The sequence below is a fragment of the Schistocerca piceifrons genome, chromosome 2, assembly GCF_021461385.2.
Source record: "Schistocerca piceifrons isolate TAMUIC-IGC-003096 chromosome 2, iqSchPice1.1, whole genome shotgun sequence".
NCBI classification, from domain to species: Eukaryota; Metazoa; Arthropoda; class Insecta; order Orthoptera; family Acrididae; genus Schistocerca; species Schistocerca piceifrons.
The window spans coordinates 198,980,890-199,052,383 of record NC_060139.1 but is presented as its reverse complement, the minus strand read 5'-3'; the positions used below and the strand labels follow the sequence as shown (position 1 = coordinate 199,052,383).

The 71,494-nt window shown below is 48.5% G+C and overlaps 1 protein-coding gene and 12 non-coding genes across 13 annotated transcripts; 12 read left to right on the top strand and 1 right to left on the bottom strand.

Annotated features, from left to right (window-relative positions):
* Window positions 1–2,857: 2,857 nt before the first annotated feature.
* On the top strand, window positions 2,858–2,929 carry Trnae-uuc. Its single transcript has one exon. It is a non-coding gene; the product is annotated as a tRNA-Glu (tRNA).
* A 6,305-nt stretch (window positions 2,930–9,234) lies between these two features.
* Window positions 9,235–9,307, top strand: Trnam-cau. The gene has a single exon. It is a non-coding gene; the product is annotated as a tRNA-Met (tRNA).
* A 583-nt stretch (window positions 9,308–9,890) lies between these two features.
* Window positions 9,891–9,965, top strand: Trnai-aau. The gene has a single exon. It is a non-coding gene; the product is annotated as a tRNA-Ile (tRNA).
* Window positions 9,966–16,541: 6,576 nt separating this feature from the next.
* On the top strand, window positions 16,542–16,614 carry Trnam-cau. The gene has a single exon. It is a non-coding gene; the product is annotated as a tRNA-Met (tRNA).
* A 5,891-nt stretch (window positions 16,615–22,505) lies between these two features.
* On the top strand, window positions 22,506–22,579 carry Trnai-aau. The gene has a single exon. It is a non-coding gene; the product is annotated as a tRNA-Ile (tRNA).
* A 6,240-nt stretch (window positions 22,580–28,819) lies between these two features.
* Trnam-cau lies at window positions 28,820–28,892 on the top strand. Its single transcript has one exon. It is a non-coding gene; the product is annotated as a tRNA-Met (tRNA).
* Window positions 28,893–29,195: 303 nt separating this feature from the next.
* Trnae-uuc lies at window positions 29,196–29,269 on the top strand. Its single transcript has one exon. It is a non-coding gene; the product is annotated as a tRNA-Glu (tRNA).
* Window positions 29,270–29,466: 197 nt separating this feature from the next.
* Trnai-aau lies at window positions 29,467–29,540 on the top strand. The gene has a single exon. It is a non-coding gene; the product is annotated as a tRNA-Ile (tRNA).
* A 12,494-nt stretch (window positions 29,541–42,034) lies between these two features.
* Window positions 42,035–42,105, top strand: Trnar-ucg. The gene has a single exon. It is a non-coding gene; the product is annotated as a tRNA-Arg (tRNA).
* A 457-nt stretch (window positions 42,106–42,562) lies between these two features.
* Window positions 42,563–42,634, top strand: Trnae-uuc. Its single transcript has one exon. It is a non-coding gene; the product is annotated as a tRNA-Glu (tRNA).
* A 256-nt stretch (window positions 42,635–42,890) lies between these two features.
* Trnai-aau lies at window positions 42,891–42,965 on the top strand. The gene has a single exon. It is a non-coding gene; the product is annotated as a tRNA-Ile (tRNA).
* Window positions 42,966–44,813: 1,848 nt separating this feature from the next.
* On the top strand, window positions 44,814–59,561 carry LOC124775251 (nucleolar protein 58-like; the record flags this gene model as incomplete). The annotated part of the gene is made up of 3 exons (XM_047250088.1): window positions 44,814–45,623; window positions 50,231–50,377; window positions 59,232–59,561. Coding segments are annotated over exons 1-3 (1,287 nt in total), but the record flags the coding sequence as incomplete, so codon positions are not given.
* A 4,698-nt stretch (window positions 59,562–64,259) lies between these two features.
* Trnag-ucc lies at window positions 64,260–64,331 on the bottom strand. The gene has a single exon. It is a non-coding gene; the product is annotated as a tRNA-Gly (tRNA).
* Window positions 64,332–71,494: the final 7,163 nt, after the last annotated feature.

Sequence of the window (71,494 nt, the reverse complement as noted above, 5' to 3'; positions counted from 1 at the left end):
AAAATGGGATTCGTCCACAAAACTGTTAATGTTTTAAAAAAACATTGCTACTGGTCTGCACGCTAAATTAGCCGTCAACTGTCAGCTGTCGCGGCAAATTCCAATAAACCGCGGCATTCCACAGGGAAGTCCCTTATCTATGTTTTTGTTTGTTGTGTCGTTAGAGCCCTTTTTACGAAGTGTTCATGAAAGGTTAAAGGGCATAACTATAACTGGTAGGAAAACTGTAGTGCGAGCCTATGCTGACGATGTTGGTGTCGTCATAAGAGGGCAAGATGATGTAATTCGACTAGGGGCCATTCTTCAAAACTACTGCCGCGCATCGGGTGCGACAAAGAACGAAAATAAAAGTACAATCTTGGGAATGCGGGGTCTTGACCGGATACACATCGATTGGGCGAAGTCAGTTACCACCCACAAAACCCTGGGGACAATCCTGACGGCATGTCCCATGAGGATGACAGCCCTCAACTGGAAAGAGGTTTCCACAAAGATTCAAGGCGGCGTCATTGAGAACACACAACGACTTATGAACCAGGTTCAGAGGGTTAAGTTCATTAACTTATGCATTCTCTCAAAGGCATTCTATATGGCACAAGTTTTTCCCTTGCCGAAGTTGATAGCTCAGAAAATAATGTCGAGAGTGGCAAATTTCTTATGGAAGGGGGAAATCTACAGGGTTAACCTCAAAACTGCGACCTTACATCCTAGAAATGGAGGCCTCAGACTGGAGGACATACGTAATAAAGCTTCTGCGATTTTCATAAAACGGTCTTTAAGCATATTTCACGCCAACCCAGGCAGTATTACTACACAATTGTTTCAATGTGTCCAACCAGAAAGCCTTCAGCCACCGGCAGACGTACAAAAGATTCATCCCCGACTGCGATACGTTAGGATCTTGTACACAGAATTGAGCTATGTTAACGAGAAACTCAGAACTTCACTGCACATTACAGCCCGAGATATCATGAGAGAAAGACAACAATACGAAGGCAAAAATAAAATTGCCACGAAATATATGAATTACGACTGGGATGCAATTTGGGAGAATATTAGTTTTAACGGGCTCAATTCACACGTGGTAACGGCATGGTACAAAGCCGTCAATGATATTGTCAGCACCAACGAACGGCTTTATAAAATTGGGAAAGCTGAAACCCCCTTATGTCGGACATGTAAACTGGTTGACACCGTGATTCATAGATTCACGTGTGGTGGAAATTTCAACAACTGGATTTGGCTCAGGAAAAGTCTTGCACTACTGCAACGAACGTCACCCAATTCTATTACTCCTATGATGCTTCTCAGACCTGAAATTAAGTATTACCCCAAAACCAAAAATAATGCAATACACTGGTGAATGGGACAGTTTGTCCATTACATTATCAATAAAATAGGTGGTGACGATGAAACGGAATTCAAGCTTTTTATGAAAATGGAGTACAGTAAAGTTAAGCACTATGCAGACCACAGGAAAATGTATGGAAACATGTTGATCATTTTATTCGAAAGAATAGGTGTTGGTTAAAAAGCACAGTCTAACAATAAAGTTACTATTTTAGGGGTACTGAAGGAATGAAGTATGAGATCTACGTCCAAGATGAAGGAAATGCCTCTTCTTTTATCCATTTCTGTTATGTCGGTCCCCCCAATATGTGTCTCATAAATGCTGGAGGTATATTGAGGTAAAATAGCATGTTTCCTACTCGAATGACTGTTGAATGATCACTCGAATGACAGCCTTCCAATGAGATCTCCACCCAGACGTCGTACAAACAGTGCTCCGCACCATAATAAACAGAGCAGGCAAAGACCACACACGACTACAACCGCTTTTCTATAACATGTAAAATGTACTGAAGGAGCCATTCGGTGGGAGTAATGGCGGGGGCATCGTGGCCAGGCCTCGAGTTCTTTGACCCCTGCCCTCTTTGTCCCCGTCTTGCGCCTACTGATGGCTTCCAAAAAGACACAAAAACAAAACAAGCGGTCTCTGGCAAAAAACGGGATAAAAAAGAAGAAAAAAAAGAAAAAAAAATGGATAAGGCGTCGGACTTCGGATCCGAAGATTGCAGGTTCGAATCCTGTCACGGTCGAGTTTTTCCAGTTCTGCAAAAGATGCATGCTGCTTTACTGTGTTGTTTGAGTACTGAAAAACTAGATGAAAGTTGCTGCTGTCCGCTTCCTGGCTGCAAACGGGCGTCTACCTGAAGCACAAGCCAGACAAGGGTGATCTGTAGCGAAATTTTCGGCACAGTGCCGATCAGGAGAGTTTTTGTTGGAACTACTGCGTCTGATTCAGAACCCAAGAGCTACGCCACAGGCGTCTGCACACAGTCGAGCATGTGTGTTGAATAATGGTGCTGATAGCCACGTATCATTTCAAGTAGATTTGATGCTTTTCGGAGACAATTTTTCAATGAATAGGATTGTAGCTCATTTGTGGCAGCAGGAAATAAGCTAAAAAAAAAAAAAAAAAAAAGGTAGCGCAGTAGGCAGCGCGTAATCTCATAATCTTAAGGTCGTGAGTTCGATCCTCACCCGGGGCATTTAATTTTCTGTGACTGGTGGTGGTGCTGTTGCTAGGGCGCCAACGTATTTCTTGTTTGTTATCCACAACGTTTCAACGCTTCAGCGGGAAAATGTTTACTTCCTGTTATTGCTACTTACAGCTTCCCTTTTCCTCTTCTCCCAGCAGAGCATGAAGCCAAAAGCATTGCTCTGCGACGTTTGAGGTGCGCGCCTTGCCAGTCAGTATGTGCAAAGATGCTCGCAAAGAGAGAGGGGCGCCGACGCGGCACTCGACACGAAATGCGACAAGCGACCGTACGAACGGTCGAACGAAACGGCCGCATCCGGTGTGGTCTAGTGGCTAGGATACCTGGCTTTCACCCAGGAGGCCCGGGTTCGATTCCCGGTACCGGAACGGAATTTTTTCCACACGAATCGTGACAAGTTTGAGCTGTCCGAGCGGCCGTTTCCCGTCCTGCTCGCAATATAGCTACTGTTTCGTGACCGTCAGCAGAATATAGACTAGGGAAGCAGACACACGTGATCCGTGCACATCGCGCGGGGCAGCGGGACGGTTGCGGCTTTGTTTACGTCGCCGGGACTTTGGCGCTTCGTTCTTCGTGATTGCTGCTTTACAGATTTGTAAGTAACAAAATGTCGACATTTTCGAGAGCTAACACCGTTCAGTGTGTCTTTGATAGAAGTGCTGTCCGCCCTACCGCATTTGAAATACACGAATGGTTATTCGAAGACTTAAAGATACCGGAAGAAATCGTAGACACCTTTCAATTGGACTTTGTTCAGTATTGCTTGTTCTTGAAATTTACGTCTGGGGACTTGTGTGAAAAATTTGTTGCTAAATTTGGTGGCAGTCGCCGTTTTAAACATGCAGACGGCAGTATTAGTAATGTGCAAATTGTGGCGTCAGGGTTTGGAATTCGAACTGTCCGTGTTTTTAATGTACCACCTGAATGCCCTGATCAAGTTTTATCTCGTGCCTTGTCGCGGTTTGGTGACGTTCTGAACATTACGATGGAGAAATGGTCTAGTGCATACCGTTATAAAGTTGCTAGTGGTGTCCGTAGTGTCCGGATGGACCTGAAACAACATATTCCTTCCTACTTTGTAATCGGTGGGGTTCGTGCACAGATCTCATATATCGGGCAACCGCCGACATGTGCCGTATGTCATTCCACGGAACATTTAAGGGGTGACTGCCCTCGACGGCGGCCTGTTCAGTTACCGCGCCAAGATGTTGTGGGTGGTAGCGATAAATTTGTGCCCCTTATGAGTGAGTGAGATTGTAGCAGGAACATCCTTTACCGGTCCGACCGACCGCCAGACCGACCGAGCGACCGTCGGCCGTTGCTTCTGTCGCAGACAGGTCCGTCGCGGAAAACAATAACACGACTGTCGGGCAGGAAGAAATGGAGGTTGTCCAGGACCCGCCTGCCCCGACCGACCGGGTTGATGACGAACGGGACGTACGCCCTGTTAATACTGATCCCGTTCAATCGGAATCGGTGGAGGCAACAGACGCTTCTTTACCCCCGCCGCCCCTCCCGGTGCCAACTTCTGCCGAAACTGTAACGCCTTCAGCGGAAAGTAAAAAGCAACGCCGCCAGCGGGGCAAGGGTAAACAGGTCAGGGATCCGAACCCGGCCGCCCTCGCGAATCCGCCAGCCACGGAGAGTGGCAGTGAAAGTGAGCCAATGTCACAGGGTTCCTCCCGTAATAGCAGCCCCGCCAGGACAGAGAAGATTCGAGCACACACTGCTCACTTGAAACAATTTCTCAGTGCCGGGAAGGAACAGGACATTGCTGCTGCTAAGCGCAAATTAGAACAGGGCAGTGAACAGTTACCACAGCGCCCGCGCAAATATTCGGTGCCGTCACAGCCGGCCGTAACATCGCGCGGCGGCCAGGCGGAAGCCGCCCAGTCGTCGGGCGACGCACGACCACCCCCGCCACCTGATAGTCACAGCCCGTGGTGGCAACAGCAGGAGGACGAGGGGGGCCAGTAGAGTGTGCGAAGACCTACATCATTGTCCTGAGTCCACCTACATTGCACTTGACATGGAAACTACTGTATCTTGTACTGCGTCCAGTGTATTGTCGTGCCATGTTTTTGTAGAATTGCTACTAACCACTACAGTGTTTTAAGACCTACTGAAATTTCCATTTTTCTGCCAGCTGCTGTTCGTTTACGTGTAAGTCCGGCATTTTATCACTTCGTTGGTGTTTTTTCTCTTGCTCTGTATTGTCCATCTGCTTAAAATGTCAATGCAATCACACCCCACGGATATGTTTTCCGTTTTGACATTAAACGTTGCCGGTATCTCAGCGGCGCACAAGATAGCAGCTTTTACAGACGTTTTATTTCATGGAAATTTTAGTATTGCCCTTCTTCAAGAGGTATCTAGTGACGTTTTTAGCAATATCCCAGGTTATGATGTTGTTTACAATCTGAATAGTGATAATAATTGTGGCACTGCGATTTTATATAAGTCGTCTTTAGAGCCTACGGACATCCAACTTCTCCCAAATGGTCGTGTCTTAGCGTGTGTGATTGAGGGAGTCCAATTTGTCAACGTCTATGTGCCCTCGGGGACTGATCAAAAACGCACCCGCGCTCGTTTTTTTACCACGGACATATGCCCCTTTTTGGCTACGGCTCGCCCCATCATATTGGGTGGCGATTTTAATTGTGTTGTTGCCTCTGCTGACCAATACCCCACCCCCACAAAATGTGCTGAACTGACTACCCTTTTAAATGCAGTGGACTTGCGTGATACGTGGCGTCACTACCATCCCATTATGACGCAGTATACGCACTTTTCTACTAGGGGGGCCAGTCGAATTGACAGGATCTACGTTTCACGGGAGCTAACAGACGCTTTATGTGCGGTCGAAGTTCTGCCTGTCGCCGTGAGTGATCACTGTGGCTACGTGTGCGTTTTGCGGTTGCAGTGCTGTCGCACGAAATCTCTTCCGGCATATTGGAAATTCAATACCGGCCATCTGGGTGCCGAAGGGCTCCGTGCGGAGATACGTGTCGCATGGCAGCAGTGTTTAACAAAGTTCCATACTTACGGGTCCTGCATCGAGTGGTGGGTGGCGCATGCCAAACCAATTTTGCGGAAGGCGGCGCAATTTTATAGTCGTGAAACGAGTTACTGGCACAGGCGTACGTTAGCATTTTATCAGCAGTGCTTACAGGATGCTATCCATGCACCTGTTGGCCCGGACGCAAATATTCGACTCCGCTTGAGCAAAATTAAAACCCAGATTCTGAGGCTGCACCGGGAAAGGTCGCGGGGTTTAACGATTCGGAGCCGTCCGTTATGCCACATCGATGACGAGGAGCCATCGCTCTATCATCTTGCCCGGGAGAAGACACAGGCTCGCAAAAAGTATATTGATGCGCTAGAAACTGATGCGGGGATTGTCTTATCGCAGCGGCGCCAAATTGTACGTCATATCGCCGACTATTATACTTCGCTCTTTCACGACACTACCGTGGACGGGGAGGCCATGCGACTTTTATTACATGACGTAGTCGACTACATGTCCGAACCTGACCGTGAAGAGCTGGTTGCAGAGGTGTCTAATCAGGACGTGTTACAGATCTTGAAAGCCAGCACGACAGGCAAGTCGCCTGGACCCGACGGTCTTCCTACAGAATTTTATATTACTTTCTGGGATATTGTAGGGGACCAGTTTACGGTACTGGTGAACGAAGTGCTTCGCGGCTTCGTCATCCCGAGTCCGTTTCTCGAAGGGCACATTGTTCTTATCCCCAAAAAACGGGGTCCGTGTCGTGTCACCGATCTGCGGCCAATTACGCTGCTGAATGCTGATTACAAGTTGGCGGCCAGATGTGTTGCAGCGAAGTTAAAGGCAGTCATGGATAAAGTCATCTGCCCGTTTCAATCCTGCGGCGTTAAGAGGCGGACCATTTTCAATGCAGCGTCTACCTATCGCGACATCCTCGCTTACTCGGCCGTCCATCGGCTTTCAGCCGCTGTTCTTTCTCTGGACTTTGCCAACGCGTTTGACAGGATGAGCCACGATTATTTGATGCATGTTATGGACAGAATGGGCTTTGGCCCCCGCTTCATTTGCGTGATTCGCCATTTCCTGACAGGAGCCAGCTCGGTGGTGACAATTAATGGATGGAGAACACCACCTATAGTTCTTCGTAGGTCGGTGCGACAGGGCTGTCCCTTATCTATGTACCTTTTTGTCATTGCTTTGGACCCACTGCTGCGTGCGCTCGACCGCACGATAGGCGGCGTGGATATTCATCTTGCCACTGTGAAATGTCTCGCTTATGCTGATGACGTAGGTGTTTTTATCGGCGACGACGACGATTTTCATCACATCCGGCCCTTACTGCGGAGGTATGAACGTGCGTCGGGTGCCTTGATAAATCCAAGGAAGACCGTAATGATTCCTTTAGGAAATTGTGAAGTGGATCCCGATCAGACTTGGTTTCGCGTAGCCCGTCATCACATTATCTTGGGCCTTGACGTTACTGCTAATCCCCAACAGATGCGGGCGCGCACCTGGCGCCGGCTGCTCAATCATGTCAAAGGCCTTTGTAAGACTTACGCCAGCCGACGCCTCACCCTCCTCCAGAAGGTCGACCTAATTAACAGCGCCGTGTATTCCAAGGCCTGGTACGTGGCACAACTCCTGGACGTTCCACGACCCCTCGCCCGATCATTTTCGCAGGCCGCGTACTGGCTCCTGTGGCGCCACGAAATCTTCTAGGTTCGGGCGGCAACGTGCGTCCTCGACACCACCTTCGGGGGACTCGGCCTGGTCGATTTTTCCCGGAAGTGTTCGGCGCTGCTGGTGCACCGCATGGCCACCTTGCAAGCTAACAGCCCGGATGGAACGGCGGCGGCCATGCTCGTCGCTTCCCGGCCGCCCTCCGAGAGCGCACCGGTGTCCGTGGTAGGCATCCCGTATCAACTCGGCTACGTCAGAGCTTACTACCTGCAGCGGAGCTACGTACTGGAAACGGCGCTGGACAGGAACAGGAATGTTCGCCGACTGTATGCGGCAATGGTGGGAAGGCCACCCCCTCACAAGCTCGCTCTTCGTTTCCCCGCGACCGACTGGCGGCAAGTGTGGCTGAATATTCATCACTCCGTGTTGCCCTCCGGCGTTCGGTCCCAGTGGTATAAACTGGTTAACAATACGGTGGCCACTAACCAACGTCTCTCGGACATCCGCCTGCTGCCGTCTGCCAACTGTGGTGCTTGCGGCGTTCCAGACACACGGGAGCATCGCTTTCAATGTCGCCTTGTGTCGGCCATCTGGGAACTGTGTAGGGTCATGGTGGCTCTGATCAACAGGACGACACCCTCGCACGTGACTCTCAATGATGTTCTAGCGCCAGGGTTTAAGCCCTTCCCTCGCGCGAAGCACAATACCATGGTGTGGCTCTTGGGTCACACAGTCTTCGCCATTCTGGATTGCCAAGTCCAGGACGTATATACATATTTAGCATACTTGTGGGATGCACATTCCCATGTACAGCGGCTGAAACATTATAACGAACTTTTTGCCAATTTTCTGTGTGCGGCGTTAAAACATGGTTACGCGAAGATGTTCAATAATTGATACATTGCAAACTCCATTTAAGACTGAAGAGGCTGTCTCTTCTTTTTCTTTTTTTTCAATCACTTTTGTTTGGATTTGACCAGATGGTTTTGATGGGTCTGTGAGACAATTATGCGCTAACGAAGAAGATTATCTTTTATTTATTTTATTTGAATTTTGGCAGTGGTGCATTTCGTTTTCCACATGGAAGTGACAATATTATTTTAATTCCCCTGTACTACCTTCTTCTTATGATCTTAGGAGTGAGTTTTTAGTTTGTCTCCTCCACGCGCAACCTTTTCTCGGAGAATGGACATGGAAATTAATTGTGTGTTTTTTGTATAAGAAAGAACTCTCCTAAGACTTTTAGTTCCTCGTCGTCTGTGGCATCTTTTAGGATGGATCTTTTATTTTGCCATTTACATTGTTTGAAGAGGAACATTATCTTTTATTGTGCATTACATTGATGGATGGAAGATTAGTGTTTGTGGAAGAATTTTCATTTCTTTTTTGGTTTTCACGATATGATCCACGAGAGCAGCCGTCGGCGACGAGCGTCTACCACAACAGATATGATAGCGTTGAAGCTCGCCGATGAAGGCATATTTTGGTGAGAGCAAGGAGGGCTATAAGGGGAGATGGGAGGCCCAAAAAAAAAAAAGTGGTAGAATGCTCGCCTGCCACGCGGGCGGCCCGGGTTCGATTCCCGGGTTCGATTCCCGGCCGATGCATCGTTTTGCTTCCCTCGCGATAATGCTGCCGTGTGGCTTGCGCGCTTGACAGGCACGATCCACAAGATTGTACAGCTGGATTCCCTTGAGAAGAACCGAGAACGCAGCACTCGCGGGTCCCCACTAGGACGCTCGCATCATTTTCTACAGACTAGCGTCGGCCTGGCCTCGTAAGTTGCTGTGCCCAGGTGCCTCCGAGGCACTGAACTTTAACGACAAGGAGTGCTGCCTATCGTTGCAACAGCTGCAGCAGCACCGCAATCAACTGGGCCGGCAGTGCACGTGTAGCAACAGAACACGTTATCCAGGAAGTTGTCTCACCGTCTAACATTGGGTAAGGTGTTTACCCAGTTTCCATGACAAGCGGTTCACCCGTGCCTCGGTAGCGCAGTACGCAGCGCGTAAGTCTCATAATCTTAAGGTCGTGAGTTCGATCCTCACCCGGGGCATGTAATTTTCTGTCACTGATGGTGGTGGTGGTGGTGCTGTTGCTAGGGCACCAACGTATTTCCTGTTTGTTATCCACAATGTTTCAACGCTTCAGCGGGAAAATGTTTACTTCCTGTTATTGCTACTTACAGCTTCCCTTTTCCTCTTCTTCCTGCAGAGCATGGAGCCAAAAGCATTGCTGTGTGACGTTTGAGGTGCGCGCCTTGCCAGTCAGTATGCGCTAAGATGCTCGCAAAGAGAGCAGGGCGCCGACGCGGGACTCTTCACGAAATGCGACAAGCGACCGTCCGAACCGTCGAAGAAACGCCCACGTCCGGTGTGGTCTCGTGACTAGGATACCTGGCCTTCACCCAGGAAGCCCGGGTTCGATTCCCGGTACCGGAACGGAATTTTTTCCACACGAATCATGACAAGTTTGAGCTGTCCGAGCTGCCGTTTCCCGTACTGCTCGCAATATAGCTACTGTTTCGTGACCGTCAGCAGAATATTGACTAGGGAAGCAGACACACGACGACCACAAAAATGGTGTATGGCTTCATGCCACAAGTTTCCAGCGTAGGGCTGAGTAACTGCATCTGCCGAGGCCCGTTAGCTCAGTTGGTTAGAGCGTCGTGCTAATAACGCGAAGGTCGTGGGTTCGATCCCCCCCACGGTCCACTACTCTTTTACTACTACGGAAAAGGCAGCGTCGATTTCAGCTGGAGTGTGATGACCAAAAGATCATCACTCTGCGTCCGAACCCGACTTGTCGGGAAGCGCTACAGCATTCACTCGGCAATAGCCATAATATCTTGAATACACTGGTTCTCAACAGTAAAAGAGAAAATGAAGGAAAATGTCCGACTGCCGATGCGTAACAACTTTGGCCCTTGTCAGTACTTGGGCGGGTGAGCGCATGGGAACACAGGGTACTGTTGGCAGTTTTACTTCCAATTTTTCTTTCTCCTTTGTTTTCGGAGCTACAGCCCGATTCGGTCAGGGAGACGCCACCGTGAAATGAAGGGGCGTGCTGTGTGTCCATCATCTCGCCTCTCCTTACCTCTCTCAGTCGTTTCTCGTGCTTGTCGTTTTGATATAGGCCGATTTGTGAGCGTCAGCTGAGACAAGTCGAGACGAGTCGAGTCGTTCAACGGGGGTACCATGTCGACAATTACTATGGCAAACACTGCACAGTTTGTTGTCGATAGAAATGCTTTGCGGCCCACCGCTTTTGAAATCCACGAATTTATATTCGAAGATTTGAAAATCCCGGAAGATGTAGTAGACTCGTTTCACTTGGATTTCGTGCTATATTCGCTACTTTTGATGTTCTTTTCCAGCGACATCTGTGAAAAATTTATTGAAAAATTTGGCGGAGAGCGTAAATTTAGCCATGTCAATGGCACAGTCAGTTATGTGCAAATTGTGCCCTCAGGTTGTGGTGTTAGAACGGTTTGAGTATTTAATGTGCCTCCTGAATGTGGCAATGATTTAGTTGCACGTGCTCTAACTCAGTACGGCGTGGTCTTGTCGGTAGTTAACGAGAAGTGGTCTAGTGGGTACCGATACCAGGTTAATAGCGGCGTACGAAGTGTACGCATTGATTTAAAGAGACATATTCCATCTTACGTTATGATTGCGGGCTGTAGGGCTCGAGTGACTTATATCGGCCAGCCACCCACGTGCTCAATTTGTCATTCAACTGAGCATTTACGTGTAGACTGCACCCATAGACGACCTGTGCAGCTCCCACGTAGTGACGCTGCGCCTACTGGCGGCCACTTTGTGCCACTACTGAGTGAAATAGTAGCGGGCACTGTATCACAACCCCGCCCTGCCGACCCCATTCGTGCTGAGGACGTACAAAGTGAGGTGAATGTTACTGTCGACGCACCACAGGACCAGATGGAGGACGCTCCCATTTTGTCCTCGGCTGTGGTAGAGTCGGATTCAGTTAATAAGGAGATCCTAGAGGTTTCGGATAAAACATCCGTTGATATTTCGGAAGAAATGGACACCTCCTTACCACCGCCTCTTCCGCCTGAAGAGGTTCCCCTGGCACCGAGGAAAGGGCGTACAAAGAAAAATAAAAATAAGGGTACTAGGAGTCAGCAGTCAGATGATTTACCGTGCACCCCTGTATCAGAGAGGGGGAGTTAGGTTCAGACATCTTGCCCCCCCTCCCTCTGAAAGATCTGAGCGCCAGGCGCGTACAAGGTAACAAACAGCACATCTCAAGGTTTGCTTAAATACGGCACGTGAACCGGGTGCGCATGCTGCGAAGCGCAAAAGCGAGCAAAGTAGCGAACAGCTGCCGCAGCGTACACGCAGGCAGTCGGTGACGTCGGCCGCCGGTACAGCCACAACACAGGCGGACGAGGCCACGCCCACAGACACTGCTGGCGGTCGCGCCCAACAGACCGACAGACCAGCGCAAGACGCCCTGGTGGAAGCAGGAGGAGGAGGAGGAGGAGGAGGACGACCCTGGCTCCCATTAGCGGCTTTTTAGGCGGACCTGCTGCAATTCGTGCCCAGTTTACCTGAGACGTTATGTTACGCTGTTCCTGCACGCTGAAAGTTATTTTCTGCACATTGTTGTCCACGAGTTACGTAATGCATTGCAGCGCTTCTTGACAATTTTATTGGTGTGCTTAAGACGCAACATCTGCGGCTTCCGTTTCTAATTTTTCTTGCTAATACTTGCGTGTCTGTTTTAAATGGCCGTTGTTTGTCAACATCTAAAGATTTTCTCAGTTTTATCACTCAATGTAAATCTCATAACAGCTGCGCATAAAATAATAAGTTTTATAGACTTTTTAACTTTTGGAGGCTACGACGTTGCATTGCTCCAAGAAATCACTGTTAAGCGCTTCAATAACGTCCGTGGCTACGATGTCATCTACAACCTTAATGTTGAAGGTACTTGTGGCACCGCGATCCTTTCTGAAACTGTATTGCAACCAACTGACATTCAATTTTTACCGAATGGCCGCCTACTTGCGTGTACCTTCCAGATGTCACGTTTATTAATATTTACGCGCCGAGTGGCACCGACCACAAACGTGCTCGATCTGTCTTTTTTAATCAAGATGTGGTTCCGTTCTTTGCGTCGACCCGCTATGTAGTAGTCGGCGGTGATTTTAACTGTGTTACTGCCGCAGCCGATCCGTTTCCAACGGCTACCATGTGCCCGGAACTTTATCAACTAATTGTGTCCAATGATTTGATCGATGTTTGGCGTCATTTTCATCCTGCCACAACGCAGTACACACATTTCTATCAGAACGGTGCCAGCAGAATCGATCGAATTTATGTGTCGCGGCCACTTCAAACCTGTCTTCAGAGAGTGGCGGTACATTCCGTCGCTTTTAGTGATCTCTGCGGTGTTGTGTGTGAAGTGCAATTACTGGCCAAATGGTAGGCGCCACCTTCCCGTGCTTGGAAACTCAATACACGCCACCTCTCTGCCGCCGGTTTACGCTGCGAGATTCAGAATGTGGCAGCTTTGTTCCGAAAAACGGGGAAATTATACCTCGGTCTCACAATGGTGGGTCGACTTAGCCAAACCGCAGTTGCGTAATGTTGCGATGCGGTATGCAAGGGAGGCGTCGTTTTGGGAGAGGCGCACAATTGCCTTTTATCAGGAGTGCCTCCAAGATGCGCTTGATGCACCCGTGGCGCCGGATCAAAACTTACGCGCACATTTAAATGGACTTAAAAATAAGATACTCCAACTCCAAAAGGCGAAAGGACTTCTGATCCGGAGCCGATCGCAGTGTGAGACCATTGACGAAGTGCCAACGCTTTACCACTTGGCACGCGAGAAACGGTTGGCGCGGAGGAAAGTCATTACCGCTCTAATCACGGACACTGGTGATCGTCTCACGGCGAAGCATGAGATCGTTCCCCACGTCTCCGACCACTTTAAGAGATTGTTCGGACGGACTGCTGTCGACGATGTAGCACTTTCGTTTCTGTTACATGAATTAGATACTGTCATCTCCTACTCTGACCGACAGTCACTGGATGAGATGTTGTCACAGGACGATGTGAAAGACGTGTTGCGTTCGTGTCGTCTTGGGAAGTCTCCAGGTCCAGATGGTCTTCCCATAGAATTTTACCTGGCTTATTGGGATATTTTCGGTGAGACATTGACGATCATGATAAATGAAATTGTTCGTGGTGCTGCTGCCCCTTCGAAGTTCGTTGAAGGGCGTATTGTATTAATTCCGAAGCCACCGACAGCATGCCGTGTTGAGGCGTTACGCCCTATCACACTTTTAAATACAGATTATAAACTGGTGGCACGATGCCTCGCAACGAAACTCAATGTAGTCATGGACAAGGTCATCAGTCCCTTCCAGTCGTGTGGTGTGTAACGCCGAAGCATTTTTTACGCTGCGGCTTCATACCGAGACGTGGTCGCGTACGCAGCCATTAATGACCTGTCCGCTGGCATTCTCTCCATCGACTTTGCCAATGCATTCGACCGTATCGGGCACGATTATCTTCTGTCCGTCATGACAAAACTGGGGTTCGGCGGCCACTTTCTCGATGCTATACGGAATCTTAACGTCGGCGACGTCAGTAATTGTCATCAATGGTTGGCAGTCGCCGCCCATTCCTATTACAAGATCCGTCAGACAGGGCTGTCCTTTATCAATGCTCCTATTTGTCATTGCGCTCGACCCGTTTTTGCGCGCAGTCGGTCGAATCATTGAAGGTGTCCAGGTCTGTCACGTCTCTCTCAAATGTGCTGCCTATGCTGACGAAGTGGGACTTTTCATGGGGCGGGCACATGACTTGGACAGAGTTCGCGATGTTCTGACATTGTACGAACGTGCCTCTGGCGCCGTTCTGAATACGCGGAAAACTGTATTGGTACCACTGGGTCGTCGGGGACTGTCTGCTGAACGGGACTGGTTCCGTGTTGTGCGCACCCACAAAATTTTAGGACTCGACATTGCGGCGTGCCCACAAAAAATGCAAGTTTTAAACTGGAGGCGCATTCTTGGCACTGTGAAGGCCCTATGTCGCAGCCACTCAGGTCGCCGACTCAACTTACATCAACGTGGGGCTGTCATTAACACATTGATCTTATCGAACGCGTGGTACATCGCCCAACTGCTTAGTGTTCCGAAGCCGATCGGGAGGGCGATTTCGCAGGCAGTCTACTGGCTCCTGTGGCGGCATGAAATTTTTAAAGTCAAGGCTTCGACCTGTGTCATCGACAGGCAGCTGGGCGGCCTCGGTTTCACCGACGTTCCACGCAAATGTGGCGCCCTGCTCGTCCACCGGACAGCCACCCTGCAATCCGACAACCCGGCAGGAAGCACCGCGGCACTCCTGGAGCTCTACCGCCCACGCTCTGAAGCGGCGCCCGTCTCTCTCGCGGCCATCCCGTATAAGATGTCCTACATACGGGAGTACTTTTTAACGAGGAGCTACGCTCTGTCAACGGCTACCGACAGACACAGGACCGCCCGCGGACTCTACGTTGCCCTGACTGGACAACCTCCGCGTCAAACTGGTGTTCCGGAACCCCACGGTGGAATGGGTGAATGTGTGGGCAAACATCAACAACCCGGTGTTGCCGTCGGACATGAGTGCGCTCTGGTTTAAGATCGTCAACAACACCCTAGCGACGAACCAGCGGCTTGCCGACATTCATCTCCTTCCCTCTGCCAACTGTGGTAGATGTGGTGCTGTGGACACACGGGAACATCGTTTTGAGTGTGCATCGGTGTCGACGGTATGGCGGCTGTGTCAACGAATGGTCGCCCACATTAATAGAACGCCTCCTCACCTTGTGACTGTTCGTCGTGTGATAGTGCCTAACTTCAAAGCTTTCCCGCGGACGAAAAATAACGCCACTGTCTGGATCTTAGGGCATACGATTTATGCCCTTATCGATATGGCCGTCACTGATACTGTGATTTACCTGGATTATTTGTGGGCCCAGTATCTGACACTGAAGGATTGCGTTCAATTTCGCGAATTGTTTGCGAATTTTTTGAAGGCGGCCTTGGATTACGGCTATGAAATGGAACTGCGGCAAACACCTTGAACTGAGATTTACTGAGCTGACGCGTTCTATTTTTAATTTCTTTTTCCTTCTTTTATTTGTTTTATTTGCGTTATGGTTGGTGACTTGTGCCACACCCACACTACGGGTCGTTCTGGTTTTATCTCCAAGGGAGGAGTGTCCTTTTACTTTTGAGGAATTTTATTTTGTTCACAAGACTTCATGGGTATTTTAGAAGATACAGCCTGTTTGTGTGGAACATTCATAGTTGCAGGAGTGTTTTTTTCCAATCTCTTAAATTCTGTTCCCGGACTGTCGCGATTTCATTTTATTACTTTCCTGTGATTTCTGTTTCTTTCGTGTGATGCACACATCGACATAAACTCTCATGTTGTGCTGTTGTGCTGCGTTGACACCTGTTTTGTAACAACTCTCGGCTACATCGGAGTGCCTGACGTTAGTCAGGAGGGACAATATATTTTTCTTTTAAGCGGAATATGAGTTTAGTTGACCTACGAGCAGAAGAGTTGAACCAGCGGAGGAAAGACGACCGTCCACGAATTCCGCGATAAAATCTTTCTTAGTTCTCCATTTTTCTGTGGAAGAAGACACCACACCATCTGAGCAGAAGATGATTTTGTTTTAAGTTATACCACTGTTCCACGAAGTTCAACAGTCCAGCAAATATAGCGATGAAGCTCGCCGAAGAAGGCATATTTTGGTGAGAGTAAGGAGGGCTATAAGGGGAGTTGGAAAAAAAAATAAAAAAAATAAAAAATAAAAAATAAAAAAGTGGTAGAATGCTCGCCTGCCACGCGGGCGGCCCGGGTTCGATTCCCGGCCGATGCATCATTTTGCTTTTCCCGCTATAATGCTGCCGCGTGGCTTGCGCGCTTGAGATGCACGATCCACAAGAATGTATATCTGTATTCCCATGAGAAGAACCGAGAACGCAGCACTCGCGGGTCCCCACTAGGACGCTCGCATAATGTTCTGCTGACTAGCGTCGGCTTGGCCTCACAAGTTGCTGTGCCCAGGTGCCTCCGAGGCACTGAACTTTAACGACAAGGAGTGCTGCCTATCGTTGCAACAGCTGCAGCAACACCGCAATCAACTGGGCCGGCAGTGCACGTGTAGCAACAGAACACGTTATCCAGGAAGTACAGTGTCTCTACGTCTAATATTGGGTACGGTATTTACCCAGTTTCCAGGACCAGCGGTTCACCCGTGCCTCGGTAGCGCAGTAGGCAGCGCGTAAGTCTCATAATCTTAAGGTCGTGAGTTCGATCCTCACCTGGGGCATTTAATTTTCTGTGACTGATGGTGGTGCTGTTGCTAGGGCGCCAACGTATTTCTTGTTTGTTATCCACAACGTTTCAACGCTTCAGCGGGAAAATGTTTACTTGCTGTTATTGCTACTTACAGCTTCCCTTTTCCTCTTCTCCCAGCAGAGCATGAAGGGAAAAGCATTGCTCTGCGACGTTTGAGGTGCGCGCCTTGCCAGTCAGTATGTGCAAAGATGCTCGCAAAGAGAGAGGGGCGCCGACGCGGCACTCGACACGAAATGCGACAAGCGACCGTACGAACGGTCGAATGAAACGGCCATATCCGGTGTGGTCTAGTGGAAGTTCCGCTTTCGACGCCGTGCAGTGTGGACGTGCCTAGTCTTCCGCTCCGCCGTAGCGTTACGTATAGTGGACTATCGTTTTTGTTTACGTGTTGTGTTGCAACTTCTGTGAGTGTTTCTCCGTCGTTGTTTCGTACCTTGTGTTACTTTCTGTCCTTATTTCAGTGTTTTTTGTGTAGCGGTTTCGACCGCATATTTTGAAAATGTCGTCCCAGGTTATTCCTCGTCAGGCTACAGTTAGTTTTGCTTTTGACAAGTCAACCCGCCATGTGCAACCTAGTTCTCTTGAGATTCATGATTGGTTGGTAGATACCTTTGGTGTTCATTCGGATCAGGTGCACACTGCTTATTTTGATACCGAACTGTATGTTTTCTTTGTTAAGTTTATGGACCCACTTCAGGTTGATAAAATTCTTTCTAAATATGGTCATCAAGTTCTCTTTCGGCATCGGGATGATTCTGTAAGTACCGTGCTGCTTTCCAATGCTTCCATCACGTATACCAATGTTCGTGTTTACAACCTTCCACCGGAGGTGGATAATGTCTATTTTAAGGAGGGTCTACAGAAGTATGGTGATGTAAAGAGCATTCGCCTTGAACGCTGGTCAAGCCAACATCGCCTGCAATGTTACAGTGGTATTCGTTCAGTCGAAATGCACGTTAAGCAGAATATTCCATCTCACCTGCAGATCGGTGGATATCGTGTCCATGTAACATATAGTGGTCAGGTTGGCACCTGTTTTTTGTGCAATGAAAGTGGTCACGTGCGTACCGACTGTCCGCGGAGAGTTTTTGTTTTAAAAAATTCTCTCGAACAGCGTCGCAAGTTAACGGTCGCTGACCTCGTTGCAGGTGGTTCTGCTCTTGGTGTAGCACAGTCCAGTGGTAGTAGCGCCCCTCCACAGGTTTTGCGCACCCCTGATACAGAATTTCCTCCTTTGCGTGCTAAATCTGATGTTGTTCCGTCTGTCCCTCAGGTGGGTGTGCCACTTTTGAATAATAAGAGGCGTCGCCCACACGATGGAAATAGTACGGATGAGGATCTCCCTGAGATGCCCCAGTCCGAGCGACCGGCATCCTCCGAGCCACTGTGTACTGTAGCTGCTCCCTGCCCTCCTGAGGTAGCGGTTCCGGTGGCGGCTGCTGGCGCCCCTCCGGCCTCCGACGCAGCTTCTCTCGAGTCGGGTCGTCGGTCGGGCCTGTTGGCGCCGTCTTCCGAACCGACTTCGATGTCACAACAAGTGGAGCCGCGACAACTTCCTGCTTCGCTGCCCCATACCTCTGCCAGCGGAGCTGCTCCGCTTCCTTCCAACTCTGCGGCCTCGGACCTTCCTGCTCACGTTTCGCCTCCGTGCAGTCCATGTTTGCCGGAAGCTAGTGCAGGTGTTGACCATTCCGTTTTGTCGGATGTTTCCCCCGCGACCCCGGATCCCGCATGTGGACCGGCGCGGGTGGTGTCGGATACAGAACTTGACCCTCCTACGTCACCGGCGGCTGAAGTTTCCTTGCCCGTCAGCCGACGCAAGTTACGCGTTCAGCCGAACGTTAATGCTGTTCGTAAAAAACCGAAACGTAAGGGATCCGCGGAACGGGGTAGCAGTCCCCCTCCCTCGGATGCCTCTGTCACCCCTGCTATGGACTGTGACGCTGGTGCGTCGGTGTAGGTGATTTGTTTTCTCGCTTTTCTCTCTATGGTTCAAGCATACACCTTTCTTACCTTAAATGTTAACCGTATTGAGTCCGACGTTCGCATTGCCTCTTTGCGGCAGTTTATTTACGACGCCTGTGCGGACGTAGTGTTTTTGCAGGAAGTGTTGTTTTCTGATCTCTCTCTACCTGGATTTCAAACTGTTTTTAATGTCGCGCCGGAATATTCAACAGGAACTGCTCTTTTCTTTCGAGAGGGCATTCCTATTACTGACATTGAATTCCTTGACTCTGGCCGTGGGATTGGTTGTCGTCTTTTTGATCTCCGCCTCGTTGTTTTGTATGCCCCCTCTGGTTCGGGTCACACTGTGGCTCGATCGCGCTTTTATAAAGAAGAGCTTATTTATCTTTTGCGCCAGAGTCCTCGGAGTCTCCTGCTCGGAGGCGATTTTAATTGTGTTTTACGCCCTGCAGACCAGTCCCCCAATTTTAATTATTGCCGTGATTTACATGACTTAGTTCGTACGATGCATCTGCGTGATGTTTGGGAACACAAATATCCAACCCTGGTGAAATATACGTTTTTTACCGCGTCCTCATGCAGTAGACTCGACAGATTCTATTTATCTGATTTTTTATGTGATAAAATTCTTTCTGTCGATGTTATTCCTACTAGTTTTTCTGACCATTGTGCTTTTACTGCAACTGTAAATCTTAGTCGCCAACCTGCAAAACTTTATCGTTCCCAGTGGATGTTAAATGTTTCCCACCTTGCCGACAGTGCTATGGATGATGTTATAAGTGGCGTGTGGGAGCGATGTCTTCGCTCTGTCCCGCGATACCCCTCCTTGCTGGTTTGATGGACTGCGTTTGCCAAGCCCAAGATTCGTCAGACTTTGATTTTCTACTGTGCTGCTAGGACGCGTGATTTTAAGAACACGTATGAATATTACTACTCTGTCCTGCGTGAACTATATGACGCGGCGGGTACCTCTCCACTGCGGATCCATGATGTTCGTCGTATTAAAGCCAAGCTCTTGAGCCTTAAACGACGACAGATGGATGGTCTGCGAGTTAAGTCGAAACCTCACTCTCTTGTTGAAGGTGAACTGACATCCTTGTACCACCTGCTACGGCATCAGCCCCCTCGTCGTCGCTCCTTCATCTCTTCTCTTACGGTGGATGATGGGCGACAGCTTATTGCACAGGAGGAAATGGTTCGTGCTCTTCATCAGTATTACACTAGTCTATATTCTGCCGATGATTCTGGTGAGTCTCTTTCGGATGATGTCTTTGGGGATCTAACTGCGACGATCGCGCCTGACGCGAACGGCGAATTTCTCCGGGAGTTCCAGGTAGATGATGTTTTCGATTTTATTGCTCGCTCTCCGTCCAGTAAATCGCCGGGTCCAGACGGCCTGCCTAAAGAATTTTATCTCCGTTTTTGGCCTCTTTTGGGTGGCATTTTTACGCAGATTTTAAATGAGATTGTCAGGGGGATGGATGTGCCTGCCGATTTTAAAGTAGGGAAAATTGTTTTAATCCCGAAGTCCTCTGGTCGTTTATCTGCTGCCAATCTTCGTCCGCTCACATTGCTGAATTTTGACTATAAGACAGCTGCTAGAGCGCTCAATAGCCGGTTGTCTTCTCTGCTTCGGGGTGTGATTGGTGCACATCAATGTTGTTTTCATGATAGATCTATTCTGACACCAGTAGCCGAATATCGGGATGTTGTCTCGGTTGCGGCGGTTACAAACGTACATTGTGCCTTTGCCTTCCTTGATTTTTATAAGGCTTTTGATCACGTCAGTCATGTGTTTTTAGATCGTGTTTTAGGTACAATAGGTTTTAACGCTTCATCACGTGGTGTTCTTGGCAATTTGTATAGGGGAATAACAGCTCGGGTGTCAGTCAATGGGCAGCTGACGCCGCCCATTGCTATCCGCCGCGGAGTGCCTCAGGGTAGTCCGCTCTCTATGTCTTTATTCGTATTGTCCCTGGAACCGCTGCTTCGGACTATTGCTCTCAAGCTTCAGGGTATGTCCCTCTCTGGTGGGAAGCTCTCTGTTAAGGCATATGCGGATGATGTCGTTGTTCTCCTCCGTCAACGTGATGATATCCCGTTGTTGAAAGGGGCGGTTGATGCATACTGTCGTGTCTCTGGAGCGCGTCTCAATCAGGGTAAATGTAAGTTCCTTGATATTCGAGGATTTCGCGATGCTGACGTCCCTTGGGCCACTTTTGTCGATCGCCATACGTCCTTGGGGATTATCATTGATCGGTGTCCTCTAAAAATGGCGGCTCTCAATTGGAAATCTGTCACCGAGAAGATACAGGGGGCTCTGATGGTCCATGAGCAGCGCTCTGCTACCATTTTGCAAAAAGTCAGAATTTTAGACACCTACGTTCTATGTAAAGCTTATTATGTTGCTCAGCTGTTCCCACTTCCCATGATGGTGGCGAAAAGGTTGCGCCAATTGTCTAGCAGGTTTATATGGAAGGGCCATCTATTCAAGTTACGTTACGAGGTAATGACGAAACCGCGTCTCTCCGGAGGCTTGGGCCTCTCTGACATTACTCGCAAGGCGTCTGCTTTGTACGTCCGCCGAACGACTCTAATTGTTACGCAAGAAGTGACTTCAATTACATCCAGGCTTTTTACTGTTGTGCGTCCGGAGAGCCTTGCTCCACCTGTCGATGTCGGACGCCTAAATTTTAAGTTGAAACACATTCGGGAATTTTACATTGCGGTGAGTTACCTCGGTGACGTCTTCTTGCGGCGACCGGTGCCAACGACCAAGGGCTTGATTGCCCGCTGGGAGGGGCTGGCCGGTCCCAATCCAATAGAACTGGCGTCTCCATCTGTGTCCTGGAGGAACGTCTGGAAGAACGTTAGTCTGCCGATCCACTCTATGGCCGTGGCGTCCACGTGGTATAGGGTAATAAATAATTTGGTTCCCACCAATGTACGACTGCACCGTATTGGTCTTTCTGACACGGACACCTGTACTCGGTGTGGTCTCCTGGATACCCTTGAACATCGATTCACCTGCTGTGGGCACCTTGCTAATTGGCGTTGGCTCAGGAAACAACTTGCTTTTGTCACTAGGTCTGCTGAAGCCGCTTATACTATTGACATCATCGTCCGGCCCGATTCTTCCTTTTTTCCGCGGACGAAGCTCCATACCGTAATGTGGTTGATTGGCCATTTCGTACATTTTGTCAACAGTTGTCATGAAGAGGATGGACACCTAGCGTTTCGGCAGTACATGCTTACTGCTTACTGGCAGCGCTTGCGATTGCCAGGCCTCCGAGATGATTTTGCCAATATGCTTAGCCTGACATTTGAAAGAGAGGGTGTTGGCTAAGGTCACCTGTGTGAGCCATTTTCTTTTACACTGTTTCTGGATTTGCCGCCTTTATATATGTTTCTTCTCTACACCAGGACTGAGTTTTCGTGTTTTAATCTTTATTTCAGTCAGCAGTCTACATTATATAGTCATGTTTTAGGATTTTAATTTCAGTACTGTAAAAAAAAAAAAAAAAAAGTGGTTAGGACATTGCGTTGTGGCCCCAATAACCCAGGTTCGAATCCTGGTCACGGCAATTTTGAAAGTTTTGCCTTGCTAAAAAAAAAAAAAAAAAAAAAAAAAAAAAAAAAAAGTGGCTAGGATACCTGGCTTTCACCTAGGAGGCCCGGGTTCGATTCCCGGTACCGGAACGGAATTTTTTCCACACGAATCGTGACAAGTTTGAGTTGTCCTAGCGGCCGTTTCCCGTCCTGCTCGCAATATAGCTACTGTTTCGTGACCGTCAGCAGAATATAGACTAGGGAAGCAGACACACGACGACCATAGAAATGGTGTATGGCTTCATGCCACCTGTTTCCAGCGTAGGGCTGAGCAACTCCATCTGCCGAGGCTCGTTAGCTCAGTTGGTTAGAGTGTCGTGCTAATAACGCGAAGGTCGTGGGTTCGATCCCCCCACGGGCCACCTCTCTTTTACTACTGCGAAAAGGCAGCGCCGATTTCAGCTGGCGAGTGTGATGAGCAAAAGATCACCACCCTGCGTGGAAGTTGACAGAGGATCCGAACCCGACTCGTCGGGAAGCACTACAGCATTCACTCGGCAATGGCCATAATATCTTGATCACACTGGTTCTCAACCGATAAAGAGAAAATAAAAGAAAATGTCCGATTGCCGGTGCGTAACAACTTAGGCCCTTGTCAGTACTTGGGCGGGTGAGCGCATGGGAACACAGGGCACTATTGGCAGTTCGTCGTGCTCCGGCACTCGGCCAGTGCACATCGCACGGTGACGGGCGGTAGCGCGTGCCAGTGTTTACGTCGCGAGCAGTGCTGCGGTGGAGAGCTGCGCAGCGTGTGCGAGCGCTGTTAACGTTTGTTTCTGTACCACTGTTGTAAGTAAGATGTCGACAATTAACAGAGCGAACAGCGTTCAGTTTGTTTTCGATCGTGCTGCCTTGCGACCGACGGCTTTCGAAATCCATGAGTGGATTTTTGAGGATCTGGAATTGCCGGAAGATATAGTCGACACGTTCCAGTTGGACTTTGTGCAGTACTCGTTATTGATCAAATTTATTTCGAGTGACACTTATGAGAAATTCGTTGAGGAGCATGCTGGGTGAGTCCATTTCGTCATAATGATGGGAGTATTAGCAATGTCCAAATCGTGCCTTCGGGATACGGAGTGAGAACCGTCAGGGTATTTAATGTGCCACCTGAGTGCCCTAATGACCTGATTGCCCGTTCTCTGTCACTGTACGGCGTTGTTTTGTCAGTTACCAATGAAAAATGGTCGAGTGCATATCGCTACCAAGTTAACAGCGGGGTGCGAAGTGTACGTGTGGACTTAAAAAAGCATATACCTTCGTATGTTGCCATTGGCGGCTGTCGTGCACAGGTAACTTATATTGGACAACCCCCTACCTGTTCGATCTGCCATTCAACAGAGCATCTGCGGATGAACTGTACACGTCGACGTCCATTTCAACTTCCACGGGAACGTCCTGCAGACGGTAGTGAAAAGCTTGTTCCGCTATTGAGTGAGGTAGTCGCGGGGACGGTACCACCACCTCGGCAGCCGGAACGTGTTAGCGAGGCGGAGATGCCAGTTCAGGTGGAATGCAGTGCTCAAGACATTTGCGGTAGGACGGACGTCGATCCGGCACCGTCATCCTCACCGGGGCAGTTACCGCTGGGTAACAACGATGCGCCAGCCACCTCTGAAACTAAGCCGTGTGAGATACAGGAGCGGGTGCAGATCAGTTTGCCTGAACCGCCCCTATCGGTAGAGACTGCAGCAGAAACGAAGAAAGGCCGCCGAAGGAGAAGCAAAGGGAATAGTAGCAAAGAGGAAAAGTCGGATGATTTGAGACCCGTACACATGTCAGAAAGTGGCAGCGAGACTGAACCTCAATCTTCTTGCTCCGTGCGCTGCGAGGACACTGCGAGACAAGAACGCATTCGTGAACAGACCAAACACCTGAAGGCAGTACTGAGCGCCGAGAGGGAACAGAGCACCGTCACGGCTAAGAGGAAGAGCGAACAGAGTAGCGAGCAGCTGCAGCAGCGCTCCCGCAGGAACTCGATGACGTCAGTCGCAGCCCCGCGTGGTGGTCAGGCGGATGCGACCACGTTGACACACTCAGCCGGCGGTGGCGGGCAGGGCGGCGCGCGCACCGCGAAGCACCCCGACAGCAATGAGCCGTGGTGGCAGCAGGACGAGGAGATGCAGCAGTAGCTGCTCTCGCGCATGACCATCGCGCTGCGACATTTCCACTCTCTGAGTACTCCAGACGTTCCCAACGAGTTTGATTCAAAGACGTCGAGAAGGACGATCCAACACAGAGCTCATTGTCCTCTGAACCATCATGTGCGATAGCCAAACCTACAACGTTACCACACTTAACGTCAATAGAATTCAAAGTGCGGTGAAACTCCGTTCGCTAACTGATTTCTTGCATGGTACCAGCGTTGACATTGCCCTCCTACAGGAGGTAGTCACAGTCTTAGAAGTGCCCGGTTACGTTCTCATTGATAACATCAATCTCCAGGATGCTGTAGGCACTGCCATACTTCTGCGTGACGGTATACCATTTACGGATGTTCAGCGGCTGCCTAGTGGTCGTGGCATTTCTCTTCGAGTGAATGGTGTGCAGATTGTTAACGTGTACGCTCCCTCAGGTAGCACTCATAAGAGAGATCGCTCAACATTTTATAAAAACGAGGTTCCCCTTCTTCTTAGCGCTTATCGTGCACATCTCATCCTCGGTGGTGACTTCAATTGTGTGCTTAACGACACAGACCAAACTCCTAACACGGACAGATGTATCGAACTTGAACATTTAATTCATGGCATGCGTCTTCACGATACATGGCAACAACTGCACGGTGAACGGGTAGCGTACACCTTCGTAACCAGTCATTCTGCCAGTCGGCTGGATAGGATCTATGTGTCCGAGGCCCTCCAGCGACACGCTGTGAACTGTGACATAGCTCCTGTCAACATCTCCGACCATTGTGCGTATCAGTGTTACCTTAACCTACACCGCCAGCGAATATACCGCGGGAAAGGCTACTGGAAATTGAATGTCAGCCTTCTGCAGGATGCCCAACTTGAAGAGGAGGTGAACATAACGTGGCAACAGCTCCAGCGGCAACGACGTCGTTACGATAGCGCTCTCCAGTGGTGGACTCAGTGTGCTAAACCTAAATTACGCCTCACCCTCATGAGTTACGCCCGACAAAAAAGCTTTTGGCAGAAACAGACTATTGAGTTTTATTATCGCTGTTTGAGAGAACTGTACAGTCGCGCTAACAATCCTTCTCGCGATATCGACATAAAGATCAAACGATATAAAGCGAAAATCACGGCGATACAACGCCAACAAATGCAAGGCATCATCGTGCGAGCCCTCCCCAAGGACGTTGCCGCCGAAGAACGGGCCTCTCTGTACCACATCCTGAGAACGACGAAACGGTGTAAAGCCATGTTGATTGAAGCCGTCGTTGATGACGCTGAGAATGCCATCACGAAGCAACGTGACATCATCTCGCACGTCTAGGACTATTATAGTCAACTTTACAAGAAGCAAGCCGTTGATGAACACTCGTGCGACGATTTTCTTAGGACCTTGAGCTGTCGCTTGTCACAACACGATACTGCAAATCTGGAATCTCTTTTCACAGAGGACGAAATCCGATTGGCGGTCCACAGTGCAAAGAAAGGGAAGTCACCAGGACCCGACGGTCTCAGCGCTGAGTTTTACCAGCGTTACTGGAACCTCCTCGGTCCGACACTCCTCGAGATAGCGAATGAACTCTGGCACCTGGAAGTTATACCCAAGGCATTTACGGAAGGTATCATCCTGCCCTTACCGAAAAAAGGGAACAGCAAGAAGGTCGAAAACATGCGACCCATCACACTCCTGAATGCCGATTTCAAAATCATCACCAGATCGATTAAGCTAAGGATGCAAACCGTTCAGTGCAGTCCAAGGCCGAAGTGCAATCTCAGCAGCCTGCGATTTGAGGGACATCGTCTGTTCGTATGCTGAAACCAAAGGACAGGGCGCTCTGATCTTTCTAGATTTTGAGAAGGCTTATGACCGTGTACGTCATGACTTCCTCTTTAAAAGCATGAAGAAACTAGGTTTTGGACTTCATCTCATAGAATTAATTCGCAAACTTACTACAAACGCCTCTTCACGGATTCTCATTAATGGCCATTTTACAAAAGAAGTTTCCATTGAGCAATCCGTCCGCCAAGGATGTCCTCTGTCAATGATTTTGTACGCCATTGCAGTGGAGCCGCTACTGAACAACTTGGCGCATAGCGGGATCGGACTTAGCGTCGAGTCTGTCACTATCCCATGCATTGCGTATGCTGACGATGTATGCGTAGCTGTGTCATCATCGCAACAACTTATGTCAGCGGAAACTCTTTTACAAACATTCACGTTTCTTTCAGGAGCAATACTCAATAGAACTAAAACCACAGCTTTGCAGATCGGTGGCGGTATCTGAGACATATCCCATGTTACCTGGTGCAAGGTCAAGGATTCTCACACAACCCTCGGTGTTACTTTTGAGGCCAAACCAGACAAATTCCTGACGAAGAACTGGTCACACATGCTTAATAAATTACGTGCTGCTTTGATACTTCACTCCGACCGTGACTTGAACATACTACAGAAAGTTAAGACCATCGAGATCGCCATTACGAGCAAGATGACTTATTTGGCGCAAATTCTTCCCATCTCCGACCATCTAGCCAAGAGTATACAACAAGCGTTATGTTGGTTTCTTTTTAGGGGGCACATTTTCAAAGTTCAATTCGATACCTTAACCTTACCTTCGTTCAAAGGTGGCCTTAACCTCATTAAAGTAGACAAAAAATGTGTCACCCTGCTCCTAAATCGCATCAGGAAGGAGTTCCGTACCCGGAGGACCAGTATCATCACAAACCTCGTTCAGCGGTGGAAGCCTCATAGCCTTGACCCACCCGTTAATATCGCCGGCATTCCATTTTCTTACCGACATGTGCGACTGTACTACATGGAAATGAGCTACATTCGACACAACATCGTCGATAACGGAAGCCTTACGAACAGGAAGCTTTATGGCCTTCTCATGACAACAAACCACAGGAATCGTCTCGAAGAAAAACATCCACATACACATTGGAGTATAGTATGGCGGAATGTGCACAGCGACGTGTTACCGTCACGCGTCATAGCCGACTGGTATCTAACAGTCAACGGTAAAGTAGCAACGAATGAAAAGCTACATAAAATTGGCCTTCATCCAACGCCCAACTGTGACGCATGCGGAAGGGTCGATACGCTTCTTCATAGGTTCACGTGCGGACATGCAGAAGAAATTACTACATTTCTTCGTCAACGATTGTCGGTGATAGACCGTACGACGCCCTGTGGTGTAGATCTTTTAGAGGTCATTCAGCCACAAAAACTGAGATATCCACGAGCAAAAAAACAACGCTGCAACGTGGATCATGGGCCACACATTACCGTTTATTATGCAGAATAGGCATGCTACTTTCCTCGACTATTATTCTTACTTAGAAATTGAACACTTTAAAATGAGACAACACTGTGACTACAGGAGGATATTTGGAAATATGCTGATCATCATAATTAACGGTTAAATGCTTCAAATACAATATTTCGGATCGCAGAGGTTGCCAGTGACCTGTATATATGAATCCCATTTGCTTCCTGGGACTTTAGTGCTTGTCGGATTTTACGATACTATTCAGATGCTCACCAATGCAGAAGGCATTTTTTCTTTCCCATTTTCGTTTTCACATTTCCCTTCTCTCGCAGAGCGGCGGAACAACCTTCCTTCAATTATGAAGTGATAGTCTTGTGCATCATAAAAATTTCTGTTTACTACTTGGCCAAAAAAAAAAAAAAAAAAAAAACCACCACAAGAAGACATTTCATTTCTTATACTGCGCTACGGCGGGCTAGCAATGATACACACTTTGTTCATTCTATTCTTATTACAAATTGGAGAAAAAGTGGTGTAGGGGTAACGTCTAGAGAAAAAAAAAGAAAACAAAGCATCGGTGGCTCAGTGGTCAGGGCCGGCACGGTAGCTCAGCGTGTTCGGCCAGAGAGCCAGTTGACCTCTGCAATAAAAAACTGAGTGGAAGGATCAACCTCCGAACTTGAACAAGATGTCTTGCGACGTCCGCAACGACCGAACGCAAGGATCAATAATGAACAAAAATGAAAAAAAGAAAAAAAAAAGTGGTAGAATGCTCACCTGCCACGCGGGCGGCACGGGTTCGATTCCCGGCCGAGGCATTATTTTGCTTCTCTCGCGATAATGCTGCTGTGTGGCTTGCGCGCTTGACATGCATGATCCACAAGAATGTATATCTGGATTCCCTTGAGAAGAACCGAGAACGCAGCACTCGCGGGTCCCCACTAGGACGCTCGCAACATGTTCTACAGACTAGCGTCGGCCTGGCCTCACAAGTTGCTGTGTCCGGGTGCCTCCGAGGCACTGAACTTTAACGACAAGGAGTGCTGCCAATCGTTGCAACAGCTGCAGCAACACCGCGATCAACTGGGCCGGCAGTGCACGTGTAGCAACAGAACACGTTATCCAGGAAGTACAGTGTCTCTACGTCTAATATTGGGTAAGGTGTTTACCCAGTTTCCAGGACCAGTGGTGCACCCGTGCCTCGGTAGCGCAGTAGGCAGCGCCTAAGTCTCATAATCTTAAGGTCGTGAGTTCGATCCTCACCCGGGGCATTTAATTTCCTGTGACTGATGGTGGTGCTGTTACTAGGGCGCCAACGTATTTCTTGTTTGTTGTCCACAACGTTTCAACGCTTCAGCGGGAAATTGTTTACTTCCTGTTATTGCTACTTACAGCTTCCCTTTTCCTCTTCTCCCAGCAGAGCATGAAGCGAAAAGCATTGCTGTGTGACGTTTGAGGTGTGCGCCTTGCCAGTCAGTATGCGCTAAGATGCTCGCAAAGAGAGCAGGGCGCCGACGCGGGACTCGACACGAAACGCGACAAGCGACGGTCCGACCCGTGGGAGAAACGCCCACGTCGCGTGTGGTCTAGTGGCTAGGATACCTGGCTTTCACCCAGGAGGCCCGGGTTCGATTCCCGGTACCGGACCGGAATTTTTTCCACACGAATCGTGACAGGTTTGAGCTGTCCGAGCTGCCGTTTCCCGTCCTGCTCGCAACATAGCTACTGTTTCGTGACCGTCAGCAGAATATAGACGAGGGAAGTAGACACACGACGACCACAGAAATGGTGTATGGCTTCATGTCACAAGTTTCCAGCGTAGGGCTGAGCAACTGCATCTGGCGAGGCCCGTTAGCTCAGTTGGTTAGAGCGTCGTGCTAATAACGCTAAGGTCGTGGGTTCGATCCCCCCACGGGCCACTACTCTTTTACTACTACGAAAAGGCAGCGCCGATTTCAGCTGGCCAGTGTGATGACCAAAAGATCATCAGCCTGCGTGGAAGTTGACAGAGGATCCGAACCCGACTCGCCGGGAAGCGCTACAGCATTCACTCGGCAATGGCCATAATATCTTGAATACACTGGTTCTCAACCGATAAAGAGAAAATGAAAGAAAATGTCCGATGTCCGATTGCCGATGCGTAACAACTTTCAGTACTTGGGCGTGTGAGTGCATGGGAACACAGGGTACTGTTGGCAGTTTTACTTCCTATTTTTCTTTCTCCTTTGTTTTCGGAGCTACAGCCTGATTCGGTCAGGGAGACGCCACCGTGAAATGAAGGGGGCGTGCTGTGTGTCCATCGCCTCGCCTCTCCTCTCCTCACCTCACCTCTCTCAGTCGTTTCTCGTGCTTGTCGTTTTGATACAGGCCGATTTGAGAGCGTCAGCTCTCGCGTTCGCTGAGACAAGTCGTTTGTCGAGACAAGTGACAAGTCGAGACAGGTCGAGTCCTTCAACGTGAGTACCATGTCGACAATTACTAGGGCAAACACTGCACAGTTTGTGTTCGATAGAAATGCTTTGCGGCCCACCGCTTTTGAAATCCACGAATTTACATTTTAAGATTTGAAAATCCGGAAGATGTAGTAGACTCGTTTCAATTGGATTTCGTGCTATATTCGCTACTTTTGAAGTTGTTTTCCGGCGACATCTGTGAAAAATTTATTGAAAAATTTGGCGGAGTGCGTAAATTTAGGCATGTCAATGGCACAGTCAGTTATGTGCAAATTGTGCCCTCAGGTTATGGTGTTAGGACTGTTCGAGTATTTGATGTGCCTCCTGAATGTGGCAATGATTTAGTTGCACGTGCTCTAACTCAGTACGGCGTGGTCTTGTCGGTAGTTAACGAAAAGTGGTCTAGTGGGTACCGATACCAGGTTAATAGCGGCGTACGAAGTGTACGCATTGACTTAAAGAGACATATTCCATCTTACGTTATGATTGCGGGCTGTAGGGCTCGAGTGACATATCGGCCAGCCACCCACGTGCTCAATTTGTCATTCAATTGAGCATTTACGTGTAGATTGTCCCCGTAGACAACCCGTGCAGCTCCCACGTAGTGACGCTGCGCCTACTGGCGGCCACTTTGTGCCACTAATGAGTGAAATAGTAGCGGGCACTGTACCACAACCCCGACCTGCCGACGCCATTCGTGCTGAGGACGTACCAAGTGAGGTGAATGTTACTGTCGACGCACCACAGGACCAGATGGAGGACGCTCCCATTTTGTCCTCGGCTGTGGTAGAGTCGGATTCAGTTAATAAGGAGATCCCAGAGGTTTCGGATAATACATCCATTGCTATTTCGGAAGAGATGGACACCTCCTTACCACCGCCTCTTCCGCCTGAAGAGGTTCGCCTCGCACCGAGGAAAGGGCGTACAAAGAAAAGTAAAAATGAGGGTACTAGGCGCCAGCAGTCTGATGATTTACCGAGCACCCCTGTATCAGAGAGTGAGAGTGAGTTCAGACATCTTGCCCCCCTCCCTCTGAAAGTTCCGAGCTCCAGGAGCGTATAAGGGAACAAACAGCACATCTCAAGCTTTGCTTAAATACGGCGCGCGAACAGGGTGCGCATGCTGCGAAGCGCAAAAGCGAGCAAAGTAGCGAGCAGCTGCCGCAGCGCACACGCAGGCATTCGGCGACGTCGGCCGCCGGTACAGCCACAACACAGCGGACGAGGCCACGTACACAGATACCGCTCGCGGTCGCGCCCAACAGACCGACAGACCAGCGCAAGACGCCCTGGTGGAAGCAGGAGGAGGAGGACTACTCTGGATCCCATTAGCGGCTTTTTACTCTGACCTGCTGCAATTCGTGCCCAGTTTACCTGAGACGTTATGTTACGCTGTTCCTGCACGCTGAAAGTTATTTTCTGCACAGTGTTGTCCAGGAGTTATGTTATGCATTGCAGCGCTTCTTGACAATTTTATTGGTGTGCTTAAGACGCAACATCTGCGGCTTCCGTTTCTTATTTTTCTTGCTCATACTTGAGTGTCTGTGATTTAAATGGCCGTCGCTCGTCAACATCTAAAGATTTTCTCAGTTTTATCACTCAATGTAAATCGCATAATAGCTGCGCATAAAATAATAAGTTTTATAGACTTTTTAACTTTGGGAGGCTACGACGTTGCATTGCTCCAAGAAGTCACTGTTAAGCACTTCAATAACGTCCGTGGCTACGATGTCATCTACAACATTAATGTTGAAGGTACTTGTGGCACCGCGATCCTTTATGAAACTGTATTGCAACCAACTAACGTTCAATTTTTACCGAATGGCCGCCTACTTGCGTATACCTTCCAGGATGTTACGTTTATTAATATTTACGCGCCGAGTGGCACCGACCACAAACGTGCTCGATCTGTCTTTTTTAATCAAGATGTGGTTCCGTTCTTTGCGTCGACCCGCTATGTAGTAGTCGGCGGAGACTAACTGTGTTACTGCCGCAGCCGATCAATTTCCAACAGCTACCACGTGCCCGGAACTTTGTCAACTAATTGTGACCAGTGATTTGATCGATGTTTGGCGTCATTTTCATCCTGCCACAACGCAGTACACACATTTCTATCAGAACGGTGCCAGCAGAAGCGATCGAATTTATGTGTCGCGGCCACTTCAAACCTGTCTTCAGAGAGTGGCGGTACATTCCGTCGCTTTTAGTGATCTCTGCGGTGTTGTGTGTGACGTGCAATTACTGGTAAATAGGAAGGCGCCACCTTCCCGTGCTTGGAAACTCAATACACGCCACCTCTCTGCCGCCCGTTTACGTTGCGAGATTCAGAATGTGGCAGCTTTGTTCCGAAAAACGGGGAAATTATACCTCGGTCTCACAATGGTGGGTCGACTTAGCCAAACCGCAGTTGCGTAATGTTGCGATGCGGTATGCAAGGGAGGCGTCGTTTTGGGAGAGGCGCACAATTGCCTTTTATCAGGAGTGCCTCCAAGATGCGCTTGATGCACCCGTGGCGCCGGATCAAAACTTACGCGCACATTTAAATGGACTTAAAAATAAGATACTCCAACTCCAAAAGGCGAAAGGACTTCTGATCCGGAGCCGACCGCTGTGTGAAACGATTGAAGAGGTGCCAACGCTTTACCACTTGGCACGCGAGAAACGGTTGGCGCGGAGGAAAGTCATTACCGCTCTAATCACGGACACTGGTGATCGTCTCACGGCGAAGCATGAGATCGTTCCCCACGTCTCCGACCATTTTAAGAGATTGTTCGGACGGACTGCTGTCGACGATGTAGCACTTTCGTTTCTGTTAGATGAATTGGGTACTGTCATCTCCGACTCTGACCGACAGTCGCTGGATGAGATGTCACAGGACGATGTGAAAGACGTGTTGCGTTCGTTTCGTCTTGGGAAGTCTCCAGGTCCAGATGGTCTTCCCATAGAATTTTACCTGGCTTATTGGGATATTTTCGGTGAGACATTGACGATCATGATAAATGAAATTGTTCGTGCTGCTGCTGTCCCTTCGAAGTTCGTTGAAGGGCGTATCGTATTAATTTCGAAGACACCGACAGCATGCCGTGTTGAGGCGTTACGCCCTATCACACTTTTAAATACAGATTATAAACTGGTGCACGATGCCTCGCAACGAAACTCAATGTGGTCATGGACAAGGTCATCAGTCCCTTCCAGTCGTGTGGTGTGCAACGCCGAAGCATTTTTCACGCTGCGGCTTCATACCGAGACGTGGTCGCGTACGCAGCCATTAATGACCTGTCCGCTGGCATTCTCTCCATCGACTTTGCCAATGCATTCGACCGTATCGGGCACGATTATCTTCTGTCCGTCATGACAAAACTGGGGTTCGGCGGCCACTTTCTCGATGCTATACGGAATCTTTTAACGTCGGCGACGTCAGTAATTGTCATCAATGGTTGGCAGTCGCCGCCCATTCCTATTACAAGATCGGTCAGACAGGGCTGTCCTTTATCAATGCTCCTATTTGTCATTGCGCTCGACCCGTTTTTGCGCGCAGTCGGTCGAATCATTGAAGGTGTCCAGCTCTGTCACGTCTCTCTCAAATGTGCTGCCTATGCTGACGACGTGGGACTTTTCATGGGGCGGGCACATGACTTGGACAGAGTTCGCGATGTTCTGACATTGTACGAACGTGCCTCTGGCGCCGTTCTGAATACGCGGAAAACTGTATTGGTACCACTGGGTCGTCGGGGACTGTCTGCTGAACGGGACTGGTTCCGTGTTGTGCGCACCCACAAAATTTTAGGACTCGACATTGCAGCGTGCCCACAAAAAATGCAAGTTTTAAACTGGAGGCGCATTCTTGGCACTGTGAAGGCCCTATGTCGCAGCCACTCAGGTCGCCGACTCAACTTACATCAACGTGGGGCTGTCATTAACACATTCATCTTATCGAACGCGTGGTACATCGCCCAACTGCTTAGTGTTCCGAAGCCGATCGGGAGGGCGATTTCGCAGGCAGTCTACTGGCTCCTGTGGCGGCATGAAATTTTTAAAGTCAAGGCTTCGACCTGTGTCATCGACAGGCAGCTGGGCGGCCTCGGTTTCACCGACGTTCCACGCAAATGTGGCGCTCTGCTCGTCCACCGGACAGCCAACCTGCAGTCCGACAACCCGGCAGGAAGCACCGCGGCACTCCTGGAGCTCTACCGCCCACGCTCTGAAGCGGCGCCCGTCTCTCTCGCGGCCATCCCGTATAAGATGTCCTACATACGGGAGTACTTTTTAACGAGGAGCTACGCTCTGTCAACGGCTACCGACAGACACAGGACCGCCCGCGGACTCTACGTTGCCCTGACTGGACAACCTCCGCGTCAAACTGGTGTTCCGGAACCCCACGGTGGAATGGGTGAATGTGTGGGCAAACATCAACAACCCGGTGTTGCCGTCGGACATGAGTGCGCTCTGGTTTAAGATCGTCAACAACACCCTAGCGACGAACCAGCGGCTTGCCGACATTCATCTCCTTCCCTCTGCCAACTGTGGTAGATGTGGTGCTGTGGACACACGGGAACATCGTTTTGAGTGTGCATCGGTGTCGACGGTATGGCGGCTGTGTCAACGAATGGTCGCCCACATTAATAGAACGCCTCCTCACCTTGTGACTGTTCGTCGTGTGATAGTGCCTAACTTCAAAGCTTTCCCGCGGACGAAAAATAACGCCACTGTCTGGATCTTAGGGCATACGATTTATGCCCTTATCGATATGGCCGTCACTGATACTGTGATTTACGTGGATTATTTGTTGGCCCAGTATATGACACTGAAGGATTGCGTTCAATTTCGCGAATTGTTTGCGAATTTTTTGAAGGCGGCCTTGGATTACGGCTATGAAATGGAACTGCGGCAAACACCTTGAACTGAGATTTCCTGAGCTGACGCGTTCCATTTTTTAATTTCTTTTTCCTTCTTTTATTTGTTTTATTTGTGTTATGGTTGGTTTTTTTTTTTTTTTTTTTTTTTTTTTTTTGTGGTTTTAGGGCGCAAAACTTCTATGGTCATTAGCGCCCAGCCCGTGACTTAAGACAGTAAGAAACCGAAATTTAAAACCAGCAGCAAGGGGAACAAAGTCAGAAAATTGGAGAAACTAAAAATAGAAGACTGCTTAAAAATCCACTACAGAAAGGGGGTGATTGTCCCCAAAAAAAGCGTCAAATGACTGACGTCATTTCACTGTCACTAATAAACTGGAGAACGCGGTCGGCGGAGCGCGTGTCATCTGCTAAAATCGACGATAGATCAGGCGATAGCTGTAGACGGAAGCGTAATGGATTAAAATAGGGGCATTCAATTAAAAGGTGTCTTACCGTCCACAGCTGAGAGCAGTGGGGACAGAGTGGGGGAGGATCGCCGCTTAAAAGATGTCGATGGCTAAAACGACAGTGCCCTATCCGGAGTCTAGCTAAAATTACCTCCTCCCGACGACGCGTTCGGGAGGAAGAGGTCCAAGCGCAAGGAAGGGCTTTCACTTCCCGCAATTTATTACAGGAAAGTGCCGACCAATGGGCATGCCATAATTGAGCAACATGGCGACATAAATCGTTCCGAAGATCGGTGAAGGGAAGCGACTGAATAGCTGGCCGAGGAAGAGAGACTGCGGCCTTGGCCGCTACATCGGCCGCCTCATTCCCACAGATACCAGCGTGTCCCGGGAGCCAGAGGAACGCCACCGAGACGCCCCTCAGGTGAAGCAAGCGCAGACAGTCCTGAATCCGGTGGACCAGAGGGTGCACAGGGTAAAGAGTTTGGAGACTGAGGAGAGAGCTGAGAGAATCTGAGCAGATAACGTACTGTATCCGCTGATGGCGGCGGATGTAGTGGACAGCCTGGAGAACAGCGTAAAGCTCCGCAGTATAAACCGAATACTGGCCGGGAAGCCGAAAGCGATTTGGGGTGTCGCCAACAATATAGGCACTCCCTACACCTAACGATGTTTTCGAGCCGTCGGTGTAAATAAATGTGGCGTCCGTCATTTCTGCACATAGAGCAGCAAATGCCCGACGATAAACAAGTGTAGGGGTACCATCTTTGGGAAATTGACAAAGGTCACGGAGCAGGCAGATCCGGGGACGGAGCCAAGGCGGTGCTGTACCCCAAGTGGTCAGGAAGGTTTTAGGAAAGCGGAAGGAAAGAGAATGGAGCAGTTGACGGAAGCGGACTCCCGGGGGTAGTAGGGAGGAGGGGCGGCCTGCATACCCTACATCAAAGGAGGCGTCGAAAAAAAGGTCGTGGGCTGGATTAGCAGGCATGGAAGACAGGCGGCTAGCGTAACGACTCAGGAGGACTGCTCGCCGATTGGACAGCGGAGGTTCAGCAGTCTCAGCATAAAGGCTTTCCACAGGGCTAGTGTAAAAAGCTCCAGACACTAAACGTAATCCACGGTGGTGGATAGAGTCGAGACGCCGAAGAATAGACGGCCGAGCAGAGGAGTAGACTATGCTTCCATAATCCAATTTCGAGCGCACTAAGGCGCGATAGAGGCGGAGAAGGACCACTCGGTCCGCTCCCCAGGAGGTACCATTCAGGACACGGAGGGTGTTAAGTGATCGCAGACAGCGAGCCGAAAGATAGGAAACGTGGGAGGACCAGCATAGTTTTCTGTCAAACATAAGACCCAAGAATTTAGCGACGTCTGAAAACGGAAGGTTGACAGGACCGAGATGTAAGGAGGGCGGAAGAAACTCCGTACGTCGCCAAAAATTGACACAAACGGTCTTACTGGGTGAAAAACGGAAGCCAGTTTCGATGCTCCACGAGTGGAGGCGATCGAGACATCCTTGAAGACGTCGTTCAAGAAGGCTGGTCCGTTGAGAGCTGTAGTAGATCGCAAAATCGTCCACAAAGAGGGAGCCCGAGACATCAGGAGGGAGACAATCCATAATTGGATTTATGGCGATGGCAAACAGTACAACACTCAGCACGGATCCCTGGGGTACCCCGTTTTCTTGGGAGAAGGTACGGGAGAGAGTAGTGTTCACCCGTACCCGAAAAGTGCGCTCTGCCATAAATTCGCGAAGAAAAAGGGGCAGCCGGCCTCGAAAGCCCCAAGAGAACAGTGTGCGGAGGATGCCTGTCCTCCAACAGGTATCGTATGCTCGCTCCAGATCAAAAAATATTGCTACCGTTTGGCGTTGCCGGAGAAAATTGTTCATGATATAAGTGGAGAGAGCGACAAGATGGTCAACTGCAGAACGATGCTTCCGAAATCCGCATTGGGCTGGTGTTAAAAGGCTGCGGGATTCCAGCCACCAAGCTAAACGGTAATTCACCATACGCTCCAAAACCTTACAGACACTACTCGTGAGAGAAATGGGGCGATAGCTAGAGGGGAGATGTTTGTCCTTTCCAGGTTTCGGAACGGGAACGACAATAGCTTCCCGCCACCGTCTGGGAAAAGTGCTGCCGGTCCAAATTCGATTATAAAGGCGAAGGAGGTAACGCAGACTATGGGTGGATAAATGCAGCAACATTTGGACATGGATACCATCCGGTCCTGGGGCGGAGGAGCGAGAAGATGAGAGGGCATGTTTGAGTTCCCGCATGGAGAAAACGGTATTGTAGCTTTCGTGATTTTGGGAGGAGAAAGCAAGAGGTCGCACTTCCGCTGCACGTTTCTTCGGGAGAAACGCTGGCGGGTAATTTGAAGAGCTCGAAATCTCAGCAAAGTGCTGACCCAACGAGTTAGAAATTGCGACGGGGTCCACTAAGGTATCATGTGCGACAGTGAGCCCAGAAACCGGGGAGAAACTAGGCGCGCCTGAGAACCGTCGAAGCCGACTCCAAACTGCCGAGGAGGGAGTGAAGGCGTTAAATGAGCTAATAAAGAATTTCCAGCTTGCCTTCTTGCTATCGCGGATGACACGACGGCATCGCGCACGGAGCTGCTTATAGCGGATACAGTTGGCCAAAGTAGGATGGTGACGGAAAATGCGAAGAGCACGTCGCCGCTCACGTATTGCGTCACGGCATGCCTCGTTCCACCAAGGAACTGGGGGGCGCCGGGGCAATTCGGAGGTGCGTGGTATTGAACGTTCCGCAGCTGTAAGGATAACGTCGGTAATGTGTGTGACCTCATCGTCGACGCTGGGAAAGCGACGGTCATCGAATGTCGCGAGAGACGAAAAAAGTGTCCAATCGGCTTGGGCAAACTTCCAGCGTCGCGGGCGCATATATGGCAGTTGAGGCTGCAGTCTGAGGACACATGGAAAGTGGTCACTCGAGTGTGTATCATCAAGGGCGAACCATTCGAAGCGCCGAGCTAGCGGAACAGTACCGACCGCAAGGTCCAAATGAGATAAGGTTGTCGTGGAGGCAGACAAAAATGTGGGGACCCCAGTGTTGAGGCAAACTAGATCCGCTTGGTGGAAGACGTCTAGCAATACGGAGCCACGTGGACAAGGGTGTGGAGATCCCCAAAGCGGGTGGTGGGCATTGAAGTCCCCAACCAGCAAATAGGGGGGTGGAAGCTGACCAAGAAGATGAAGGAGATCAGCTCGTGCCAGTGGTGTGGACGATGGAATGTATACAGTACAAAGAGAGAACGTGTATCCGGAAAGTGAAAGACGGACGGCGACAGCTTGGAAGGAAGTGTTTAAGGGGATTGGGTGATAATGGAGAGTATCACGGAGAAGAATCATGAGTCCTCCATGGGCTGGAGAGCCTGCAACAGAGGGGAGATCATATCGGACAGACTGAAAATGAGGGAGAACAAAGCGGTCATGGGGACGCAGCTTTGTTTCCTGAAGACAGAAGATGACCGGCGAGTAGGAGCGTAAGAGGACCGACAATTCATCCCGATTGGCTCGAATGCCGCGGATATTCCAGTGGATAATGGACATGGGGTGAAAAGAGAATGGAGGAATGTGACCAAAGTTGCTGTCAACTCAAAGACTGCTCGGAGCTAGCAACCGACAGCATGGAATGGCATTCAGCCGAAGGCAGAAGATCCTGATCCATAAGTTGGTCAGGATCAGTCCCTGCCACCAGCGATCGGCCGGTTGACCGGCCACCAGCAGTGCGCCTCGGCGACACAGAAGATGGCCGAGGGCGATTTCCGCCAGGTGGTGCTGTAGAGGGGGCACGCCTTGGCGGAGAAGGAGAGGAACTGGGTTTCTTTGTAGCCTTCTTGGAAGAATGTTGTTTAGAGGAAGGAGGAACCGATGGTTGTGAAGCTGCGGTCCGTAAAAACTCTTCACGAGTATGCTCTTTTTTGGAAGACTTGGCGTCCGACTTTTGGGCTCGAGATGTAGCAGAACCCGACGAAGGGTGAGCCAGAGAGTGGGCAGGCGAAAGTGGTGAGGTTGAACGAGCGATCTTTGCGCTGGCCGATCTGACGACCGTGGTACTAAAGGTGAGGTCGCAAGTCTGCGTGGCCGCCTCCTTTGTTGGCCGAGGAGAAGCAAGGACAGTGCTGTATTTTCCTGTCTGAGGCACGGTGGGCTTGCGACTGGCGAATAATTTTCGAGCAGCAAAGGTCGACACCTTTTCCTTCACCCTTATTTCCTGGATGAGCTTCTCATCCTTAAAAACGGGGCACTCTCGAGAGGAAGCAGCGTGGTCACCCATACAGTTGATGCAGCGAGGGGATGGAGGTGGACAAGCACCCTCATGGGCATCCGTGCCACACGTAACACATTTGGCTGGATTGGAACAGGACTGGCTGGTGTGATTGAACCGCTGACATCGATAGCAACGCGTAGGGTTTGGGACGTAAGGGCGAACGGAAATTATCTCATAGCCTGCTTTGATTTTCGAAGGGAGTTGAACTGTGTCAAATGTCAAGAAGACAGTGCGGGTGGGAATGATGTTCGTGTCAACCCGTTTCATTACTCTATGAACTGCCGTTACGCCCTGGTCAGACAGATAGTGCTGAATTTCTTCGTCAGACAATCCATCGAGGGAGCGTGTATAAACGACTCCACGCGAGGAATTCAAGGTACGGTGCGGTTCCACCCGGACAGGGAAGGTGTGGAGCAGAGTAGTACGCAGCAATTTTTGTGACTGGAGGGCACTGTGTGTTTCTAACAACAGGGTGCCATTCCGTAATCGGGAACAAGACTTTACAGGACCTGCTATTGCATCGACTCCTTTCTGGATAATGAAAGGGTTGACCGTGGAGAAGTCGTGACCTTCATCAGACCGAGAAACAACAAGGAACTGTGGCAACGATGGAAGAATCGTCTGTGGCTGAGACTCAGTATGCTTACGTTTGTGACTAGACTTAGTGGAAGGTGAGGAAACCATTGCGGAAGAATCCCCCATGATTACCGGCGTCTCCGATGGCGCGCTCCTCCCTTGTGGGGGCCCTCTCTGAGGGCACTCCCGCCTTAGGTGATTGTTCACACCTCAGGTCACACCTCCCGACAAACGGACGGAGGGACCAATCGGCACTTTCGGAAGGTATCAGCTCGGGTAATCACCCCTCCCTGGGCCTGGCCTTCACCAGGGGGTACGTACGTGTCCTACCTGTCTACCCGGGGCGGGGAATTACGCGTTACCCCGTCACCGGCTACGCATGGAAGTGCGTGGGTCGGCCTTCAGACACGCACAGGGAGGAAGAAAGAGAAAGGGAAAGGAAAGAAGAAGGGGTCTCAAACGCCGCAGCGGAGAAAAGGGTAAAGAGAAGAGGTAAGAAAAGGAGAAGGACAAAGGGAGGAAGAAGACATACAAGCAAGGAAGAAGAAGAATGCGGTACATTTACAAGCGTCCGTCTCCGGACGTAGGCGCAAACCATACTCCCAGAGGGGGAGAAAGTGAAGGAAAGAGCCAGAGGTGAGGGGGGGGGTGAAGACAGGGGATGGGGAAGGATGCGGAAAGGGAAGGTATGCAGCCCGGAAAGGAAGGAAGGCCACATTAGCTCGGGGCCCCGTGCTCGCTACGCACGTATCCACAAAAGAGTTGTGGATCCCCTGGGGGGTGTTATGGTTGGTGACTTGTGCCACAACCACACTACGGGTCGTTCTGGTTTTATCTCCAAGGGAGGAGTGTCCTTTTACTTTTGAGGAATTTTATTTTGTTCACAAGACTTCATGGGTATTTTAGAAGATACAGCCTGTTTGTGTGGAACATTCATAGCTGCAGAAGTGTTTTTTTCCAGTCTCTTAATTTCCGTTCCCGGACTGTCGCGATTTCATTTTATTACTTTGAGGTGATTTCCATTTCGTTCGTGTGATGCGCACATCGACGTAAACTTTCAGTTGTGAAGTTGTGCAGCGTTGACGCCTCTTTTTTAACAACTCTCTGCTACATCAAAGAGACTGCCGCTCGTCAAGAAGGAGAAGTATTTTATTTTACGTGGAATGGTTTTAGTTGCAATACGAGCAGAAGATTTGAACCAGCGGAGGACAGAAGACCGTCCACGAAATCCGCGATACCATTACTTTTCGTTCTTCGTTTTTCTGTGGAAAAAGACACCATACCATCTGAGAAGACTATGATTTTGTTTTACGTTATTCCTCTGTTCAACGAAGTTCGACAGTCCAGCAAATATAGCGTTGAAGCTCGCCGAAGAAGGCATATTTTGGTGAGAGTAAGGAGGGCTATAAGGGGAGTTGGGAGGCCCTAAAAAAAGTGGTAGAATGCTCGCCTGCCACGCGGGCGGCCCGGGTTCGATTCGCGGCCGATGCATCATTTTGTTTTTTCTCTGATACTGGAGCTGCGTGTCTTTCGCACTCTAAGTGCGTGAACCTTGAGAATGAACCGCGGGATTTCCGTGTGGAAATAATCAAACATGCAGCGCGCACGACTGCTCGTTTGGACTGTTGTGTGCTATTGTACATACTGGCGTCGGCCCAGCATCGCAAGTTGCCTGTCGCGCCGGGAATGCACGTGTAGTAACAGAAAAAATGAGCCAGGAAGTGCAGACTCTCTACCACTGGTATTTGATACTTACCGCGATTCCAGAATGTGTGGCGATCACCTGCCTCGTTAGCGCAGTGGGCAGCGCGTAAGTCTCGATCTTAAGGTCGTGAGTTCGATCCTCACCCGGGGCATTTAATTTACTTTCGTTCACACCTAAATTGACGGCTCTGGGGTTGCGAAGGAGCGAAACACTTTGTGGTTTCTTATCCACAAGGCTTCAACGACTCAGCGTGAAAATGTTTACTTCCCGTTATTACTACTTGCAGTTCTTTTGTAAAATTTTCAAGAAAAAAAAGTACTAGTAATAAAACTGAATTTCGTATGATGTAACACGTAAAGTCACACAATGTACGACCTGCTATATAATGATAGGCACCAGGTCTTTAGTAGCAAAATAAGTAAATAAATGTTACTACTTACAGCTTTGCTTTTCCTCCTACTCCAGTAACAACGAGACCAAAAGCAATGGTTTGTGACTTTTGCCATGCGCGCCTCGCCATGGCCGCGCGAAAAGATGCTCGCAAACAGGGGAAACTGCGACACGGAGAGCGAGTAGACGGCGTGTAAACACCCAGAAACATGCGCGCGTCCGGTGTGGTCTAGTGGCTAGAATACCTGGCTTTCACCCAGGAGACCCGGGTTCGATTCCCGGTACCGGAACGGATTTTTTCGGAACAAATCAGGACAAGTTTTGACCCTGCGAAATGCTGTTTCACGTCCTCCTCCCATTATAGCTACTGGCTCGTAAACGTCAGCTGAAAACAGTCGAGAGAAACTGGCACGCAATGAAATTACTACGAGCAGCGGAATAAAGGGAGAAGAGACGCTGGTCCACTGTTGGACTGCTACCATAGAAATGTTACGTGGCAATACACAGAGCAATTCCCTCGAAGCGATGGAAGACCGTCTGCACCGAGGCCCGTTAGCTCAGTTGGTTAGAGCGTCGTGCTAATAACGCTAAGGTCGTGGGTTCGATCCCCCCCACGAGCCACTAGGAGTTTATTATTTCAAAAAGGCAGCGCCGATTTCGGCGGGGAAGTATGGTGACAAAGAAATCGTCACTTTTTGTGGGAGCTGATGGGGGGGTCCCGAACGCGACTTGTCGGCACGCGCTAAAACACTTCACTTCACTGGTCACAGCACGCTGAACACACAGTTTCTCGTCCGATCACCGCTACTGCGCGAAGCTGGGCGTTGTCAGTGCTTGGGGGGTGACCGCCTGCGAACACAGGGCACTGACGACAGTTTCAATTCGTATTTCTCTTTCCTCTTCGGTTTCGGAGCTGCAGCGCTATTCGGTCAAGGGCACTGGCGCCACATTTTGCCTCTCGGTATGCCAAGTCGCGCCGTGCGGCCACTGACATGAAGGAGCGTGTTGTAAAATTTTCAACAAAGAAAAAAAAAATGTACTAGTAATAAAACTGAATTTGTCTGACAGAACATGTAAAATCAGACAATACATGATAACAGGCAACAGGTATTTACTCGAGGTAAAAGTAATGTGGTGCCCGCCTCGCCATACCTCTCTCAGTCGTTTCGCGTACTTGTCCTTTTGATATAGGCCGATTGGGGAGCGTCAGTCGAGCAAAGTCGAGATTAGTCGAGATTCAAGGAGGGAAAAAACGCACACACTACAGGATTGCCTGCAGCGAGTATGACGGGGAAAGAAACATTAATTTAAGAACGCGTGGCAAAAGTACTCATACGCAAAAGTAAAAGCCGGCTGCGGTGGTCGGCTTCGAACCCGGATCAATTGCTTGGAGGGCAACTATGCCGACCATTACACCACCACCGCACGGCTTCCGTCCGCCCACGCCGCGTTGTGTCTGCTTCCCGCCTGTCGGCGGCGGCTGAAGGTGGTCGTAGCTGTAGGCGCATTACGGGGTAGGCGAGCGCATCCAGACAGCGTCTCTACGCACATTTCGCGTCCTTTGGCAAGAGTCGTCGCGTGCGTGCGCCGCAAGAGTACTTAGGCGATCGCGTTCGGGCGTCATTTTTAAGCAGTGCAGTGCAGGATTCAGCGTCTGTAGCATTCTCTCGAGAGGATGCGACGGCGCTGGACGGCAGTCCCACTTTCCCCTCAGACGTCTGCCGCGGAAAGCACCACGCAGCACGTCGCGCGGAGCACCGCTGCTGTCGTCTGTTTACATCGCCGGGACTTTGGCGCTTCGTTCTTCGTGATTTATGCTTTGAAGATTAGTAAGTAACAGTATGTCGACATTTTCGAGGGCTAACACCGCTCAGAGTGTATTTGATAGAAGTGCTGTCCACCCTACCGCATTTGAAATACACGAATGGTTATTCGAAGACAAAGATACCGGAAGAAATCGTAGACACCTTTCAATTTGGCTTTGTATAGTATTGCTTGTTCTTGAAATTTACCTCTGGGGACATGTGTGAAAAGTTTGTTGCCAAATTTGGTGGCAGTTGCCGTTTTAAACATGCAGACGCCAGTATTAGTAATGTGCAAATTGTGGCGTCAGGGTTTGGAATTCGAACTGCCGTGCTTTTCATGTACCACCGGAAAGCCCTGATCAAATTTTATCTCGTGCGTTGTCGCGATTTGGTGACGTTCTGAACATTACGATGGAGAAATGGTCTAGTGCATACCGTTACAAAGTTGCTAGTGGTGTCCGTAGTGTACGGATGGATCTGAAACAACATATTCCTTCCTACTTTGTAATCAGTGGGGTTCGTGCACAGGTCTCATATCGGGCAACCGCTGACATGTGCCGTATGTCATTCCACTGACCATTTGAGGGGTGACTGCCCTCGACGTTGGCCTGTTCAGTTACCGCGCAAAGATGTTTTGGTTGGTGGCGATAAATTTGTGCCCCTTATGAGTGAGATTGTAGCAAGAACATCCTTTACCGGTCCGACCGACCGTTCGACGGCCGTTGCTTCCGTCGAAGACACGTCCGACGCGGAACATAGTAACACGTCTGCCGGGCAGGAGGAAATGGAGGTTGTCCAGGACCCGCCTACCCCGACCGACCGGGTTGATGACGAAAGGGACGTACGCCCTGTTAATACTGATGCCGTTCAATCGGAGTCGGTGGAGGCAACAGACGCTTCTTTACCCCCGCCGCTCCTCCCGGTGCCAACTTCTGCCGATACTGTAACGCCTTCAGCGGAAAGTAAAAAGCAACGTCGCCAGCGGGGCAAGGGTAAACAGGTCAAGGATCCGAACTCGGCCGCCCTCGCGAATCCGCCAGCCACGGAGAGTGGCAGTGAAAGTGAGGCAATGTCACAGGGTTCCTCCCGTAGTAGCAGCTCCGCCAGGACAGAGAAGATTCGAGAACACACTGAACACTTGAAACAATTTCTCAATGCCGGGAAGGAACAGGACATTGCTGCTGCAAAGCGTAAATTAGAACAGGCCAGTGAGCAGTTACCACAGCGCCCGCGTAAATATTCGGTGCCGTCACAGCCGGCCGTCACATCGCGCGGCGGCCAGGCGGAAGCCACCAAGACGTCGGGCGACGCACGACCACCCCCGCCGCCTGACAGCCAAAGCCCGTGGTGGCAGCAGCAGGAGGAGGAGGACGAGGGGGGGCCAGTAGAAATGCACGCAGAGCCACATCGTTGTCATGAGTCCACCTACATTGCACTAGACCTGGAAACTACTGTATCTTGTACTGTGTCCAGTGTATTGTCGTGCCATGTTTTTGTAGACTTGCTACTAAACACCACAGTGTTTTAAGACCTATTGAAATTTCCATTTTTATGCCAGCTGTTCATTTAAGTATAAGTCCGGCGTTTTATCACTTCGTTGGTGTTTTTTTTATATTTCTCTGTATTGTCCATCTGCTTAAAATGTCAACGCACCCACTACCAACGAGTGTGTTTTCTGTTTTGACGTTAAACGTTGCCGGTATCTCAGCGGTGTACAAGGTAGCAGCTTTTAAAGACTTATTTCATGGAAATTTTAGTATTGCCCTTCTTCAAGAAGTATCTAGTGTCGTTTTTAGCAATATCCCAGGTTATGATGTTGTTTACAATCTGAATAGTGATAATAATTGTGGCACTGCGATTTTATATAAGTCGTCTTTTGAACCTACGCACATCCAACTGCTCCTCAATGGTCGTGTCTTAGCGTGTGTCATTGAGGGAGTCCAATTTGTCAATGTCTATGTGCCCTCGGGGACTGATCAAAAACGCACAAGAGCTCTTTTTTTTTACCACAAACGTATGCCTCTTTTTGGCTACGGCTCGTCCCATCATTTTCGGTGCCGATTTTAATTGCGTTGTTGCCTCTGCTGACCAATACCCCACCCCCACTAAATGTGCTGAACTGAATACCGTTTTAACTGCAGCGAACTTGCGTGATTCGTGGCGCCAGTACCACCCCATCATGACGCAGTATACGCACTTTCCTACTGGAGGGGCCAGTAGAATTGATAGGATCTACGTTTCACGGGAGCTCACAGACGTTTTATGTGCAGTCGAAGTTCTGCCTGTCGCCGTGAGTGATCACTGTGGCTACGTGTGTGTTTTGCGGTTGCAGTGCTGTCGCACGAAATCTCTTTCGGCATATTGGAAATTAAATACCGGCCATCTGGGTGCCGAAGGGCTCCGTGCGGAGATACGTGTAGCATGGCAGCAGTGTTTAGAAAAGTTCCACACTTACGGGTCCTGCATCGAGTGGTGGGTGGCGCATGCCAAGCCGATTTTGCGGATGGCGGCGCAATTATATAGTCGAGAAGCGAGTTACTGGCACAGGCGTACGTTGGCAATTTATCAGCAGTGCTTACAGGCTGCAATCCATGCACCTGTTGGCCCCGATGCAAACATTAGACTCCGCCTGAGCAAAATTAAAACCCAGATTCTGAGGCTGCACCGGGAAAGGTCGAGGGGTTTAACGGTTCGGAGCCGTCCGTTATGCCACATCGATGACGAGGAGCCGTCGCTCTATCAACTTGCCCGGGAGAATCAACAGGCTCGCAAAAAGTATATTGATGCGTTGGAAACTGATGCGGGGATTGTCTTATTGCAGCGGCGCGAAATTGTACGTCATATCTCCGACTATTATACTTCGCTCTTTCTCGATACTACCGAGGACGGAGAGGCCACGCGACTTTGATTACATGACTTAGTCGACTGCATGTCCGAACCTGACCGTGAAGAGCTGGTTGCAGAGGTGTCTAATCACGACGTGTTACAGATCTTGAAAGCCAGTACAACGGGCAAGTCGCCTGGACGCGACGGTCTTCCTACAGAATTTTATATTACTTTCTGGGATATTGTAGGGGACCAGTTTACGGTAGTGGTGAACGGAGTGCTTCGCGGCATCGTCATCCCGAGTCAGTTTCTCGAAGGGCACATTGTTCTTATCCCCAAAAAGCGGGGTCCGTGTCGTGTCACCGATCTGCGGCCAATTACGCTGCTGAATGCTGATTACAAGCTGGCGGGCAGATGTGTTGCAGCGAAGTTACAGGCAGTCATGGACAAAGTCATCTGTCCATTTCACTACGCGTGAGTTTCGCAAGCAGGCCAAACTGCGCTGGCCACAGCAAACCTGTGTTGCTAAACACGACTCGTGTTTCCGCGCCCAACCGCGGGAGTCAGCAGCTTACGCGGGCTCACAGTCCCCACCTGGTCCCGCGAACCACGTGGCCGGCTGACGTGCGGAGCTGACCGCGGCGCTCGGTGTCGATCGGACAACGCCGGCGAAGCCACCCAGCCCACATTCGGCCTCGCTCTGTGACGTATCGCTTTTGGGAGTTACGTGTCACAATGTGGTGCCGCACACGCAATACACACTAAAAAAAAGGTCACTCTTTAAGAACTATAACACAGATTCGCAATCCTGGATCGAGCACGCCTACTAAGTGGTGCTAACACCACACCCAAGTCCACGAAAGGGACGCTTAGTAGAACGCAGAGCAGCACCAGTTGCAAAGTATCGCCTATAGGCATGGCGTCTGGTGTCCACGAATATGCCGTTATGTCACCGAGCCAGAAGATCGCTGCAATTGACGAGCTATTAAATGACATTGGGGCGGAATTAAAGGCCAAACACGTATCGAGTAGCGTACTGAATACGATAAGGAATAAAATATTCCCTTTGGCTTTCCAACTCACGTCAGCAGAAGCAAAGGTCGAGCTGCTGCAAGAGCAGAACAAAGATCTACTGCGCGAACTTCAGCACTCAGCTGACCCAGTTAAGGACCTTAGAATTGAGTCTCTCACAGAACAGGTCAACAAACTCGAGGAAGTCAATACAAAACTCGCTGAAATAAACCAAGAGCTCAGGGACCAAATTAGGGATCTGACAGGAAAGGTTACTGAACAGGCAGAGCAACAGGCCAAGACACTAACATACGCTGCGGCACTCTCCACCGCACCCAAAGAACATAAACGCATTGAGGTGGCAAAAGCCAAGCAGGCAACCACTCTCTTCATAAAGTCTACCAACAACCAAGACACTAAAACAATAAAACAAACGTTGACAAAAAAACATCAACCCAAGACGAGACAACCTACACATTAAGTCTATAAGAAACACGAAGACAGCTGTGATTGTCGAAGCAGCAACACAGGAGGACTGTAGGAAAATAATAGAAAAGACGAAAGATATTGAGAATATCGCGTGTGAGGGACCCAGAAAGCGGCAACCTTTGGTGATAGTCTATCGAGTGACAGACACTATCTCGGATAGAGAATTTGAGTGTTTATACGACCAAAATCTCAGTGACGACTTCACAAAAGACGAATTCGACAAAGACGTGAAAATCAGATTCCGCACAGGGCCCAAAGGAAAGGGATACAACCACCAAGTGTTGGAAGTCACACCAAGAATTTATTGGTACCTCACCAAAAAAGGAAGGGTGTACATAGACTTCCAATCCCTATCTGTCAAAGACTATACGTCAGTGAGCCAGTGTTACAACTGTTGTGACCTTGGCCATACAACCAAAGCCTGCGCAGACACAGGTACGACCTGTTCAAGGTGTGGCAAAAAGGGCCACAAACGCGCGGACTGTCGAGCATCAGAGCCCATCGATTGCATCCCTTGCAGGAACAGAAACCGAATTTGCAATAAGAGCAGGGGTGGCGTCTGCCAGACCTACAAACAGCTGCTTGATAGACTAATTGACAGTACTGACTATGGCAGCTGAACACCCCCCTGAGTCAAACAACATGCTCCATAAATCAACCCCTGAAAAAATAAGATCATACAAGTCACCATCCACCAGGCACAGAAACCATCTACGTGCAATACTCTGGCGTAAGAGGCAAAAACTATTACCTGACGACTACCCCAACAATGGTCACATTCCAGGCTTGATACACAATACAAACCTGGAGGACAGCCATCATGCAATCGCTGAATACATAGACGACCTAACACTCACAGGACAAATGTCACCAGAAGCCGCCAAACTAATCAAAAGACAAATAATGTACTGGATGACATTCCAGACGACCCTTATGAACAGGATAGACGAACTCGAAGACGAACTACTGAGAATAGACATGATAACCCCAAATCCTGATACCGACAGACCAGAAAACCATACCACACATGACCAACCAAAGCAACTGCACAAAACAGCGTTGCTAACGACTCAAGATTACCCATCCACTCCAGCACAACGACGCACATACGACACTACAAAATGCGAAGGACGTATCAAACCAATCAAATTCATACAAGGCGAGACCTTGAACCCAACGGTGCTAAACACAACCGTAACGCAAGCAAGCACAGCTGGAGTCCAAACGGAAAGCATGAACAAATCAGACACCTCAGACTGTAATCAAATCAAACGCAAAATAACTCTCTCTGACTCACTGACAGAGGAAGAAGACGACGTCTATTAGTGCCCTTACGCCAGAGATTGTAGTGTTCATAATGATATTCGAAACAGTAATACCGACCTTGAACAGGCCACAGCGCCGGCAGACATCACGAATGCCACACAAAAAGCCGCAGCAACAACCGCAACAAAAGTCTGCGGAGGGTCTGGCATCAGAGGCGACAGTGCGCATATCATACCAAAAGCTGTTATGTCTGTCACAGGTAGCGCAGACGAGCAGTCAAGTGGGAACCAAATCACGTCAAATCAATGCAGAATGGAGGCACAAACAACCAACACATCTGATACACATCAAGACTGCACAAACGAAACACACACAAAAAACAAACGAATCATCGCAGCCTTTAGGAAACTAAAACCGCATAGGAAACCCAAACAGCCTAAGAGAGTCCCGAAAGTGAAAGCGTGTGACGACCAATCGCGGCAATCGCAGGCTGCCTCAAAACCTAGTGATACGAAAGTGCGTACCCCTGATGATACCAACACCTTCGCAGCCTCCCAACCAACAACCTCAATGCCGACGCCCAAGGAAACCCCCACAACAACCAACGAGGAAGTCAATCCAGCGCCCCCCGCAGAGGTGCACAACAACGCCACTACACCATCACGACACGTCACGGCTGCAGAGACGCCAACACACGCCATCGACACCGATAGTTTTAGTTACGACAAGCTAGATATAAATGTAAAATTAAGTAGGCTAGAAAAAAGAGACATCTTAGAGACGGCACAGCGGATGCTCATCCGCACCCTACACCCGTACGGCCAATCTGTTTGCTTCCGTACATCAGAGCAAACCGATAGACTGATTCTCAAAACGGAGAATATTCCAACAGATCCAGACAGCCTACTAGACCTGCTCATGCAGGTGTGCGCCCGCAGGGAGGAACCATTCGATATGGACAAGCTTTACAAGGATCACGTAAGGGCTCATGGGAGAACATACTTCGATTACAGTCAAACTGGCAGCAAGTGCTACGCCACAGTTAAACACCCAAACTGCTAATAGCACAGCTTAATGCTATGCGGAGTATACTTGTAAATTCGGAGCTCCCACGGGTCCTACGTGAACTAAAAAGTGACATTCTGTGCATACAGGAGCCCTACACTAGACAAGGGCATATCCCCAACTTTCCTCCAAGTGCGGTGACAGTTGCGGAGGGGACAGGCTGTATGGCATCTGTCACAATCCTAAACAAAGAAATACATCCAGTCAAAATTACAGAACTCTGTTCCGAGCACCTAGTTACAGTTGAAGTCACACACAAGGGGGATACTTGGATCATCGCGTCGCTGTACGCCCAATTCTGTCATTGCATCAAACCATACGCAGACCTCATCAGAGATGTTGCGCAATACGCTGGCAACAAAAAACTTCTCATCTGTGCAGACATAAATGCCAGATCAACCCTGTGGCCTTCAGACGGAACTGACGACAGAGGTAGAATAATAAATGACATCATCCAAGAAAACAGACTACACGTACTCAACAAGGAAGGACATCACCCGACTCACATCGGACACAACGGTCATTCATCAAACATAGACATCACCCTCGTTAATAATGCCGCCATCAACCACGTACGAGACTGGACCGTACATGACCAGATCACTGCTAGCGACCACAACATCACACTAACGTTAAGTGGCACACCAAACGTCAACACAGAAACACTACCAAAAAGACTATTATTTGACAAAACAGACTGGGACAGGGTCAGACAAAAAATACATGAGCACATACCGCAAGACATCACCGGCAGTGTTTATTACAGAGCACACATGCTGACAGATATCATTACACACACACACACACACACACACACACACACACACACACACACACACACACACACACACACACACACACACACAGAACACCTGCATACCCACACAAAGAATGACAAAACACCAAAATATTCCCTGGACTACACAATTAACACGACTCAAACAAGACTCAAAACGTAAACGTAAACTTTACCAACGAGCAATTTCAGATAGAGAAAGACAATTACGACTACACGACTACCGGCTTGCCAAGGATAAATATAAACTTGAGCTGAATAAGACCAGGAAAGACCATTGGAACAGCCATGTAGCAGCACAAACACAACTAAACATTTGGGGGGAACCATACAAAATCGTGACAGAGAAAATTAAGAGCCCACTGGTTCTGGGAACGCTGCGACAGGAGGATGGTGAGATGACTAAGGGCTGGAGACGCACAGCGGAGTTCGTGCTGAGCAAACTCCTGCCCGACGACATCGCAGACACAGACACACCACAACACGCAGCACTGAGACGCGAAGTAGACACAGTATACACCACACCTAACGTCACCTGTCCATTTGCGCAGGAAGAAGTGGCGACAGCGATCTCAGAACTCAAAAACAAAAAGGCGCCTGGACCGGATGGTATCCACTCTGAGGTACTGAAACAAATTGCACCGCAGATCACCCCGTTTCTCACAACGTTGTTAAACGATGCATTAAGTCTGGGCCGTGTGCCTGCAGTGTGGAAGACCTCGAAGGCGGTTATCATAAAAAAGGCTCCAGACAAAGACCCATCAGACCCCAAGTCATACAGACCAATTTGCCTTATCAATACACTCGGTAAAGTACAAGAAAAACTACTCTGCAAAAGACTACAAGCACACCGAACACTACGGGGACTGACACCACACCAATACGGCTTCAGGGAAGGGAAATCTATAGACGACGCAATTAACAGAGCACTCCAAATAGTACACGACACACCCTCCAAATACACACTTGCAATTATGATAGACATCTCAGGTGCCTTCGACAACCTCTGGTGGCCGGCCTTGTTCAAGAGGCTCAGACACGTGCAGGTACCGGAGTCTCTGTATAATAGTTTCATGGACTACTGCAGAGACAGAACGGTCGTTTGGCAAATGGACAACCAGAAAGTGATTAAACGAATTACAAAAGGCTGTCCACAAGGGTCGATCTGCGGCCCTATCTTCTGGGACATAGTTATAGAACCGCTCCTACAGTTACTAGAGGAGCACATCTTGACAGATGGAGCTGTCGCTTATGCTGATGATCTACTCGTCGTAGTTTCAGCAAATAACCGTGCCCAGCTGGAAGAAATAGCCAATGGAACACTTAGGACAATAACCCAATGGTGCACAGATAATAACTTAAAGATAGCAGGAAACAAAACAACTTATACATTGCTAAAGGGTACCCTGCGCAGGAACCCAATAGTCAAAATTGGGGACACAAACATAAAAAGACTAGCAGTCACACGCTATCTAGGAGTCTACATTGATGAACGATTGAACTTCCACGAACACATGCGAATATGCACAAACAAAGCAGAAAAGATACTACACAAACTGGCTAGGCTAAATTCGGAACAATTCAGACTACCCCTGTCAGTGACACGAACATACCATTGCGCTCTCTTCGAGTCAGTACTATGCTTTGCTGCCAGTACGTGGGCCCACAGGTTAAATCTCTCAACCAACAGAACCATTGTACGTCGAGGCCAAAGAAGTGTTCTACTTCGACTATCAGGGGCATTCAACACAACATCAAATGACGCACTATGTGTCGTCATGGGAATTTTCCCCATAGATATCACCATCAGGTACCGCGCAGCAATGTACTGGCTTAGGATGGGGAGAATAGACCAGGTTCGGCAGATCACTGGTGTACCGATTGAGACAACACGCCAACTCAGAGCATGGCGAGTGGATACCTGGCAGAGCGAGTGGGCCAACAGCGATAAGGGCCGCCGTGTCTACAACTTCTTCCCTGACATCCGGGAAAGACTAAAACTAAAACACATTGATCCCAGCCGCGGTATGGTACATTTCATCACAGGACATGGCCCTTATCCCACGCACCTGTACCGCGTGAGTCTGCAGCAGACTAATAGATGCACATGCGGGGAAGAAGGTTCCCCTGAACATACTGTCTTCTTCTGCGGACAACGCACGAACATAAGACACAGTACACATAAATCGCCTGAACACACAGAACGAACTACATGCCATAATACGCGACCCGGAAAGGTGGACTGAACTCAACAAACTAACGGACGAAATCTCGAAGATCCAACAAATAGAATACTTGCGCAACAGACCCTACCGAGGGCAAGTCGGTCCAAACAGACGTCACGATGCCCAGGGGGATACAGATATGATTAGCACCACGAGTGATGAAGAAGAAACAGATACAGACCAGGGCACCAACACAGATATTTAAGCGTCCAGCGCGGATGATCCATAGTGTCAACCAAGTCAAATTCAAAGGACAGAGTGGAACAACCGACAAGAGGTGCAGAAGTCACACACAATCCTAAAAACAGATTGCACCGTATATATAAATAGTTTACAGCATCTCCATGTCCAATAAGAGCTTTAGCTTTAAGCTAGGTACCTCTTCAAGGGACCTACACCTTCCGTTAAGAGGCAGCGCACAGTCTGTATGGAAGGATCTTAATTGTGGTCCCTCTCTTTTGAGCCCAACCCGACGGATACCTATGGTAGATCGGGGAAAACCACCGCTCAGGCTGTGTTGCTGGCGGGGCCGGAAGGTGCTAACTGCCACACCACGTATCATTGTAAGTCTCATTGGCTCAGTGTGAACTGTTTGTACAACCAACCTACACAGCCTATACTTCAACCTCCACTATACTAAGAACCTCTCATCTGAAGCTTAAAGTTGGGCACCTCTTCAAGGGACCTACGCCCCCCTGGTAAGAGGCGGCGCACGTCCTGGATGGAAGGATCTTAATTGTGGTTCCTCTCTTTTGAGCCCAACCCGACGGATACCTATGGTAGATCGGGAAAAACCACCGTTCAGGTCGTGTTGTCAGCGGGGCCGGGAGGTGCTTGCGCCTGATGTACTCTACTAGGAGCCTTGCAGGCTCAACACAAACCGTTAGCGTCATTACCTTATTACTTTTACCACGAGTACCCTTTCATTAGCAACTTTGAGCCAAGCACAAAATCAGTTACCTCTCTATTGTATATCGTAAATAGTTTAGCAGGCTGGACATGGAGGTCTTAGTCTTAGTTTCTAGCTTTAACGTACCCTAATCTCTTCTAGTTAAGGTAGTTTTTAGGATGGTAGATGTTAAAGGCATGGTGAGCAACGGCCAGCGTCTTGAGAATCATTCCAAGACCCGGGCCGCCGCCCACAACCAGGTGACGGGCCATATTATACCTATAACTTCTCTATTCAGTTCTCTTCCTTCCTTCTTTCTAAATATTTAATTTCGTTTTGTTTATTAATATCTTACTTGATTTTGTATTAGTTATAAGTTTTTCTAATGCTGCACAAAAAAAAAAGATAACAAATGGATCTAAACAGAGCCCGCCTCCACGTGGCGGGACACGGGCAACGGTGTGAGTGGGGACGGGAGCCGGTGTGGTGTTACCTTAAGTCACTGCGGACCCCGGACCCAGTCACAGCGGCTAAGTGGGAATATACGACCCACCATAAGAAATTAGACGGTGGGTCATAAAATATAAGCAGCTAGTGAAAAAAAAAGTGTCCATTTCAATCCTGCGGCGTTAAGAGGCGGACCATTTTCAATGCAGCGTCTACCTATCGTGACATCATCGCTTACTCTGCCGTCCATCGGCTTTCAGCCGGTGTTCTTTCTCTGGACTTTGCCAACGCGTTTGACAGGATGAGCCACGATTATTTGATCCATGTTATGGGCAGGATGGGCTTTGGCCTCCGCTTCATTTGCGTGATTCGCCATTTCCTGACAGGAGCCAGTTCGATGGTGACAATTAATGGATGGAGAACACCACCTATAGTTCTTCGTAGATCGGTGCGACAGGGCTGTCCCTTATCTATGTACCTTTTTGTCATTGCTTTGGACCCACTGCTGCGTGCGCTAGACCGCACGATGGGCGGCGTGGATATTCATCTTGCCACTGTGAAATGTCTCGCTTACGCTGATGACGTAGGTGTTTTTCTCGGCAGCGACAACGATTTTATCACATCCGGCCCTTACTGAGGAGGTATGAACGTGCGTCGGGTGCCCCGATAAATCCAAGGAAGACCGTAATGATTCCTTTAGGAAATTGTGAAGTGGATCACGATCAGACTTGGTTTCGCGTAGCCCGTCATCACATTATCTTGGGCCTTTATGTTACTGCTAATCCACAACAGATGCGGGCACGCACCTGGCGCCGGTTGCTAAATCATGTCAAAGGCCTTTGTAAGACTTACGCCAGCCGACGCCTCACCCTCCTCCAGAAGGTCGACCTAATTAACAGCGCCGTGTATTCCAAGGCGTGGTACGTGGCACAACTCCTGGACGTTCCACGACCCCTCGCCCGATCATTTTCGCAGGCCGCTTACTGGCTCCTGTGGCGCCATGAAATCTTCAAGGTTCGGGCGGCAACGTGCGTCCTCGACACCACCTTCGGAGGACTCGGCCTCGTCGATTTTCCCAGGAAGTGTTCGGCGCTGCTGGTGCACCGCATGGCCACCTTGCAAGCTCACAGCCCGGATGGAACGGCGGCGGCCATGCTCGTCGCTTACCGGCCGCCCTCCGAGAGCGCACCGGTGTCCGTGGTGGGCATCCCGTATCAACTCGGCTACGTCAGAGCTTACTACCTGCAGCGGAGCTACGTACTGGAAACGGCGCTGGACAGAAACAGGAATGTTCGCCGACTGTATGCGGCAATGGTGGGGAGGACACCCCCTCACAAGCTCGCTCTTCGTTTCCCCGCGACCGACTGGCGGCAAGTGTGGTTTAATATTCATCACTCCGTGTTGCCCTCCGGCGTTCGGTCCCAGTGGTATAAACTGGTCAACAATACGGTGGCCACAAACCAACGTCTCTCGCACATCCGCCTGCTGCCGTCTGCCAACTGCGGTGCTTGCGGCGTTCCAGACACACGGGAGCATCGCTTTCAATGTGGCCTTGCGTCGGCCATTTGGGAACTGTGTAGGGTCATGGTGGCTCTGATCAACAGGACGACACCCTCGCACGTGACTCTCAATGATGTTCTTGCGCCAGGGTTTAAGCCTTTCCCTCGCGCGAAGCACAATACCATGGTGTGGCTCTTAGGTCACACAGTCTTCGCCATTCTGGATTGTTAAGTCCAGGACGTATATACATATTTAGCCTACTTGTGGGATGCACATTCCCATGTACAGCGGCTGAAACATTATAACGAACTTTTTGCCAATTTTCTGTGTGCGGGCCGGCCGCGGTGGTCTCGCGGTTCTAGGCGCGCAGTCCGGAACCGCGCGACTGCTACGGTCGCAGGTTCGAATCCTGCCTCGGGCATGGATGTGTGTGATGTCCTTAGGTTAGTTAGGTTTAAGTAGTTCTAAGTTCTGTGGGACTGATGACCTCAGTTGTTAAGTCCCATAGTGCTCAGAGCCATTTGAACCATTTTTTTTCTGTGTGCGGCGTTAAAACATGGTTACGCCAAGACGTTCAATTATTGATACATGGAAAAATCCATTTAAGACTGAAGAGGCTATCTGTTATTTTTCGATTTTTCAATCATTTTTGTTTGAATTTGACCCGATGGTTTTGATGGATCTGTGAGATGATTATGCGCTACAGAAGAAGATTATCTTTTATTTCTTTAATTTGACTTATAGCAGTGGAGCGTTTCGTTTTTCACATGGAAGTGACAATATTATTTTCATTGCCTTTCACTATCTTCTTCTTATGATCTTCGGAGTGAGTTTTTAGTTTGTCTTCTACACGCGCATCCTTTTCCCCAAGAATGGACATGGAATTTATTGTGTTTATTTAAAGAACTCTCCTACGACTTTTCGTTACTCGTCGCCTGTGGCTTCTCTTAGGGTGGATATTTTAATTTTGAAATTTCATCGTTTGAAGAGGTACAGTGTCTTTTATTGTGCATTCCATGGATGGACGGAAGATTTGATTTTGGGGAAGAATTTTCATTTATTTCTCGATTTTCACACCGTGATCCACTCGAGCAAACGTCGGCGACGAGCGTATACCACAACAGATATGATAGCGCTGAAGCTCGCCGAAGAAGGCATATTTTGGTGAGAGCAAGGAGGGCTATAAGGGGAGTTGGGAGGCCCTCAAAAGAAAAGGGAAAAAAGAAGAAAAAGGGAAAAAAGAAGAAGAAGGGGGGGAAAAAAAAAAGAAGGGGGGGAAAAAAAAAAGAAGGGGGGAAAAAAAAAAGAAGGGGGGGGAAAAAAAAAGAAGGGGGGGGAAAAAAAAAAAGAAGGGGGGAAAAAAAAAAGAAGGGGGGGAAAAAAAAAGAAGGGGGGGAAAAAAAAAAGAAGGGGGGGAAAAAAAAAAAGAAGGGGGGGAAAAAAAAAAGAAGGGGGGGAAAAAAAAAAGAAGGGGGGGGGAAAAAAAAAGAAGGGGGGGAAAAAAAAAGAAGGGGGGGAAAAAAAAAAGAAGGGGGGGAAAAAAAAAAGAAGGGGGGGAAAAAAAAAGAAGGGGGGGGAAAAAAAAAGAAGGGGGGGAAAAAAAAAAGAAGAAGGGGGGAAAAAAAAAAAGAAGAAGGGGGGAAAAAAAAAAGAAGGGGGGAAAAAAAAAAGAAGGGGGGAAAAAAAAAGAAGAAGGGGGGAAAAAAAAAGAAGAAGGGGGGGGGAAAAAAAAGAAGGGGGGGGAAAAAAAAGAAGGGGGGGGAAAAAAAAGAAGGGGGGGGAAAAAAAAGAAGGGGGGGGAAAAAAAAAGAAGGGGGGGAAAAAAAAAGAAGGGGGGGAAAAAAAAAGAAGGGGGGGAAAAAAAAAAGAAGGGGGGGAAAAAAAAAAGAAGGGGGGGAAAAAAAAAAGAAGGGGGGAAAAAAAAAAGAAGGGGGGGAAAAAAAAAAGAAGGGGGGGAAAAAAAAAAGAAGGGGGGGAAAAAAAAAAGAAGGGGGGGAAAAAAAAAAGAAGGGGGGGAAAAAAAAAAGAAGGGGGGGAAAAAAAAAGAAAAAGGGGAAAAAAAAAAAGAAAAAGGGGAAAAAAAAAAAGAAAAAGGGGAAAAAAAAAAAGAAAAAGGGGAAAAAAAAAAAAGAAAAAGGGGAAAAAAAAAAAAGAAAAAGGGGAAAAAAAAAAAAGAAAAAGGGGAAAAAAAAAAGAAAAAGGGGAAAAAAAAAAGAAAAAGGGGAAAAAAAAAAAGAAAAAGGGGAAAAAAAAAAGAAAAAGGGGAAAAAAAAAAGAAAAAGGGGAAAAAAAAAAGAAAAAGGGGAAAAAAAAAGAAAAAGGGGGAAAAAAAAAGAAAAAGGGGAAAAAAAAAGAAAAAGGGGAAAAAAAAAGAAAAAGGGGAAAAAAAAAGAAAAAGGGGAAAAAAAAAAGAAAAAGGGGAAAAAAAAAGAAAAAGGGGAAAAAAAAAGAAAAAGGGGAAAAAAAAAAGAAAAAGGGGAAAAAAAAAAGAAAAAGGGGAAAAAAAAAAGAAAAAGGGGAAAAAAAAAAGAAAAAGGGGAAAAAAAAAGAAAAAGGGGAAAAAAAAAGAAAAAGGGGAAAAAAAAAGAAAAAGGGGAAAAAAAAAAAGAAAAAGGGGAAAAAAAAAAAGAAAAAGGGGAAAAAAAAAAGAAAAAGGGGAAAAAAAAAAAGAAAAAGGGGAAAAAAAAAAAGAAAAAGGGGAAAAAAAAAAGAAAAAGGGGAAAAAAAAAAGAAAAAGGGGAAAAAAAAAAGAAAAAGGGGAAAAAAAAAAGAAAAAGGGGAAAAAAAAAAGAAAAAGGGGAAAAAAAAAAGAAAAAGGGGAAAAAAAAAAGAAAAAGGGGAAAAAAAAAAGAAAAAGGGGAAAAAAAAAAGAAAAAGGGGAAAAAAAAAAGAAAAAGGGGAAAAAAAAAGAAAAAGGGGAAAAAAAAAGAAAAAGGGGAAAAAAAAGAAAAAGGGGAAAAAAAAGAAAAAGGGAAAAAAAAGAAAAAGGGAAAAAAAAGAAAAAGGGAAAAAAAAGAAAAAGGGAAAAAAAAGAAAAAGGGAAAAAAAAGAAAAAGGGAAAAAAAAGAAAAAGGGAAAAAAAAGAAAAAGGGGAAAAAAAAGAAAAAGAAGAAAAAAGAAAAAGAAGAAAAAAGAAAAAGAAGAAAAAAGAAAAAGAAGAAAAAAGAAAAAGAAGAAAAAAGAAAAAGAAGAAAAAAGAAAAAGAAAAAAGAAAAAGTGGTAGAATGCTCGCCTGCCACGCGGGCGGCCCGGGTTCGATTCCCGGCCGATGCATCATTTTGCTTTTTCCGCGATAATGCTGCCGCGTGGCTTGCGCGCTTGATATGCACTATCCACAAGAATGTATAGCTCGATTCCCTTGAGAAGAACCGAGAACGCAGCACTCGCGGGTCCCCACTAGGACGCTCGCATCATGTTCTACAGACTAGCGTCGGCCCGGCCTCATAAGTTGCTGTGTCCAGGTGCCTCCGAGGCACTGAACTTTAACGACAAGGAGTGCTGCCTATCGTTGCAACAGCTGCAGCAACACCGCAATCAACTGGGCCGGCAATGCACGTGTAGCAACAGAACACGTTATCCAGGAAGTATAGTGTCTACGTCTAACATTGGGTACGGTACTTACTCAGTTTCCAGGACAAGCGGTTCACCCGTGCCTCGGTAACGCAGTAGGCAGCGCGTAAGTCTCATAATCTTAAGGTCGTGAGTTCGATCCTCACCCGGGGGCATGTAATTTTCTGTCACCGATGGTGGTGGTGGTGCTGCTGTTGCTAGGGCACCAACGTATTTCTTGTTTGGTATCCACAATGTTTCAACGCTTCAGCTCGAAAATGTTTACTTCCTGTTATTGCTACTTACAGCTTCCCGTTTCCTCTTCTCCCAGCAGAGCATGGAGCCAAAAGCCTTGCTCTGTGACGTTTGAGGTGCGCGCCTTGCCATTCAGTATGTGCAAAGATGCTCGCAAAGAGAGAGGGGCGCCGACGCGGGACTCTACACGAAATGCGACAAGCGACCGTCCGAACCGTCGAAGAAACGCCCACGTCCGGTGTGGTCTAGTGGCTAGGATACCGGGCTTTCACCCAGGAGGCTCGGGCTCTATTCCCGGTACCGGAACGGAATTTTTTCCTCACGAATCGTGACAAGTTTGAGCTGTCCGAGCTGCCGTTTCCCGTCCTGCTCGCAATATAGCTACTGTTTCGTGACCGTCAGCAGAATATAGGCTAGGGAAGCAGACACACGACGACCACAGAAATGGTGTATGGCTTCATGCCACAAGTTTCCAGCGTAGGGCTGAGCAACTGCATCTTCCGAGGCCCAGTTAGCTCAGTTGGCAGTAAAGGTTACTGCTATGATGGTATAGGAATGTGCATTGGAGATGCAATATTGCGCCATGTTTTGTTTTGAATTTGGGTTTGTGTGGGGAAAAAATGCGTGTCAAGGAATCATTTTTACTTGTTCCTCCGCATTGTTTACTGAAGGTCTGCGATTTTGTGCAATAGCAGTCATGTTTAACTTCACGAAAGAGAAATCTTCAGCTGATGAAACACTTCAGAACGTAGCAGATGCATATGGCATCAAAGAGGAGTTTGGTTGTTTGTCAACTAGCGGCCTTACGAGGCTTCAGTCCACTGATGCTCCAAAGAAAGAAAAGGAAGCAGTACAACCGCAGCAGCAGGATAAGTTGCAGCCATTATGCCATAAGCAAAACCAAACTGATAATGAGCAGAAGGAAAGCAGCTTTGCTCATTCTAGAGAAAGGTCAGTGTCTAACTCAGGAAGAGAAAGTAGCAGTGACCGAACACAGAAGTTTCCATACAATGCTCAAGACATGAGAAGTATAATGGGTGAACCATATACATATTTCTACTCTGGAACACCAACTATGGTTCCGCCATACATGCAGTATAAGGAGGAATATGATAGGATAATAGAGAGGACGTTATCTAGTGGAATTTCTCAGTCTCACGGTGCAGTGAGTAAGGAACGTTCCAATAATCCAAGTGTAGTGAATAAAGTGACACCTGCAAAACTGAGTTCAGATACTCGTGCATTGGCAGCCAAAAGAATTCACCCTTGCAATATGTGTGGGAAGTCCTTCACAAAAGTGTACAGCTTGACTACCCTCAGGGAATCCACACTGGTGAGAGGCCATACTCTTGTTCAGAGTGTGGCAAGGCCTTCACAGAAGGGAACAAACTGACTAAACACAGGCGCATCCATTCTGGAGACTGGCCTTATACTTGCCCACAGTGTGGCAAAGGATTCTCAGATTCCTACAACCTCGCTCGTCACCATCGCAGTCACACAGGAGAGCGGCCTTACAGGTGTGAAGAGTGTGGTAAGGCTTTCTCCCGAACTTCGCAGTTGACAGAGCACCGCCGCATCCATACCGGTGAGAGGCCCTACCAGTGTCAGCAATGTGGAAAGTGCTTCTCACAGTCAGGAAAACTTACTAAGCATAAGCGGGCTCACAGCAGTGGGGTAGGAAGTGGAGGCAGTGGTGACAGACCTTCAAGCGCTATCAGTTGTGAGCCTGTGAATGCACCAAGCAAGCCAAAACTGAGCACTTCACAACACCCAGTCCCACCCATCACTGGCGAGAGGCCTTTTCCTTGTCACCAATGTGGGCTGACATTTGCGCGTCCGGACTTTCTAAGGCATGTTCCGTCCTATCATTTGGGTCTTCAGCAGACATAACACAAATGACATGTAATAACAGAGGATTATGCTAACAAGAATTTTAAGTATGAACCAAAGAACTTTGTGCAGTAACAACCTTTATGAATGCAAATGGATGACACTCAAAACAACATAGTGAACCAATTCACAAAGATTCAAGTGCACTTTAAGTCCTTGTCATTGTCTCATTGTATAACCGTTATCATAACAGTTTGCATAATTTAGCCTTTAGCAAATAATTATGTGTGTAATTACTAAAGAAGAAATGTTTATTGTCTGTGTGTACCATTGTGCAGCGACTCCACTGCATAACAAGTAATTATCTTTACTCAAGATTTCTGAGGTTTCATATGTAAATAACCCCCTTTTACTCCAGTACACTTTGAATTGTTGTGCTCTTTACGTTTGCAGTATTAGGTGTTGAAACTTTGTGAAATATTTAAGAAATGTGATGTTAGAGGAGTAATGTGATTTGATTCATAATGGATTAGAAAAAAAAAGATCTTAGTTGAAGATATTATGTCTAAGAATTCATAGACTTTTCCCCATCATTTTACAATATATATTGACACAGGATTAGCAGAGTGCCTTCACTTTTGGAATCTCTGCAGTTGTTACCATGTTGCTTGGTAGATAATTATTTATAACAACTTGTTATTATGGAATGGACATTTTTTGTGTGTTCCGTCTTTGCAGGCACCCTTTGTTTAATTTTGTGTTACCGCCATTTGTAGTGTAAGTCTACATTATACCATTTTAAACTTGCTATTTATTTGTTTATAATTTAACACAAAAAGTAGAGACCTATCTACAGCCAAACTGTAAACCAAATAATATGTAGAGCTGCGTTTGTGTCAGTTACTTCACTCCATACTTCAAAACAGGATAGTTACAGCCATAATGACTTATTACACCTGAATCTTGTGAAATTGGTCATGTCATGGATTTGCCTACAGTGTTTGGAGTGTAAGTTTGTATGGAGTTGTGTGAAATTTGTAATTTTTATAAGCCTCACATTAAAATAATACTGTTGCATGTGTAATGCAGTTTTGTTACTTTTGTATTTTATATCAAATGGTGGGAAAAATGGACAAATCCACCACAACTCTTGTGTTATTGTTTTTTATTACTGTTTTCTCATTACTTACATGAAGTGTGGTCATTCAGGAATTAATTGAATGATTTGTTCCTTTAGGTGTTAAATGTTGTGAAATTTGTAATTTTTTATGTATGTAGTTCAGTTTGTAAGTAAAATTGGTTTAAATAACAAAAAAAAGCTGGTTAGAGCGTCGTGCTAATAACGCGAAGGTCGTGGGTTCGATCCCCCCCACGGGCCACTACTCTTTTACTACTACGGAAAAGGCAGCGTCGATTTCAGATGGCGAGTGTGATGACCAAAAGATCATCACTCTGCGTGGAAGTTGACAGAGGATCCGAACCCGACTTGTCGGGAAGCGCTACAGCATTCACTCGGCAATGGCCATAATATCTTGAATACACTGGTTCTCAACCGTAAAAGAGAAAATGAAAGAAAATGTCTGATTGCCGATGCGTAACAACTTTGGCCCCTGTCAGTCCTTGGGCGGGTGAGCGCATGGGAACACACGGCGCTATTGGCAGTTTTACTTCCTATTTTTGGTTCTCCTTTGTTTCCGGAGCTACAGCCCGATTCGGTTAGGGAGACGCCACCATGAAATGTAGGGGCGTGCTGTGTGTCCATCGCCTCGCCTCTCCTTACCTCTATGTCGTTTCTCGTGCTTGTTTTGATATAGGCCGATTTGAGAGCGTCAGCTGAGCAAAGTCGAGACGACTCGTGACGAGTAGGCTGGTCTGCAGCGAGTAAGAGGGAGAAAAATTAAAAAAAAACATTAATTTAAGGGCGCGTGGCAAAAGTACTCATACGCAAAATTTAACGCCGGATGCGGTGGCCGGGAATCGAACCCGGATCAACTGCTTGGAAGGCAACTATGCTGACCATTACACCACCACCGCACAAGCGAGCGCCCCGGCGCCGCGCTGTGTCGGTTTCCCGCCTGTCGGCAGCGGCCGAAGGTGATCGTACGTGGCCCGGCGCATCTCGAGGTAGGCTAGGGGAGCACATCCAGACGCATTCGCACAGCGTATCCGTGCACATTTCGCATCCTTTGGCAAGAATCGGCGCCGGCGACGCAAGAGTATGCAGAGGACCGCGTTCTAGCGGCATTTTTAAGCAGTGCAGTGCAGTGCAGTGCAGTGCAGGATTCTGCGTCTGCAGCAGCTTCTCGACAGAATGCTACGGCGCTTGACGGCAGTCCCACTTTCCCTTGAGACGTCTGCGCGGAAAGCACCAGGCAGCAAGTCGCGCGGAGCTCCGCTGCCTTCGTCGGACTGTTTACATCGTGGGGCGGCGCTCGACAATTACTAGGGCAAACACCGCACAGTTTGTGTTTGATAGAAATGCTTTGCGGCCCACCGCTTTTGAAATCCACGAGTTTATATTCGAAGATTTGAAAATCCCGGAAGATCTAGTAGACACGTTTCAATTGGATTTCGTGCAATATTCGCTATTTTTGAAGTTCTTTTCAGGCGACATCTGTGAAAAATTTATTGAGAAATTTGGCGGAGTGCGTAAATTTAGGCACGTCAATGGAACAGTCATTGATGTGCAAATTGTGCCCTCAGGTTGTGGTGTTAGAACGGTTTGAGTATTTAATGTGCCTCCTGAATGTGGCAATGATTTAATTGCACGTGCTCCAACTCAGTACGGCGTGGTCTTGTCGGTAGTTAACGAGAAGTGGTCTAGTGGGTACCGATATCAGGTTAATAGCGGCGTACGAAGTGTACGCATTGACTTAAAGAGACATATTCCATCTTACGTTATGATTGCGGGCTGTAGGGCTCGAGTGACATATCTGCCAGCCAGCCACCCACGTGCTCAATTTGTCATTCAACTGAGCATTTACGTGTTGACTGCACCCATAGACAACCCGTGCAGCTCCCACGTAGTGATGCTGCGGCTACTGGCGGCCACTTCGTGCCACTAATGAGTAAAGTGGTAGCGGGCACTGTACCACAAGCCCGACCCGCCGACCCTATTCGTGCTGAGGACGTACCAAGCGAGGGGAATGTTACTCTCGACGCACAACGGGATCGAATGGAGGACGCTCCCATTTTGTCCTCGGCTGTGGTAGAGTGTTTCAGTTAATAAAGAGATCCCCAGTGTTTCAGTTACTACACCAGTTGCTATTTCGGAAGAGATGGACACCTCCTTACCACTGCCTTCTCCACCTGAAGAGGTTCCCCTCGCACCGTGGAAAGGGCGTACAAAGGAAAGTAAAAAAAAAAGGTACTAGGCGCCAGCAGTCTGATGATTTACCGAGCACCCCTGTATCAGAGAGTGGCAGTGAGACTGAAGTTCAGACATCGTGCCCCCCTCCCTCTGAAAGTTCCGAGCGCCAGGAGCGTATAAGGGAACAAACAGCACATCTCAAGGTTTTCTTAAATACGGCACGCCAACAGGGTGCGCATGCTGCGAAGCGCAAAAGCGAGCGAAGTAGCGAGCAGCTGCCGCAGCGCACGCGCAGGCATTCGGCGACGTCGGCCGCCGGTGCAGCCACAACACAGCGGACGAGGCCACGTACACAGACACCCTGGTGGCAGCAGGAGGAGGACGACCCTGGATCCAACTACCGGCTCTTTAGGCAGAACAGCTGCAATTTGTGCCCCGTCTATAATAGTGTCAACTTCTGATGTCCTTGCACAATAAGGTTGTCTCTAGCACACTATTGTGCACGACTTATTTTATGTATTTCATTGCCGTGTGATAGTTTTTCATCGGTGTGACCACGATGCAGCATCTGCAGCTTACACTTACATTTTTCTTGCTACTACTTGAGTGTATGTTTTTAAATGGTCGCCGCTCGCCAAGAACTATCAGTTTTTTCAGTTTTATCGCTTAGTGTTAATCGCGTGATAACAGAGCATAAAATAGCATGCTTTATTGACCTTTTAACTATGGGCGGGAATGATATAGCACTGATCCAAGAAGTCACTGCTAAGCGCTTTGATTAAATTCGTGGCTACGATGTCATTTATAATATCAATGTTGAAGGTAAATATGGCACCGCTGTCGTTTATAAAACTGTACTCCAACCAACTGACATTCAACTTCATTTTCATCCTGCCACGACGATGTACCATTTTAATCAGAACGGTGCCAGCCGGATCGATCGCATTTATGTGTCGCGGCCACTTCAAACCTATCTTCAGAGAGTAGCGGTACATCCCGTCGCTTTTAGCGATCACTGCGGGGTTGTGTGTGACGTGCAATTACTGGCGAATAGGCAGGAGCCACCTTCCCGTGTTTGGAAACTCAATACCCGTCATCTCTCTGACGCCGGTTTACGTTGCGAGATTCAGAACGTGTGGCAGCTTTGTTCTGAAAAACGGGGAAGTTATGCCACGGTCTTACAATGGTCGGTCGACTTAGCCAAACCGCAGTTGCACAGTGTTGCGATGCGGTATGCAAGGGAGGCGTCGTTTTGGGAGAGGCGCACCATTGCCTTTTATCAGCAGTGCCTCCAAGATGCGCTTGATGCGCCCGTCGGCACAGCTCAGAACCTTCGTGCACGCTTAAATAGAATAAAAAGAAAGATTCTATGTCTTCAACTCCAAAATGCAAAAGGTATTCTGATACGGAAGCGACCCACTTGTGAGATCACTGACGAGGTCCCATCACTTTATCACTTGGCACGCGAAAAAGGGCTGGTGCGGAGGAAAGTGATTACCAACTTCGTAACGGACACTGATGCTCGTCTCGCTGAGAAGCATGAGCTCGTTGCTCACGTCTCCGACTCTTTTCGACAGTTATTCCGACGGACTGACGCCGACGACGTGGCGCTTACTTTTCTGTTAGACGAGCTGGATTGTGTCCTATCCGACTCCGACCGTCAGGCGTTGGGTGAGAGGATGACGTGCAAGCAGTTTTACACACTCTTCGCAAAGGGAAGTCTCCGGGACGTGATGGTGTTCCAGTTGAGTTTTATCTGAGTTACTGGGATGTCTTCTGTGAAATGCTGACGACCATGGTCAATGATATTGTTAGTGGTACTCCGGTTCCTTCGATGTTTCTTGAAGGGCGCATTGTTGTACTACCGAAGTCACCGACCACTTGCCTTGTTGAAGCGTTACGCCCTATCACACTTAAATGTCGATTACAAACTTGCGGCACTGTGCCTTGAGACGAAACTCAGAATGGTAATGGACAAGATCATCTGTCCCATCCAGTCATGTGGTGTGCAACATCGTAGCATTTTTCACGCTGCAGCTTCATATCGAGACGTAGTCGCCTTCACGGCCGTCAGTTGACTGTCAGCTGGCATTCTCTCGATTGACTTTGCAAATCCTTTCGACCGTATCGGGCATGACTATCTTCTGTCCGTCATGACTAAACTGGGTTTCGATGGCATCTTTCTTCAGGCTCTCCGGAATCCTTTAACGGCGGCAAGATCAGTAATTGTCATCAGCGGTTGGCAGTCGACGCCAATTCCTATTGAAATATCCGTCAGGCAGGGCTGCCCTTTATCAGTGACCTTATTTGTCATTGCGCTCGACCCGTTCTTGAGAGCAGTTGGTCGCGTCATTAAAGATATTCTTGTCTGTCGCGTCTCCCTTAAGTGTGCTGCCTACGCTGACGACGTGGGAATCTTCATGGAATGGGCCCACCATTTGGATAGGGTCCACCCAATACGACCGTGCCTCCGGTGCAGTTCTGAACACACGGAAAACTGTGCTGGTCCCACTAGGACGGCGAGCAATGGACAATGAGCAGGACTGGTTCCGTATTGGGCGCATCCATAGAATTTTAGGACTCTACGTTGCCGCGTGCCCACAAAAAATGCAAGTTCTAAACTGGAGGCGAATTCTTGTAACCGTGAAGATCCTATGTCGCAGCCACTCGGTTCGCCTACTCAACTTTCATCACCGCGTCGCTGCCACCTACACGTTCATTTTATATAATGCATGACATCGCCCAACTGCTCAGCGTTCCGAAGCCAATCGGTAGGCAGTTTCGCAAGAGGTCTACTGGCTCCTGTGGAGGCACGAAATTTTTAAAGTCAAGGCTTCGACTTGTGTCATCGACAGGCAGCTGGGCGGCCTCGGTTTCACCGACGTTCCACGCAAGTGCGGCGCGCTGCTCGTCCACCGGACAGCCACCCTGCAGGCCGACAACCCGGCAGGAAGCACTGCGGCACTCCTGGAGCTCTACCGCCCACACTCTGAAGCGGCGCCCGTTTCTCTCGCGGCCATCCCGTACAAGATGTCCTACATACGGGAGTACTTTTTAACGAGGAGCTACGCTCTGTCAACGGCTACCGACAGACACAGGACCGCCCGCGGACTCTACGTTGCCCTGACTGGACAACCTCCGCATCATAAACTGGTGCTCCGGAACCCCACAGTGGAATGGGTGAACGTGTGGGCAAACATCAACAACCCAGTGTTGCCGCCGGACGTGAGTGCGCTCTGGTTTAAGATCGTCGACAATGCCCTTTGTCGTTTCTCAACTACAAGGTTGCAACGCCTCAGAGTTAAAGTGTTCACTTCCAGTTATTACTAGGTACTGTATTGCTTTTCCTGCTGCCCCAGTGAAACATGACGCCAAACTTCGTGGTGCGCAACTTGCCAGTCAGGACGCAAAAATAGGCACGCAAACAGAAGAGTGGTGACACCAGATTCGACACGAAATGTGATTAGAGGCCGTATAAACAATTTTAGAAACGCACTCGTCCGGTGTGGTCTACTGGCTAAGTTCCGGCTGAGACGCGGTCGCGTGCGGACCTTGGCAATTATGTTCATATGTGTGTGAAATCTTATGGACTTATCTGCTAAGGCCGTAAGTCCATAAGCTTACACACTACTTAACCTAAATTATCCTAAGGACAAACACACACACACACACACATACACCCTTGCCCGAGGGAGGACTCGAACCTCCGCCGGGACCAGCCGCACAGTCCATGACTGCAGCGCCTTAGACCGCTTTTTTTGCCACTTTTTTCCTTTTGTTTTTACGCCTCAACACTTTTTGTGCCTGAACACTGATTTCTGTTGTTTACCAACTTTTAGTACATTTGTTTTTTTTCTTATGCAACTTTTTTCCACCGCTCTATGAATTTTTTCATTATTTTTTAATAATTGTCCTTTACTGTATCTATGTTTTATTTTTGCAATTGTGTTTAAGGCTTTTTTTATTTTTTATGTTTTCGTTTCTGAAATATTTTTAATTTTTTGTAGTTTTTTTTAAATAATCAAATACCCTCCTTTGGGGACCGCCGTGAGCATTTTTTCAAGATGAACTAAAAAACAAAGATGTGTCTCATCTCGGATCCAAGTGTATTCTGGTGATCCATGTGCACTGTTGGAGGGAGGTACCGAGGCGCAATGGCTGAAGTCAGGACACGAGGCAGAAGCAGTGGGGCCTCTTCGCGGCACTACAGGTGCTCCGCGTCCCAATCCACCGCCACACACCCGGTACACTACACTATTCCCATTTTCTTGAGTACAATTTTAAGCATATTTCCAAAGTTCTTGCCATGATTCTTGTATTTAAGAGTTTTGTGAAATTCGATTGCCATATGCATTTTGAGTGCGACAGGATCATCATCGGCAATTTTGTTAAAGATATAACTAGAACAATTACGCAGTAACCAACTCACAGCGTTATTTTTCGTCTGTGGGTAAAACTTGAAATCAGGTCGATAGATATCATCGCCTGGATATTGGCGGGAACACTGCGAGTGATAAGTGCGACTTGTTCCTGAATCCAGTTCCAGTTGTGGAGACGTTCCCCACAGGTGCATCTGTGCAGCACGGTACCTGTGAGGTTGCAGTGAAGACAGATCGGCAGCACTCAGTCCTATTCGGTTGAGTCGCTCATTGGTACTTATTAAATTATTGACTGCTTTGCACCACGAAGTACGAGCATCCGAGCTCAAAACATTGGAAGCAACATTTCGCCATACTATATCCCATTGGACTCCACTATATTTGTTAACAATCGGATTCTCTCCTTCGTGTTCCCTCCTTTCCACCAAAATTGCTTTTGCCGTTAAAGACTGAGTTTGCCGTAACATGTGACTAAGGTAGCTAAACTCGAGATAATACTCTGATATGTTTAAGCCGGCAACAAATAGGTTGTACATTCAGCGGAGGTTCAAGACTGTGTGGCCTGATAGCATGAAATAACTGTGCCGTAAGACCATGAGGTTCATTCTGTATGATTGCCGCCGTTCTTGACACGTACAGAGCCAGTGCTTTGCTTCGTATGTCAACCAATCCCATCCCTCCATGCGTAGGATGTAGCGCTGCTGTTCGTGCAGATACACGAAAGATCTCGCCTTTCCATAGAAAATTTGTAACCTTTGACATATTGTGAGCCACTCCCGCAGGAATAGAAGGAACCTGCGCCCTGTAGAAGGCCTTGGATAAAACACGTATTAATCAACGTAATTCTGTCAAATTGGTTCAGACTTCTGTGGCAGTTATCAATTAATGCACCGTTGATTTTATGAGCCACATCCTTCCAATTCGCTGCCGCCATGTTTAACGTTGACGCCGTCAACACTATCCCTAGAGCTTTAATGTCACTGACGTGTGTGGCACATGAAATTTAAAGACGATCAAGTCCTCACAGGTTTAAAAACTTGCTTTTCCGTTCGTTGATGTGCGCTCCAGACGCCTCACAGTAGGTCTCGAGGACAGCCTCAAGCGTAGTGACGTCAGACTCATCTCTGATAACAACCCCAACATCATCCGCATAGGCTCCTGTTACTGACTTCACTCCTGAGATCGTTAAACCACTAAGCTTCACCCGTAGTTGCTTGAGCAGCGGCTCTAGCGAAATGACGAACAGCAACAGCTGCCCTGAGGGACACCTCTGTCGATTAGGAGCCGTTTCGTGAGTTGCGAGTTTACTGAAATTTGAGCAGTGATTCCGATGGCCACATTTTTTATTATTGCGATCGCGGACGGTAAGAAGCCCAAGCGCCGCAGTGTCTCTAGTAGGTACGTGTGATTAACAATATCAAATGTCTTTAAAAAAATCGAGAAAGAACTGACCACATCTTACGTTGCTGGCGCAAAAAAAAAAAAAAATAAAAAAATAAAAAAAATTG